Below are 63,362 nucleotides of genomic sequence, written 5' to 3'. Positions count from 1 at the left end.
TTCTAGAGTCTCAACATCTTTTTTACATCGTGGTGACCAAAACTGGATGCAGTATTCCAAGTGTGGCCTTACCAAGGCATTGAAGAGTGGTATTAATACTTCGCGTGATCTTGATTCTATCCCTCTGTTAATGCAGCCTAGTACTGTGTTGGCCTTTTTGGCAGCTGCCGCACACTGCTGGCTCATATTTAAGTGATTGTCTACTAGGACTCCGAGGTCCCTCTCACAGTTACTACTATTGAGCATGGTGCCACCTATGCTGTACTTGTGCATTTGGTTTTTCTTGCCTAAATGTAGAACCTTGCTTTTTTCACCATTGAATTTCATTTTGTTAGTTAGTGCCCAGTGTTCAAGTCTGTCCAGATCCTTCTGTACCTGAAGCCTGTCTTCTGGAGTGTTGGCTATTCCTGCCAGCTTGGTGTCATCTGCAAATTTGATGAGTTCCCCATCTATCCCTTCATCCAAATCGTTGATGAAGATGTTGAAGAGTACTGGGCCCAGAACAGAGCCCTGGGGCACCCCACTACACACTTCCCTCCATATAGATGCAGTTCCATTGAGGACCACTCGCTGAGTACGGCCGGTCAGCCAGCTACGGATCCATCTGGTGGTGGTTCTGTCTACCCCACATTTTTCTATCTTGTCAAGTAGTAGGTTGTGATCTACTTTATCAAATGCCTTACTGAAGTCCAAGTAAATTATGTCCACAGCATTCCTCTGATCCACTAATTTTGTCACTTGGTCAAAGAATGCAATAAGATTTGTCTGGCATGATCTATTTTTGACAAACCCATGTTGGCTTTTAGTAATGACTTTGTTTGCCTCTAGGTGTTCGTTGATTCGTTGTTTGATTATCTTTTCCAGGATCTTCCCAGGTATTGAGGTCAGGCTGATAGGTCTGTAATTTCCTGGATCCATTTTTTTTCCTTTTTTGAGGATGGGAACTACATCAGCTCTTTTCCAGTCCTCTGGTAGTTCCCCTGTGTTCCAGGATCTTTGAAAAATATAGTTCAGTGGCTCCGATATCACATCTGCCAGTTCCTTGAGAACTCTGGGGTGTAATCCATCTGGTCCTGGCGATTTGAACTCATCTAGGCTGGACAGGTGCTCCCTAACCATTTTCTTGCCTATCTTAACTTGTGTTTCTGTTTTGTTTTTTATGGCACTATTTTTGATAGGTTGGTCTGTTTTTTCCCTTTGTGTAAAGACAGATGCAAAAAATGAGTTAAATAGTTCTGCTTTCTCCCTGTTGCTTGTCACCTTCTTGCCACTTCCACCCACTAATGGACCAATCATTTCCTTCACTTTTTTCTTGTTTTTTACATGTTGAAAGAAGCTTTTTTTGTTATTTTTGACTTTGGTCGCAAGCCTTAGTTCATTTTGAGCCTTGGCTTTCTTCACTTCATCTTTGCAGGCTCGGGCTATTTGCTGATATTCTGACTTAGTTATGTTCCCCTCTTTCCACTTTCTGTACTTGTCCTTTTTATCTTTCAATTTGTCAGAGAGTTCTTTATGCAGCCATGCTGGTTTCTTTTGAGAGCTGTTATTTTTCCTCTTTGTTGGTATTGTGCTAGACTGTGCTTTTATTATCTCATTTTTCAAAATTTCCCAAGCTTCTTGAGTTGTTTTCCCCTTGAGGATTCTCATCCATGGAATCCTTCCCAAGCCCTCTCTAAGTTTATTGAAATTAGCTCTCTTGAAGTCCAAGACTCTAGTTTGACTGTGTTCTATTGGTTGTGCTTCTATAATGTTGAATTCTAATATTGCATGATCACTTCCTCCCAGGGTTCCTATGGCTTCAACACCGTCTATCATTTCATCTCTGTTAGTGAGAATTAGATCCAAAATGGCTAATCCCCTAGTTCCCTTCTCTACTTTTTGGGAGACAAAGTTGTCTGCTAGGTTTGCCAGGAACCTGTTTGATCTTCCACTTGGTGCGGAGTTTGTCTCCCAGTTGATGTCAGGGTAGTTAAAGTCCCCCATTACTATTGTGGTGTGCTTCCTACATACCTTAGTTAGCTGACTAGCAAAAAGTTCATCTATTTCCTCTGTTTGGTTGGGTGGTCTGTAGTATACACCTATGGCAATGTCATTTCCCCCCCTTTTATATTGACCCAAATGCATTCAAGACAGTTTTTATCATTGTTGTACTCTATTTCTGTGGAGATGTAGTTATTTCTTATATAGAGAGCAACTCCACCTCCTCTTTTATTTGGTCTGTTTCTTTTAAATAATTTAAATCCCTCTAGCTGTGTGTTCCATGTGTGAGTTTCATCCCACCATGTTACATATTCCCTGCCTTGTATAATCCTTATCCAGAATTTTGTATTGAAAATAAAAGTAGGAAATAGCAATCAAAGTGAAAAGAGAATGTTGTCGGTGAGTGAAAGTATCTGCAGGAAAGAAATAGTTAGACCAGTGATTCTCAACCTTTCTAATGCCGTGACCCCATAATACAGTTCCCCATGTTGTGGTGACCCCCAAGTGGGTGTGGCCACCAATAAGAGGGAGTAGGACAGCTAGGGAAAAGGGAAAAAAATGGCGGACAGCATGGTTTGGTGACCCCCGTGAAATGGTCATTTGACCCCAAATGGGGTCCCGACACACAGGTTGAGAACCACTGAATTAGACAGATACAATGGCAAAATTAAAAGCTTAATTGTGAGCAGTTCAACTTCTAATCTTTCACCTTAATAGATTTTACATTACAGATAGAATGTGAATACTTACTGCAGGAGCCAAAGGCCATAAATCCATGCCCATCCTAATATGAACCTCCAGCAGTGAAGAATCTGAAAGGACTTATAAGATGCTTTGGAGACACAGCCTTTGCTTCTGAACCCAAAAGAAGTTTAGCCCAAGGATACTATAGACCAGTGATGGCGAACCTTTTAGAGACCGAGTGCCCCAAAACTGCTCTGCCCCACCCACCCACCCCCACCCTGCTCCGCCCTCATCCTGCCCACCCTCAGGGCCATCCACGGCCTGCCGATCACTCAGACAGCCCTGCAGCACCATGGTGGCTATACCCTCCACCTGTGCCCCGCAGCATCATGTGCTGCCCAGCTGCCATGTGCTTGGCTGTGCTGCTCCGTGTGGGCCGCATCCGGAGGTGACGGTCCTCCAGGGGGGCTGCTGGTGAGGACTGGGCTGTGGGGGGAGGTGGGACTGGGGCGATGGTGTGCATGCCCACAGAGAGTGCCGCCTCTGGTACTCATGCCATAGGTTCACCACCACTGCTGTAGACTGGATGTTTTCAATGGCCTTCTTTCCTAATACAATCTGGTTTAATTCTGAAAAATGATGACTGCATAAATATCCTTCTGCTTCATCTTATGAATATGATTCTGTCTGCCCTAACTCGTAGGGCTGGAATGTTGATAAGGAATGGATCATAGATTCTGTTTCTCTCTGAGGCTTCAGAAGCCAAAGAAAACAGTTGGGTGTAGGACCTGTTATTTATAAAAGTATTAGGAAAGAACAAAAGCTCCTAGATTTTAGCATATAATGCTAGTGGGTCTGAACATGTTAGGTCAGTCTGAAAAAATCCTCCAGCTACAAAATTATGGGTCTTTTCTTTGACTCCAGATTGATATATGACAACATTTTGGAGGAATGCAGCAACATATGCCACATCAAAGTTGTTTTGGTAAGACAAAGATGGGACAATGAAGATGGTTCCCCAGTTGGGAACTGGCAGGAGCTGCTCAACAACATGATCACAGCTTGTGAACTTCTTAGCACAACTAGGTCCACTCAAGACAACCACAGTTTTGGTCAATTTAGTCTTGGTGCCTGACAAATCTGTGTTTTGCAATTGGATTATCTGGAAGGCCCTGAGATCTATGACAAATTTGCTTCTGGGGTTGAACTCTCCCTTAAAATTCACAGGTCCTTTTATGTGGGTGTCCACTTGAGTAGAAGCTTGATAGCTACAATAGTGGGAGATCATCTACTGGGGGTTACCCCTTAATACAACTGGCCCAATCTGTGGGTTGATGACTGTCGCACCATTTGTGGGTGTGATAGCAAACTGAGATTTCTTTGTTAGCTTGGATTAGCACTGTACTATCATAAACACCAGTCCCCTGCATCTCAACAGAGCTTGGGAGCTGAACTGATACTGTGTGTTCTTCAGGAGGGGAAATGATTTTTTGGGAAATTAAGCCCATTTACAGTCACTGTGACTGTAGTTGCAGGATGATGTGCACTGATAAGCAGCTTCAATTTTGCATTAGGTTGGCTTTCTCTGAGGTTGAGTAGAAGTGCTGGGAGGAATTTCTTCCCACAAATTTTCCCTGAAAAAATAATAAATGAAGATTTTAAAGGAGCTAAAGAATTAGGAAATGCAAACATCCATTTCAGAGATTCAATTTCAAGCTGAACTGAGTCTCAGATTGAATTTCAAAAAGGGAGGTTGAATGACTAATAAGACATGGTGAGGAATGCAGACACCTTCAGATGCTGCGGAATTACAACTATCACTATTTCTTTTTGTGGGCTGTGGTTTCTAAGCTGTTGAAGTTGTAGTCCAACAAGGGCTGAAGGGTCATGCAGTCCAAACTTTGCTGGGAATGCCTTCAGGTTATATACTTTTTCTTCTAGGTCTCCATTTAGTTATCTGATTTTTATCCCACCTTTTATTAGTTTATAAGCAACTCAGGGTGGTATACATACACCTATTTTCCCTATAACATTAACCCTAGAATGGGTTGGGCAGAGAGAGAATGACTGGTCCAAGATTACTCAACCAACTTTCATTTCTAAGGCAGGACTAAAACTCATAGTCTCCTGGTTTCCAGGTCAGCACCTTAACCATTAGACCAAACAGGTTCAGCTTCTCCTTCTTCCTGATCTATATTTACTTTCCTCAACCTTCCTTCCTTCCTTCCTTCCTTCCTTCCTTCCTTCCTTCCTTCCTTCCTTCCTTCCTTCCTTCCTTCCATCCATCCTTCCTTCCTCAGTTTGATCTAGTGATTAAGTTACTAGGCTAGAAACCAGGAGATCGTAAGTTTTAGTCCCACCTTACCCATGAAAGCCAGCTGGGTGACCTTGGAACAGTCACTGTCTTTTAACCCACTTCACAGGGTTGTTGTTGTTGGGGGGAAAAACTAGGAAGAAGAAGGAGTGTTAGATATGTTTGCTGCCTTGAGTTGTTTATTAAAAAAATAATAAAGGCTGGATTAAGTATATATAAAATATAAATAAATGCAGCCACAGATGCCTTTAATCAATTATTGAAATTATCATCTGATAAGTAGCACAAACAATTTTCTAAAAATCCTTTTACCTTCAGCTCTATACATGAGTCCTTTTTAGCTTGTCAAGAAATAAGTATAAATAACTTGACCAACCTCTTTTATTTCCTTCTGCTGTTATAGAGAAAAGGAAAGCTTATTCACAAGTAACTTCCAAGGAAACTTGTCCAGCCCCTGAAAGATGAAAGTCCATTTAACCTCTTGGACTTGGATTATTGGTTGGACAAAGGCAATAGGCAAATTACACATGATACAGTAAAAAGTCAGCTTGTCAAGACCCATGGCTTATAAATGATTTACACAGGTCATAGAAGTTGGGTAACATAATTCTGCAGAATTATAAAACACAAGTATACTTTCGTTTGTTGCAACAGCATGCCAAGTTGATTACTTTAGCCCTCCAAAAGAACCAGATAAAAGGAACTTTACATTAATGTAGTCAGGTACATTACTTATCTCCTGTATGATTCCTGCACATATCAATTTCATGACATTTTAAAACTGCCTCTCTGGTTATGATGAGAGATTCTGTTTCAGTCTGAATGAGGGCTATCACACCAACGCACTGCAGATGGCTTGGAATACTGGGGTGTAAAGTCCAACACAGTGGAAAAACATTAGGTTGGGGAAGGCTGTTTAAGATTGCACTATCAAGAATGATAATGGCAGAGACCACCTTGGGAGGAAAGATGATTTGGGAGGTATTGGTTATGTTCAATTTTTGCAGCATACTGATTCCACCTTCTCAGGCTGGTCCCCTGAAGCACTGTGAGAGAATTGCCACAGGTGGCTCAGATGCAAATGAACGCTGAATGTTATGCATGCTTTGCTTGAATGATACATCCTGGTTCCCATTTAGTTGAATTACAGCACAGGTAGGCAGACAGTGATTATCAGACAGAGCAGTACCCAAAGACTGGGATGTCTGCAGCTGAACAGTAGGAGACAGGCACAAGTGTCTGCAGAAGCTCTTTCATCAAAATGGCAAAAGCAACATTGGGCCATTGTTCCACAAGCACTACTCCTTTGGTGTGTGTGTGTGTGTGTGTGTGTGTGTGAGATATTATGATGCACATGCAAAAGGGGGCAGGGCTTGCAGCAGGAAGGCATGATAATGTTCTTATCAATTTGCCCCTGTGTTAACTCTGCTTACAGATGCTGCTGGAGGCAAATCTGTCTGTGCTTACATATTACATATGCCATTGTCCAATGAAAAATGACTTTGTCCATAATAATAAGGGGAGAAAGGTCAACTGTTTTCATCCAATTGCATATATGGAATGGAGATACTATGCATGTCAGCCACTCAAAGCTCTTGGGTCTATTTTATTTATTATGGGAGCCCAACCTTTTGCCATTGAGGGAATCTGATGGAGCCTGCAAGTGGGCAGAGCCATACAGAGATGGTTATGGTCCCAGCAGAAAGTGAGCCTTGTCTAGAATAAAACCATGCTTTTCTTAAAAATCTATCCATTCTCTTTCTGCTCCACCTCAAGTAGGTTTTCCTTCTTCCTACCCTCTCCAACTTCAACCACCCCTAAATTACTAGTTTAATTTAATCTTACATATCAAAACCTAGTAGTAAGTGAGGAACAGTCGGAGAGCTAATTAGCTATCTCCATGCTAATTAGCAGTCACATATTTACATGCTGTCATGAGCCAGGACTCAGAAGGAGAGCCTCCAGCAGAACCTGTGACATGGCAGCCTGAGGGGACACAAAGCCAAGAATCACCTGAGGTTGATCATGCACAGGTACCACCTGAACAGCTGGAGCAGTCTGCCCCCTACTCCCATTGGACAAGTAGAGTGGAGAACAGAACAGAGATGTTCTGTAAGGCTCCTTGCCAAGCAAGGGAGTAAATCCCCTGGATTAAAGGTAGCTGGCTGCAGTCTGATTTAAGAGGAAGCCCTGAGCCATGATTCCTCATTGGAATCAATGATGTGATTTCTGAACATTGTGTGAGGTTTGTGTGAATTCTACTTGTAAAAATTTGACCTCTGAACCAGCTGATAACTCTAACCTAGGTCTTGAAATGCTGGCCTGAATTTTGATTATTCTTTTGTGTGCTCCTGTTCTTTGGAGGATTCTGTTTTGATTGGCATTCCTTGTTTGCTGTTACCTTCTTGACCTTGAATAAATTGCCAATTTCCATTGCAACTCTGCATATGTATAATTGAAATGAAGTTCAGAGTCACTTGGTTGAGATGGACAGCTATAGAAATTAAATAAGTAATATAAAAGGAGGACATATGGTTTATATTCTTAATACAGAATGGGATAAATTGTAGAGCTATAATTCCACTTTGTTGATGAACTTAAGCAGGGTGTCATGAAAAGTTTAATTTAAATTAGGATGATGCCCGAATGCATCAGAGGGGAAAATGGATACCCTCCAGAGATTTTGAACTATAACTCCCATAATAGAAAAGCTGGAAGATTATGTGAGGTGTAGTCTAAGCCATCTGGAAGGTGCCAGGTTAAAAGCAACAGGCCACAAGCCTCCAATCTCTATCCAATCCAGGGTTACCTTTATCCATGTCTTGTACCAAGTGACCCTTGAGGGAACTATCAGATACAGAATGGAAAACTGGTATTTTTCTGTTTAAAGATGCCTAAAATCATAGACACAAGTTATTGGATGCTTTCACAATATCACAGCTATTGTCTCTTAGGGAGATCTCAAAGTTTGAAAAACTAGGCATCAGTTATACTTTCTTTTTCAAACGAAAAAGCCCCAAAGATTTTCCGATTCTTGGAACTCATTAATAAAATCTGCCTGGGCAGCACTCCAAGGATTTTAAATTTCTATCCAAACAACTAGCAAACTGAAAAGTTATTTTCTTTTCTTTGACAGTTTAGAAATATCCACAACTACCTTTGCTATCTTTACTTGGAGACAATCAGAATCAAATATTCCATTAAGAAAATCTGAGGCTGCAGCAGAAAAGCATAGATTTAGCTAAGTATTGGAAAAATGTGCTTAGGATTTCTTACTGGTTGCTGATTTGAAAAAGCATAGATAAAAAATTAGCTTCGTGTATTTTGGCAGCCACTAAATATAGGTAATCCTTGGCTTACGAACACAAATGAGCCCAAAATTTCTGTTGCTAAGCGAGGCAGTTGTTAAGTGAGTTTTGCCCCATTTTATGACCTTTCTTGCCAAAGCTGTTAGGTGAATCAGTGTATTTATCAACTTAGTAACACAGTTATAAAGTGAACCTGGCTTCCCCACTGACTTTGTTTGTCAGAAGGATGCAAAAGGTGATCACATGATCCTGGGACACTGCAAATGTCATAAATATGAGCCAGTTGCCAAGCATCCGAATTTTGATCATGTGACCATGGGGATGTTGCAACATTTGTGTAAAAAATTGTCACAAGTCAGTTTTTCGGTGCCATTAACTTCGATCAGTCACTAAATGAAAGATTGTAAATCGAAGACTATCTTGTATGTTAATTTCATAGAAGTAAACTTTTTTTTACAAGTCTTTTTATTATGCTTTTGTAAATCTTAATACAATGCAGTGATGTTTAATTGAAGCGTATTCATATTCTGTTATTTACTCAACTTAGACCATTGTAAATAAATAAAGAAAAAAAATGAGTATTTTATGAATATCAATTATGATTTGGAATGTTAGTATTATAAGCATAAAATTATTTGTTTTTAAATCCACAACTGAATATAATATTAAAAGAAAAATCTGCTGCAGATTAAATCAAAATATTTATTGTATAACAAAAATTTCAATCTTGAGCTGTTTACTTAGTATTATAGTCCCTATTGTATTATTACTTAAGATTTTATTTACATGCTAATAAAAGGAAAACATAGATAAGCAAAGAAAATTAAATACCTCTCCAAAAAAAGAAAAGCAAAAAAGAAAAATTATTGGGTTTTCAACTTCTCCCTATTTATATATCTGCTGATTTACAGTATTTGCAGATATTTAGATCCCCTTAAATTCTATGCTTTAATTATATTTGCCATGCTGCATGACGTATTGTGTGCATGGGAAATGTTCTTATTTTCAGTGTTGGGCAAATGTTAAGTCTCCCTTTCTGTAAAAATGGGCAAAAACCACTGCTACACATATTAAATCAAAGGTTAGTAGTTCATCTGAATTCTCAAAAACCAAAAAGGTCAGGATCCCCTGCTTATTTTATATATTGTACTATTGCCCAAAAGATGGACTGTTAAACTCACCAGATGTTTTGGCTGATCATAGCGGTTTCATTTCCTTTTCCTTGTTAACAATAAAAAACTTTCACCAAGAGACTCCTTATTCTTGGGAAATAATAGCAAGCAAGGCCAACCTTAACTTCTTTAAAATTTTGTAATACAGTTATGACCCTTCTCACAGTTATTTACAGATACATGGAACTGTGAATGTCAACTGATTTAGAATATGGAATATAGGATACCCCCCCCCAAAGTGAACACTAATTGGAATCCTAGAATTTGTCCCATCTCATTCTGTGTCCTTATTCTCAAATGTCCTACACTGAAGAGAGATGGGTGAGTGTAGATGAATTCAGTGATGTTCAAAAGACACAGAGCACAAGTGCAGGGAGTGTCATGTGCAAAAACACCTGGAAGCACAATGTAGTTTAAGAGCAATAGCAATAGAATTTAGAAATATACTGTATACTGCCCTATAGTGCTTTACAACACTCTCTGGGCAGTTTACAATGTCAAGATTATTTGCATATTGCTCCCAACAATCTGGTCCTCATTTTACCAACCTCGGAAGGATGAAAGTGAGTCAACCTTGAGCCCTTCCAAACTCCAGGCTGTGGGCAGAGTTTTCCTGCAATACTGCATTTTAACTGCTATACTACCAGGACTTCTTTAAGGGCACAAAATGGTGGCAACCAACAGAGTAATAACTGAAAGAATTTCCAATTAAATAAAAATTGTGCAGAATTGAGTTTAGGACAAAGTCTTAACAATATCTCAATGCCTTTCTTCAGACATTACTACAAACAAGCTTTTAAGGTGAATGTGAGGGAAGCAACTGGGAGTAAACACAACGAAAATGCTTTAAAAAGTTGTAGTCTTTTTTTTAATCTAGCAATGGAGCCCAAAGCAATATGTAAGGGCCCAAATCTCGTTTGCCTATCTTGCTATAATACAAGGATGGACAATCCCTAACTTGAGGCTTCTGTTCATGTGATTCTGGAATATATCCTGGAACCGGCCACTGGAAGTTTTGTGTTACTGTTCACATTTTAAAGCCAAACAAAACTGAAAACAGATGCATTTAGCCCCAGTGCAGCCATACAGGTGGTCCTCAACATAAGACCACAATTGGGACCAGGTAAATAAGTTATGCCTGTAAATGCTTACTGGAGAAGCAAACAGCTATGAGCCATAGCTATAGATGATACGCAATGTTTCTCAACCTTGGCAGCTTGAAAATGTGTGGACTTCAACTCCCAGAATTCCCCAGCCAGAATGTCTGGCTAGAAAATTCTGGGAATTGAAGTCCACACAGCTTCAAGTTGACAAGATTGAGAAACACTGCCTTAATACATATAACAGTGATTAGTGAAGTATTAATACCACTTTACAATGCCTTGGTAAGGCCATACTTGGAATACTGCATCCAGTTTTGGTCACCACGATGTAAAAAAAGATGTTGAGACTCTAGAAAGAGTGCAGAGAAGAGCAACAAAGAGGATCAGGGGACTGGAGGATAAAACATACAAAGAATGGTTGCTGAAATTGGGTATGTCTAGTTTAATGAAGAGAAGGATGAGGGGGAACATGATAGCAGTCTTCCAATATCTCAGGGGTTGCTACAAAGAAGAAGGAGTCAAGCTATTCTCCAAAGCACCTGAAGGCAGGACAAGAAGCAATGGATGGAAACTAATCAAGGAGAGAAGCAACCTAGAACTAAGGAGAAACTTCCTGACAGTTAGAACAATTAACCAGTGGAACAACCTGCCTCCAGAAGCGGTGAATGCTCCAACACTGGAAGTTATTAAGAAGAGACTGGACAGCCTGGACAGCCATTTGTCCAAAATGGTATAGGGCACAGGTCAGCAACCTGCAGCTCCGGAGCCTCCTCTGCCATTTGAGAGAGAGAGAGAGAGAGAAAGAGAGAGAGAGGGAGGGAGGGAGGCACTTGCGCTTCCCTTCCTTTCTCTCTCTCTCTCTCTCTCTCTCTGTTTGTGTCTGTGTGTAAAAAAAGAGTGGGCTCACCGTGTTCTCTGATGAGCTGACAAGCTTATTGGGTGGGGCTCCTGCCTTGGCTGCATCTGTGCAGGAAGCAGGAAGGGTAGGAGAGAGCCAACCTGTTGGACAGCAACCTGAAGCCAGCTTGCCAGGTGAGCAGATCGGAGAGAGGAAGAGAGAGGGGAGGGAGAAAAAGAGAGAGAGGGAGAGGAAAGAGAGAGAGAGAGAAAGAGAGAGAGAGAAAGAGGGAGAGGGAGAGGAGAGAGAGGGAGAGAAAGAAAAAGAGAGGAAGAGAGAAAGAGGGAGAGAGAAAGAGAGATGGAGAGAGAGAAAGAGAGGGAGAGGGAGAGAAAGAGAGGGAGAGGGAGAGAGAGAAAGAGGGAGAAAGAAAAAAGTGGGAGAGAGGGAGAGCAGAGAGAGAGGGGGAGAGAGAAAGAGAGAGAAAGAGAGAGGGGGGAGAGGAAAGAGAGAGAGAAAGAGGGAGAGAGAGGAAACAGAGAGAGAAAGAGAGAGAGGAGAGAGAGAGGCAGAGGGAGAGGAAAGAGAGAGAGAAGAGAAAGGGGGGGAGAAAAAGAGCAAGGGACAGAAAGAAAGAGAGGAAGAGAGAGAAAAAAGAGGAAGAGAAAGAAAAAGAGAGAGGGAGAGAGGAGAGAGAGAGGGAGAGAGAGAGAAAGAAAGAGGGAGAGAGAAAAAAGGGAGAGAGGGAGAGGAGAGAGAGAGAGGGAGAGAGAGAAATAGAAAGAGAATGAGGGAGAGGGGGAGAAGAGAGAGAGAGAAAGAGGGAGAGAGAGGAAATAGAGAGAGGGAGAGGAAAGAGAGGAGAGAGAGAGAGAGAGAGAGAGAGAGAGAGAGAACTCATGCACAGCAGTCTCTATTTCTTTTTAATTAAACTTTTCAATCAAGCTCCCGGCCATGCCCACATGCGCACATGTGCACACAAGTTTTGCAGTTCCCAGTGTTTTCTTTTCTCTGGGAAACTGGTCCAAGTGGCTCTTTGAGTTTTAAGGTTGCAGACCTCTGGTATAGGGTTTCCTGCCTGAGCAGGGGGTTGGACTAGATAACCTCCAAGGTCCCTTCCAACTTTATTATTATTATTATTATTGATCATCACACAGTCAGCCAGATTTTCCGATGATCAATAATAATAATAATAATTATTATTATTATTATCATTATTATTATTATTAGTTTTTATCGTCTATTGTCTTGCAAGAATGTTGGAGGGATAGATGCTGGCTGGGAACAGAAACAAGAGAGGCAGGACAAGACTCATCAACAGGATGGCAAAGTTCGTGGTGTAGTTTCTGGTCACCTCATGGATGACGGGGTAACAACAAATCAGTAGATGATAGCTCTCAGTCAGAATTCTCCAGTGGTGGAGAATTTCATTCCTCACATTTCTCACATCTCCATAATAGGAGGCACTTCAGCCCTAATGGCTTCTCCCCACTTTTGTAACTCTACCAATCAGATCATTCTGTGAAAGGAATATTTTCAACCTTGTACAAATTTATCTTTTTTCTGCAAGACTGCTGTTGATTTCAAGAGAGATTCACCAGTATGGGTGAGTCAAACAATAATTGATGTCAATTTTATTAGCTTCCATTGTAAATCAGATTCATTCAACTGCAAGCTACTTTGCATGTTTCCCTCCAATTTAATATTGATTTGAGCAAATATATCAGATGCCATCATTAAGCAATCCTGTGGGCCAATTGTATAGTGGGTAGTATCTAAATCTCGTTAGTTTATGGTTATCGATCATGGTTAAGATGGTAGAATGATCTTGGAGAGTTGTTTCTTAAATTGCTAGCATTTTTATTTCTGATCACATAGTGGAAAAAAATGCTAAGTGATTTCTTTCAAACTCATAATTTCATTGCCAAAAAAATCAGCCAGGCTGTCATGGTTAAGTTCCCCTTTTATTTTTCCAAGTAATAACCCCAGTCCTTTGGGTATGAATGATAATTCCACAGAAATTAAATGGAGAACTTACTTTGATCTCTGTATCTATAAAAAGGGGAAGGAACACTGTTAAAAACAGAGGGAGAAGAATTCTCCCTTCTCTTTCTTCTCTGTCAGACCAAGGCTGATTTTCCTGGGCTGAAGGTAAGCAAGGATTCTCCACATTGAGCCTTAGGTGACTCATAGGCTGGCTCAGCAAAGAAATCATACATGAGTTATCTCAGTTAAGCTTCAGGTTTTTCCCCTTATCAACTTGCAATCCTGAACAGTTCCTCTTTCAATCTATAATTTTAGGGGAAAAAATTGTTGGCAATGAAGAACAGAACATTCCACCTTACCAAATGAGGTTTTGCTTATTTGTGTTCTGCTCATTTGTGCTCATCAGTTTTTCATTTATGTTTCTATTACAGTATCTATGTAGGAAAGGATGGAGCACTGAATCTGATCAGTTGAGATTTTAGAACATTGAAATTTTATTCCAAGGGATTTGAAGACAAGTGATGACTTAAGTAAACTTTGCTGCCTGATTTTCTTTACTTCACAATTTAGAGAAATCAGAATACACTGGTACCTGGGTACTCAACTGCATAGAAACTCATCAAATTTGGTACTCAATGCATTTTGATGTGAAAATTTTGTCCAGGTTCTCAATGCACAAGCTAGAACTTGTTGCTGTTGGTTTTCTTGTGACTCACTGCATTATTCCTTATGGGGAAAAATTGTTTGATACTCATCATTTTTGGTACTCATTATGCCTCCTAGAACCAATGAATGATGAGTACCAAGGTACCACTGTAGATCTAGCCTGGTTCCCTTTGATTTTATTTATGTCATTATTTTTTTCTCCAAAACACAAAGCAGAACTCATTTCCTTCCACTTTTAACAATGCTGCCAGTCTAAGAACTATAGATTAGTTTGGAGTCACCTTTTGAATTTTAAAGCTGTGGGCTGGTGGGAATCCAAAAAATGAAGAAGGGTATATGGTAGGTATTTTTCCTCTAGTATGTAAACAATGATAATAATGATGATAATGATAATGATAATAATAATAATAGAGTTGGAAGGGACCTTGGAGGTCTTCTAGTCCAATCCCCTGCTGAGGCAGGAAAACCTACACCATTTCAGACAAGTGGTTGTCCAATCCCTTCTTTAAAACCTCCAGTGTTGGAGCATTCACAACTTCTGGAGGCAGGTCATTCCATTGATTAATTGTTCTGTCAGGAAATTTCTTAGTTCTAGGTTCTTCTCACTTTGATTAGTTTCCATCCATTGTTACTTGTCCTGCCTTCAGGTGCTTTGGAGAATAGCTTGGCTCTCTCTTCTTTGTGGCATCCCCTGAAATATTGGAACACTGCTATCATGTCCCCCCTTGTCCTTCTCTTCATTAAACTAGACATACCCAATTCCAGCAACCGTTCCTTATATGTTTTAGCCTCCAGTCCCCTAATCATCTCTGTTGCTCTTCTCTGTACTCTTCTACATGTGTTTCTTTGTGCTGCTTCCATTAGCATCAATGTACTTTATAATGTGCTGGGTTTTTCTAGTTTTTTTTTATTTTGTGAGTGTGTCCTTGCATTTTGCATGAGTTCTTGTTCAACTGTAGGGGCTGAGTCCAGTGTTTGTTTTTCTCTGAGCACGTCTGATTTTCTTTCATGAAATCAATACTACAGCTTTGTGAAGCTCGGTTTGAAGGTAATGCAACCAAACTGGCCCTTTGATTTAAATAGATGAACCAAATTGCTGTATCAATCCAATGCGTCAGATCAAATCAAATGCACTCAACTAAATTCAAAAATTCCATGGACTTTTGTGCATGCCTGACATAAATATTGAATTGATTTATCTCTTGATACTGAAGCACAAATTTGAATCAGGTACTAGCTATTTTATAACCTCATAATGAATACTGTGTGGATCTGAAAATTCAATACTGTATGCAGTTTGGGGATTCATTTCCAACTTTGCTATTTATTTAAGCTATTTGATTTGCTTTTGATAAAAAAACAAATAACACCTATCTATAAGCATCCATGAGGGCTATGATGTCACAACACATTTCAACATTTTGCCAAAAAGTTCAATTGCCAAGAATGCCCATGCACCCATAAGGGCAGCCATTTTGTAAGAGCACCTGCTACATGTTCCTACATATCAAATATACGCCTGGGTTTTACTTATTTGGCCTTAAAGCACAGTCCTAGACACATCTCTTCAAAGATTCAATAGGACATTTTGTCAGCTTAAAGCAGCCAGGACTAGAGTCTAGAGAGCAACTTTTCCCTACTTCACCAGCCTTACTCAAAGTCTCAGATTCAGATTTTTGCAAAAGCTTCATGAGGACTTGTCCCTTAACTAAAGGCTGCAACACTGAGGCATTTTTATATATTTATTGGCTCTAACCAAAGTTGGGTAGTTCACTTCATCTGGTGTGAATTATACCAAATAATCAGACAAAGATGGGTGGGAACATTTCAAAATTTTTATTTCTGCACAGAGTTAAAGAATTTATGTTCAGAACTAATGTCTTAAAGCAAGCACACCACATCTCCTCACAACAGGTATTTATACAATTCATACATTACATCAACAATTCTGATTGGCTGGCTAAATTCTCCTCACTGCCTACCTTATCTTTTGGCGGGCTTTTTAATTACTGGGTAGATTTGTCTAACACCCTCAAGGGGGCAACCTAATAACATACTGTTTGCAACCTTTTTCCTTCCAGAAACTTCTAGCACTTCTTGTGTTATCATCATATTGATACCAATGTCATCATATTGAACCACTGGGTCAAAAAAATGAAGAATATTCTTGGTCTTCCTTTAAATATCACTGATTGATTGGTGCCATCAAATTGGTGCTCTCTCTTAATGACCATTTTTATTTTCTCCAAGAGAATCTTTCTCCAATCTGGTATTCCACAGGTATCCCATCATCATTATAACTGAGCCCATCCACCTTGCTGCTGGTCATTCTTTTTACTTCCATCTTTCCCACCTCCAGAGACCAGTGTATAATGTGACCCAAACCATCATCATTAATAATAGTTATACTTGGGAGCCAAATCTTCAATTCACTCATCTGATGGGTGGTTTGTTCTGCCTTCTTATGGGAGCTGAAAAGGGAACTGGCTGAAAGTTGCCAACTGCTTCAGGACTGATATAGAACTAGAACTCCCAAACTCCTGTTTCCTGGCCTGGTGCCTTTTACTGTTACATCAAACTGGCTGTCAATCATTGTCCTACTAATTATCACAGGTCCATCTTCTTGTAATTTCATGCCAATTGCAATGTCTGCATGGTGACAGCTGGGCTTTGCGTCCCCAGTGGATCTGGGAGTGCAGTGTATGTGTGTGTGTGTGTGTGTGTGTGTGCAGGAAAAAATATACTTAATCTCTCCTTCTCATGCAGGTATGGCACTGAGAGGACTGCTGTTCTTTTTGGCTGGTTTGGTACAAATATGTGGTGAGTAAACTGGACTGTTTGATATATACTTCTGTTGTTTCAAATGTGTGTAAGGAATTTTGTGGTCTCTGTATTTGCCTGCATACAGAGGGAAAGCTGAGCTTTGAACTATTTCTCCTCCAGATCATTTTAAGGTTACTCTCCCTCTAGCACAGTGATGGCACATGTGTCAAAGGTGACACATCATGACATTTGGGGTGTCACTTTTGTCACTTCTTATGCAACTTTTTCCCCGAGAGAAACATGAGCAAGATCTTTGTTTTCTCTTCTAGGCTCCCAAAGAGCAAGTCCTCGTGGAAATAAATTTGTCATGGCTTTCATGCAAGATCACCAGAAATATCAAAGCAGTCCATCTGACAATAAATACCAGTTGCTTATCTCTGGTCATTATTCTTCAACTGCTGTCAAAGTGTCAGTAAGCAGGCATAAGTTCTGGAGAACATTTGTGGTCAACAAAGGAACAGTAGCAACAGTTAGACTCCCAGACACATTTGAGATGAGGGGATCAAATTATTTCGATATGACTGTGTTCATTGAAGCTAACAGAGAAATTTCAGTCTTTGCCCAGGGCAATGGAAGATCTTTGGTTGGCACTTCTCTTGTACTCCCAGTCCACCAGCTAGATAGAGTGTATCATGTGGTAACTCCGAATATCACCACAAATGGTTTCAAGGAATTTGCCATTGTAGCTCAGGAAACTGCCACTGATGTTGATATTTACCTAAAAGGAGATGTGCTATTCAATAGACAGGCTTATCCCGCAGGGAGTAAACTTTCTGTTAATCTTGAGGCATTCCAAGCACTTCAGCTGCAAAGCTCAGATGATTTATCAGGCACCAGAATTGAATCGAAAGAACCCGTGGCTGTCTTCAGTGGACACAGCTGTATTATGAAAGACAATGCCTGCAACCAAGTTTTTGAACAGCTGCTGCCCAGTTCAAGCTGGGGCACCTTCTTCATTGTTCCTGTCCTCCCTTTCCAAAACAGGGATGGCACACTATATGTAACAGCTTCCCAAAACACTTATCTCAAATATCAACATGGAGATGAGCTAAGCACCCAGACCCTGGAATCTGGAGAAGTCATGCAGTTAAACAAATATTCTTCTGAGCCATTTTCTATTTCCGCAAGTGCTAGAATCCAGGTGCTTTACTTCTCTACTGATGGTAAAAGCCAAGGCAGTGGACCATTGCTTGTCAGTATCCCAGCTGTTACAAGCTTTTGCAAATCATATGATCTTGCTTACATGAAGCAGTTGGATAATTATGCTATCATTGTAGCCAAAACCTCAGATCCCAGTGGAATTAGAATACAGAGGAGACCTTTTGAAAAAAGCCAGTGGAGATCAGTCCCAGACACAGAATACTCTTGGAGTGAATACAATTTAGGTAGAGGAGCAGGTATTCTTTCTTCAGATCATCATGTTCCACTTGGGGTCTTCATCCTTGGATTTTCACAGCATGATGGCTATGGCTCACAGGCTCATTGTATCTTCTGTAAGTATTGTCAAACTTAATACCTTTAATGTTGTGAGTCTTTCCGATTGTGTTGGTTTGCATTTTTGCTGAAAGCAGCTCTTCCTGAAGTAAACTCTATATCGCAATTGTATTTGCTTGGACAAGAGCTCTTTATACCAGGGGTCTTCAAACTTGGCCCTTTTGTGACTTGTGGACTTTAACTCCCAGAATTCCTCAGCTAGTATGCCTGGCTGAGGAAATCTGGCAGTTGAAGTCCACAAATCATAAAAGGGCCAAGTTTGAAGACCTCTGCTTTATACGATATGATTTATAGTTCATTGCAGAATTAAGCCAGTTGAATGGGATGCACATGGGAATAAGCCCTGGAAACTATCCTTAGAGAATCACAGTCTGATACTCGAGTACAGTCTTTCTCAACCTTGGCAGTTTTAAGATGTGTGGACTTCAACTGCCAGAATTCTTCAGGCAGCCATTTTGGCTAGCCGGCTCTAGTATCATGCATGGTTATAACTCACAGCTGTTTGCTTCTCTGGTAAGTATTTAAAAACCTAATATTACTTTCAGGAAATAAGAGGAGATGTGGAGTGTAAATATAAGTTTCTGTACATGGAAAATAGGTATACAGGTAGTCCTTGATTTATAACTACTCATTCAGTGACCATTTAAAATTGCAATGGCACCGAATGAATGGTGGTTATGAGGGGTCTTTGAAGTTCTGGCCTTCCCAGCACCTCTGTGATCATGTGATTTGGTTACTTGATCACAGGCTTGCATTTATGACATTTACAGCATCTTCTGGACACAACGTGGACAGAGCTATATCTCTACTGCAAGTCTAGAAGAGTTTTCATGACAACTTTTGGCAGCCATAGAACCATTAAGGGCAATATTTTAAAAACTTTTCTTAGTTCTGACTCTGTGTCTTCCAATGTTATGGATCCCTTTGACTTTTGTTTTCACACTCGCAAGTAGACTAACAAATTCATATCTTCCATATTGGTCTTCCGGAAACTATCCACTGTTTGTCCCTTCTTTGACACATATTTTTATACACGTTGAAGAAAGGATTTCAATATTTAATTCTCATTATATAATTTGATCTTATGGCAATCAACTGACTAGCTTCAATCACTTCTAACCTTTCTTAAAGTTCTTGAATCTGACAGCATTTTGCATAAATAAATGTGGGGGTCTTTATGTGGCTTTATGCATGTTTCAAATAAGAAAATAATTGGATCTAAAAAAAATTGGGAGTTTCTTTTCCAGCTTTATGTACACTCAGCTTTGGGCGATGCTCAGTATAGTTTTAGACCAATCAACTCCAAGCTGGTAATCACCAGATGTGATTGGGAATTAGAGAGTGAAACTATAACATTGTAGAACAGGCATGTTAAACTGCCGGCCTGCAGGCTAGATGCGTCACGCTGAAACCACGCCCACCCCAGTGCCGGCAATGGGGAAAAAGTCCTGATATGTCCCGCAACATCACGTGACATCATGAGTTTGACATGCCTGTTCTAGAAGGCATATGGCTGGAAAAAAATTGTTGACATGGCTAAGAAAAAAAAATCCTATCAGTGACCTGTTCCTTTCCTTCCATGGATCTTGTTTTCTTCTCTGCTTACCAAGTGGTACCCAGGATTGTCTGCCTTCTTTCTTCCCATCTTGAGTAGACAACTATGATTCCCTATATCTCTTCTTTCCATTTAGCTATGACTTGTCCAGCTAACAGTCACTATGAAGTCTGCACCAGCACTTGCTCCAACCACTGTGCCAACATCACAGAGTCATGTCCAGAGACTTGCACGGAGGGCTGCCAATGTGATGATGAGTTTTTATTTGATGGTGTTGATTGCATTCCCAAAGAAAAATGTGGGTGCTTCAGCAATGGACACTATTATCAGGTAATAAATGTTTTGGATTTACTCCTGTACTTTCTGTTTTTGTTGTTCCCTTTACTTATTAAATTTATTAAATAATTTTAGATAGCCATCCATCTATCCACAGGAACCCTGGGTGGCTCACCAAATAGAAACTCAAGGCAATAAAACAAATGTTTAAAGCACTAGTCCTTCTCAATGAATGTCAGATAAATCTGGATGGTGATTGGTCTTCAGCATATGTGGAATCATGATCCCCGATTCTCAGTATCCCTTTCACTGGGATCTTTGAAATTTTATCATCTTTGAAATCTAAAAGAGATGAAACTGTAAGGACTGGACTGCAACAGAGAAATGTTTTTTTATACATCTGAAGCTCAGTGTTTTCCTTCCAAATTATACCATTTGACTCTTCCAGACTTGGTACTTTGTGATCTCCCAACTGATAATTTTTCAGGGCTTTCACATTGCAAAAGGAATATGATGGATGTATTTACTTATATTATTTAGAGTCATGCATCAAAGTGATGCAAAATGTTGTGCTTTTAGGAACAATAATTATTTCTTATAAAAGACTTGAAATCCTTTATGGGAATGGATAAAGGTGAATTGGCAAACTTGAGGTATACTGATTAAAAGGGGTTGTTTATGGGAAAAAGGAAACCATGATAAGTAATTTGGGACAAGGGAAATGATAATTGTAACCATGTTTGTAACTGCTGTAAGGAAAATTGGAAATCGCTTCTTTAGATATTGTTCTCTTTTTCTTTCATTCCCCCATACATGGATACCTTAGATTATATGAAAGTCTCACAGATAAATCTATTCAGAACTGTTTGGGTGAATAGTATTTACAGTTCAGATCGCTCTCTCATTACTGTAGATCTGAAATCATCTTTGATTCTGTTCTATTATTTTGTCTTTCCATTTTGACAACAGCCCAACGAGATGGTTCTTTTGAATGCTTGCAAGAAGCAATGTACTTGCATCCCAGGTGAGGGGCTGACCTGTATTGACCACAGCTGTGCAGTTCAGGAGACCTGTGAATCCCAAGAAGGAGTCATGAGTTGCGTTCAGAAAGGTAACCAGATTTCCAGAATGGTGGCTGAAAGGGGTTCTAATGATTCAGAGTTACCTTAAATATGACAATCCAAACAAATGGAAAAAGATGAAATGTGCATATTGGCTTAAATCAATTATACCAATCGGAAAAAGATAGTCAGGGCCCTACTGTACATTTTGTCCTGTCTGAAGGTCACATGGGCATGGATGGAGGAGTTGCAGTGTCACCAAAGTAGATGTGATTGATATTTTTTAAAACACTTTTGGGGGGAGAAGGGAGTGATGGAGTGATAAAGGGGTAAAATTGCTGCCTGGCAGTTGAAACTCAGAAGTTGCCACTGGCTCTTATTATCCTGGCTTTATTGTCCTGGCCTTTTGACAACCAGAAACAAGAGCAGACACAAATCCAAGCAGGGAATTATCCTAATTTAATGCACGAGCAGGTCTATCATCTCCTAAGAGTCCTTCTCTGTTTCAGGATCTTGTCATGTAAGTTCCCGGGGGAAGAGTTTTGTTACTGCCTTCATGCAGAATCGCACTCCTGGGCAACCTGGTCAAAAGCTGGAGCTGTACATCGCTGGATATCATCTTGCAACAAATATTACAGTGTCAACAAGAAATACGATACTACACAAAACCATCAGTGAAGGAGAAATCATTTCCATTGAATTACCACTGTCCTTACAAATGGAGGGGAGCGACAAATTTAATAAGACGGTGCTGATCGAAGCTGACCAAGACATTTCTGTCATCTCCTACAACTACTTGCCTAAAACAAGTGATGGAACAATCACTTATCCTATCCACCAGCTGGGGCAGTTATATTACGTGGTCACTCCCACAGAAAATAGCAACAAAGAATTCGCTATCATAGCCCATGAGGATCTCACAACAGTGACCATCCACCTGAAAGGCACTGTGATATACAAAAGCAAAGTTTACCCTGCTGGGTCCATCTTTGTGACTGGCCTCAAGGCCTTTGAAGCAATTCAGCTCCAAAGCACAGAAGATTTATCAGGCACCAGGATTGAATCGACCAAACCTGTGGCTGTCTTGAGTGGACATACCTGTGTTACCAAGTTCACAGCCTGTGATCATGTTGTTGAGCAGCTCCTGCCAGTTCAGAGCTGGGGAACCACCTTCATTGTCCCTGCTCTTCCTTTCCAGACACAATATGATATTGCGTATGTTGTTTCTGCAGAGAACACATTGATGAGATACCAGTCTAGCTCCAAGAAAGAATCCCGTACTCTGGTGGCTGGAGAAGTTGTTCAGCTTGAGGTCCTGAACTCTCAACCACTTTTTATATCTGCTGATGCTGGAATCCAAGTCCTTTTTTTCTTTACTGGTGCCAAAAGAGAAAACGATTACTATGACCCTTTCCTCATGAACATCCCTGCAACAACGTGTTATTGCAATTCATACCACATTTATGGAATGAAGAACTTCACAAATCATGCCATGATTATAGCCAAATCATCAGAATCTGGTAGGATCAAATGGGAAGAACACAGGATCAGGTGGACAAAGATCCTAAGCACTGAATATTCATGGGCTGAAGAAGATGTGGAGATAAGAGATCATGCCCAATCAGTGGAACACGAGAACAGTCCGTTTGGACTTTTCATCTATGGAGGTGGTCAGTCTAATGGCTATGGTACTCCTGTTCTTTGTTCTTCAGGTAAGTATCCTCATAAATTGATGAAGATATTTAAGTTCTTATTAGATTTCAATGAATTCACAGGTTGCTCATATATATCAGAGGTCACTTTGGGGTCTATAACCCCTTCTGCCAGTTTATCTTCTCAGAGATCACTCTCACCCATTCCATACCTTCCCTCTAGCTATTAGGAGAATGTAAAGACAATTGCTTTACACGAATACTCTGACTCTGATCAACCCGGATCCTGAAGTGATGAAAATTCTTTAACTTTCAGTCTACTAAAAAAGAGCACGAGATAAATCACAGCAGGCTCTCCTTTTTCCATTCACATGGTGTGCACTACGCTATGTGGTTGCTTACTGAGAAAATTGGAATGATTGATTAGAAAGTGTAAGAGTGTCTCCCACCATAAATCAACTCAGCTTTCAAAGCCAGCTCAGCTCATAGGTCCAGAGCTGATTCTAAGACAGACAAAGTGTAAGGACCCACCCCACTTTGCATCTTAAGAAGACAGAACTCTTGGAATAATTCTTCCAACAGGAATCCTTTATTAAGAAGAAGTGGTTGCAGGCGTGCTAGACAGGACTTGGGGTCCAAGCTCTCCCATTCAAGGTTTTAAGGGGTTCCCCAGCAGTCCCACCCAATCACCCCCCCTTCCAGTGATAGTTTCAGGCATCACAATTCCACCCCTTTGTTCCTTTCTTCCGTCTGGATGGAGACTTCAGATAAACTACATGAAAGGTAAATAGCCCCTTTGTTATGGTAAGGTTCTTTGGTGCTAGTTACATTCAAAGTCTTTGAGGTTGCAATAAACACATTCAATTCCTTAGAAGTATACTGAAGGAAGTGAGGGCCATAAAGCCCCCTTGTTCTCCCCCTTCTCTCCCTCTTATGGCAGAATCCAGAGAAGGCAGAATTGGGGTTTTCTATATTTGATGATTAAAGATGAAATATAATTGGATTCTGACACAAAGCTCATGACTGGAGACTCCCTTAGAAACTGATATTGAAAGCCAAGTTTGAAAAAGCTTCTAAATAAAGACGTAAAATGTGTCTCAGATCCTGAAAGGGAATCCTGTGGAGCATCAGAGCAATACTATCAATCGTTAGCTACGACTACTTCATTCCATTTTCCTCTGCCTTGAGTGGCACCCGGGAAATTTCAACTAATATATATAAATGTATGTATATTTTTCCAATGTAGTTCCAAGCTGCCCAGTCAACAGCCATTACAGGGTCTGTGCCAACCTGTGCCCCACTAGTTGTGCAAAGATCAATGACCCTGATCCATGCCCAGAGACCTGTGAGAAAGGATGCCAGTGTGATGCCGGCTTCTTCTTTGATGGCCTTTCCTGTGTTTCTGTGGAAAGCTGTGGCTGTTCCCAAGATGGACACGACTATGAGGTTAGTGAATACACAGATAGTCCTTGACTTACAACCATCATTGACTCCAACATTTCTATGGCTAAGCAAGGCAGTGGTTAAATGATTTGTTCCCCATTGGTTGCTTTTGCCAACTTTATTAAGCAAATCAGTGTAGCAGTTAACTGAATCATAGCTTCCCCTATGACTATAGCCTTTGTTTGTTGGAAGCCAGCTGGGAGTTACAAATGGCAATTACGAGACAGTGCTTCTGTCATAAATACATGCCAGTTGCAAAGTGCAACATTTTGGTCATGTGACCATGGGAATGCTGCAACGCTCATAAGTGTGAAAACAGGTCATAAGTCATTTTTGTCAAGGCTGTTATATCTTAGAACAGTCATTAACCAAATGATTGTAAGACAAGGACTACCTGCATTCTATATTCATCCAGCCCTAGGGATATATGTGCATGTACGTAGAAACCTATGATTTTCCTGATCGAGTTTCTTATTTTTCTCCCGAAAGAACCTCCGTTCATTCTATTCTCTCACAAAAAGGAAATATCTTCAGTATTATATTATGCAGTTGAGGAGCAGTGTGATAGCCTAGGGGTGAAGACGCTGTCCTTCCACTTGGGAAATTGAGAATTCAGTCCCAGGTAGCAGCAGGTGTTTCTGTCGTAAGTCACAAAGAAAAAAAATATCTGCTGTGAACTCTGTGTGGCATCAGGAAGGGCATCCAGCCAGTAAAGGCTCAGCTGCTATTAGTTGGCCCAACTCTATCCCAAATTAAGGGATTGCAGGGTCGTAAAAAAGGAAGGTTTTTTATGTTATGCAATTGAGGTTTTAAATGGTTCAGAGTGGTTTAAAACTAAAACTGGTTCCATCAAATACTGAATACTAATCCGAAGTATTCTTTTCTTGATATAACTACTGGTGATTATTTGCATAGATATTTCTTCTACATTGACAGTATCTGAATGAATTTATTGGGAAATAGGAAAATGATACACATTTTTGTTTTGTTTTGGTGATTCATGGAATGAAGAACGTGATGTGAACCAAGGTTATAATTCATTTGAATAAGTAATATAATTAATAACATTTATATTCCAAAGTGAATATATGGATATGTTGCAATACAAGACTTCTCTGTTTCTTCCCACCAGCCCCATGAGACAGTTCTGCTGAATACGTGCCAGGAGAAATGTACTTGCATTCCAGGTCAAGGGCTCATATGTGAGGCCCACACTTGTGCTGCTGACGAAACCTGCAGCCTTCAAGAGCAAGTCCTGACCTGTGTTAAGAGTAAGCATTCATTCCTTTATGCTCTCTGCCTATGTATCCTCATGGAAAGGCAATTGTAGCTTGAGGAGTAAAGCCCAAGATAGTGTGGACTTCAACTCCCAGAATACCTCAGCCAACAGTCCTGGATAATTCTGGGTGTGGAAGTCCATACATCTTGAAGCGGCCAAGGTTGAGAAACACTGGAGCATATGAATGGCAGGCTAAGCCAGTAGTGAGGCCATTTGGGAAAAGGAGCATATATTATCCAGGTTCTTATTGGCTGCTCTAAAATGACTGCTATGGTAGGCAAAGCCAGTTAATATATCAAACACCAATTTCCCAGTAGAAAACACTTGAAGTTGCTTCTTGCTGTCTCTTCAAGCTATCTGCCATTTTTGTTTTTTAAGACAATCAGTGTGGATCCCATCAATTTCCTTTCAAGTAAAGTTGGGGCAGGAAGTGGGATTTTATTTTGCAATTTGTCAAACCCATTTTCATTTAAAAAATAAAAAAAACTCAAAAGATTTATGTGTCTGGGCTAGGAAAAATGAGTATCAAAGGAAGGTATTCATGGGTAAATTAATGCCAATAGCATACAATATCTAGCCGAGATTATTCTTCAGGTTAGTGTTTCTCAACTTTAGTAACATTAAGACATGTGGATTTCAACTTCCAAACTTCTGGGAGTTGAAGTCCACGTGTCTTAAAGTTGTCAAGTTGAGAAGTATTGCTCCAAGTCAAATACGTGCAGTCATCATCAGATTGAGCCCCTGTGTTGAATGTTTCAAAGGACATTATGGGCCATATTCCATAATGGGTCAAACCAGTATATTATTTTCCCTGCACAGGGGCTCTAAAAATGAACATGGAAGGAAAGGATATGGCTTGAGTTCCCTCAAGGGCTGACAAATGAAACTTGATTATCAATTATACCAATCGGAAAAAGATAGTCAGGCCCTACTATACATTTTGTCCTGTCTGAAGGTCACATGGGCATGGATGGAGGAGTTGCAGTGTCACCAAAGTAGATGTGATTGATATTTTTTAAAACACTTTTGGGGGGAGAAGGGAGTGATGGAGTGATAAAGGGGTAAAATTGCTGCCTGGCAGTTGAAACTCAGAAGTTGCCACTGGCTCTTATTATCCTGGCTTTATTGTCCTGGCCTTTTGACAACCAGAAACAAGAGCAGACACAAATCCAAGCAGGGAATTATCCTAATTTAATGCACGAGCAGGTCTATCATCTCCTAAGAGTCCTTCTCTGTTTCAGGATCTTGTCATGTAAGTTCCCGGGGGAAGAGTTTTGTTACTGCCTTCATGCAGAATTACAATACTGGGGAACCTGGTCAAAAGCTGGAGCTGTACATCTCTGGATATCATCTTGCAACAAATATTACAGTGTCAACAAGAAATACGATACTACACAAAACCATCAGTGAAGGAGAAATCATCTCCATTGAATTACCACTATCCTTACAAATGGAGGGGAGCAACAAATTTAATAAGACGGTGCTGATCGAAGCTGACCAAGACATTTCTGTCATCTCCTACAACTACTTGCCTAAAACAAGTGATGGAACAATCACTTATCCTATCCACCAGCTGGGGCAGTTATATTACGTGGTCACTCCCACAGAAAATAGCAACAAAGAATTCGCTATCATAGCCCATGAGGATCTCACAACAGTGACCATCCACCTGAAAGGCACTGTGATATACAAAAGCAAAGTTTACCCTGCTGGGTCCATCTTTGTGACTGGCCTCAAGGCCTTTGAAGCAATTCAGCTCCAAAGCACAGAAGATTTATCAGGCACCAGGATTGAATCGACCAAACCTGTGGCTGTCTTGAGTGGACATACCTGTGTTACCAAGTTCACAGCCTGTGATCATGTTGTTGAGCAGCTCCTGCCAGTTCAGAGCTGGGGAACCACCTTCATTGTCCCTGCTCTTCCTTTCCAGACACAATATGATATTGCGTATGTTGTTTCTGCAGAGAACACATTGATGAGATACCAGTCTAGCTCCAAGAAAGAATCCCGTACTCTGGTGGCTGGAGAAGTTGTTCAGCTTGAGGTCCTGAACTCTCAACCACTTTTTATATCTGCTGATGCTGGAATCCAAGTCCTTTTTTTCTTTACTGGTGCCAAAAGAGAAAACGATTACTATGACCCTTTCCTCATGAACATCCCTGCAACAACGTGTTATTGCAATTCATACCACATTTATGGAATGAAGAACTTCACAAATCATGCCATGATTATAGCCAAATCATCAGAATCTGGTAGGATCAAATGGGAAGAACACAGGATCAGGTGGACAAAGATCCTAAGCACTGAATATTCATGGGCTGAAGAAGATGTGGAGATAAGAGATCATGCCCAATCAGTGGAACACGAGAACAGTCCGTTTGGACTTTTCATCTATGGAGGTGGTCAGTCTAATGGCTATGGTACTCCTGTTCTTTGTTCTTCAGGTAAGTATCCTCATAAATTGATGAAGATATTTAAGTTCTTATTAGATTTCAATGAATTCACAGGTTGCTCATATATATCAGAGGTCACTTTGGGGTCTATAACCCCTTCTGCCAGTTTATCTTCTCAGAGATCACTCTCACCCATTCCATACCTTCCCTCTAGCTATTAGGAGAATGTAAAGACAATTGCTTTACACGAATACTCTGACTCTGATCAACCCGGATCCTGAAGTGATGAAAATTCTTTAACTTTCAGTCTACTAAAAAAGAGCATGAGATAAATCACGGCAGGCTCTCCTTTTTCCATTCACATGGTGTGCACTACGCTATGTGGTTGCTTACTGAGAAAATTGGAATGATTGATTAGAAAGTGTAAGAGTGTCTCCCACCATAAATCAACTCAGCTTTCAAAGCCAGCTCAGCTCATAGGTCCAGAGCTGATTCTAAGACAGACAAAGTGTAAGGACCCACCCCACTTTGCATCTTAAGAAGACAGAACTCTTGGAATAATTCTTCCAACAGGAATCCTTTATTAAGAAGAAGTGGTTGCAGGCGTGCTAGACAGGACTTGGGGTCCAAGCTCTCCCATTCAAGGTTTTAAGGGGTTCCCCAGCAGTCCCACCCAATCACCCCCCCTTCCAGTGATAGTTTCAGGCATCACAATTCCACCCCTTTGTTCCTTTCTTCCGTCTGGATGGAGACTTCAGATAAACTACATGAAAGGTAAATAGCCCCTTTGTTATGGTAAGGTTCTTTGGTGCTAGTTACATTCAAACTCTTTGAGGTTGCAATAAACACATTCAATTCCTTAGAAGTATACTGAAGGAAGTGAGGGCCATAAAGCCCCTTTGTTCTCCCCCTTCTCTCCCTCTTATGGCAGAATCCAGAGAAGGCAGAATTGGGGTTTTTTATATTTGATGATTAAAGATGAAATGTAATTGGATTCTGACATCTGGCCCCTCTTAAAAATAAGAGAGATCCACCTGAAAGAAAACAAAACAGGTATAAAACTTAGTCAGGCTTGTTAGGATACTCTGTGTGAAACTTCTTCAATAGCTTCGGGGCTCTGACATGACGTTTATGGACCCACTCTTTTTGTGAGGGAGGGAGGTGTTTCCAGGCAACTAGGTACTGAGTTGCTCCATGATATCTCCTAGAATCAAGGATTTCCTTTATTTCGAAGTGTTGTTCACCCTCCACCATGACTGGAGGTGGTGGGGGGGATTTTTGGCCATAGAGGTGACTGATGCTCTCTTTTCAGCAAGCTGCAATGAAAAATTGGGTGTATTTGCCTGAGATTTTTGGGTAATTCTAATTCTACTGTTACTGGATTTATGATTTTTTTAATTGGAAAAGGTCCTATATATTTTGGTCCAACTTTTTTACAGGGCTGTAGGGACTTTAGGTATTTTGTAGATAAGTACACCATTTCTCCTATAATGAATGGTGTAGACTCAACCCTTTTTTTATCGGCTTGTGCTTTGTATGCCTGCCTAGCTTCATCTAGTGCTTTTCTAACTATTGGCCAGGTGTTTTGTAGTTTTTCCATTCATTCTTTCAGCGAAGGGATCGTTGGTTCGTTTGGGGTTAATTCTGGCATGGGGTTGAAACTTTGACCGGTGGCTATTTGAAAAGGAGTGTAACCTGTGCTGGAGTGGACTGCATTATTGTAGGCAACTTCTGCAAAGGGGAGTAAGTCCGCCCACTCGGTCTGCTGGAAACTAAGAAAACATCTTAAATATTGCTTAAGTACGGAGTTCATTTTTTCAGCCCCCCCATTTCCTTGTGGGTGGTGGCTAGATGTCAGTCCCTGAGTGGTTCCTAAGAGGGATAAAAATTCCTTCCAAAATGCAGACGTAAATTGCACCCCCCTGTCAGAGATGATGCGTTGGGGTGCCCCATGCAATCTGTAAATGTGTTGGATGAAAAGTTTTGCTAAGGCTTTTGCAGTGGGAATCTTTTGGCAAGGGATAAAGTGCACCTGTTTGGAAAACAAGTCCGTGACCGTCCAGACCACAGTATTCCCATTGCTTTCTGGCAATTCCACTATAAAATCCATGGCTATTTCTCTCCAGGGGGCTGAGGGACTTGCCACTGTTTGCAATAGTCCTGGCACTTTCCCTTGCAACCTCTTTGCCGTGGCACATTTTGGACAACTGGCTATATAACTTTCAATGTCCTTTTTCATGGATGGCCACCAAAATTGCCGTTTAATTAAATGTAAAGTTTTTACAAATCCAAAATGCCCTGCTGATTTTGTGTCATGGCAAAGGTGCATGAAAGTTACTCTTTGAGTTGTTGGTATATATAACTTTTCCCCTACCCAAGGCAACCCGTCTCTCATTGTGCACACATTTTTGTTTTTCTGGAACCATTCATCTGTTTCCAAACTTTTTCTGAATTCAATTCCAGTTTGGCTGTCCAGTTGTGGTTTTATTTTGGCTTGGGTTCTTGTGGTTACTGGTGCTGCCAGTTGTGACTCTGCCATTATTGGTCTAGAGTCTGTGGTTCGTGCGCTGTTATATTGGGGCATGCGAGATAGTGCATCTGCCAGGAAGTTCTTTCTTCCTGGTAAATGTTTGAGCTTAAATTGGAACTGGTGAAAATGCTGGGACCAGCGGGCTTGTTTGGGATTGAGTTTCCTGGAAGTTTTCAGGGCTTCTAAATTTTTGTGATCATCCACACCTGGAAGGGGATTTTGTTGCCTTCCAGGAACTGTCGCCACGTGAGTAATGCCCAACGTATCCCATAAGCCTCCTTCTCCCATACGGGCCAGCGCTGTTCTGTTTCCGTGAGTTTCTTGGATGTATATGCACAGGGTTGCAATACTGCATCATCATTTTCTTGTAATAGCACAGCCCCACTGCCACATCACTTGCATCTGCCTGTATTACGAAGGGCTTGTCCATGTCTGGGTGCCTTAGTACTGGTTCGGCAGAAAAAAGTCTCTTTAGTCTCTCAAACGCTGCTTGGCACTCCATTGTCCATGTTAGTGGCTGGCTAGGTTTTACTGAGGATGCTCCCTTCGTTTTTAGTAAGTTAGTGAGGGGCAAGGCTATCTGGGCAAATGAGGGGATGAATTGGCGGTAAAAGTTTGCAAAGCCCAGGAAACTTTGTAGTTGCTTTCTTGTGCGGGGTGGCGCCCAATCTAATACTGCTTTGACCTTCTCTGGGTCCATTTCAATGCCCTGGGGGGATATGCGATAATCTAGGTAGTCTATCCTTTCCTGGTGGAATTCGCATTTTGAGAGTTTGGCATATAGGTGGACGGCTCGCAGCTTCTTTAAAACCGCTCTGACAAGGTTGACGTGTTCCTCTTTTGTTTCAGTAAAGATAAGAATGTCGTCCAAGTAAACAAGGACCCCCTTAAACAGGTGCTCCCTTAGAACGTCATTGATTAATTGCATAAAGACTGCAGGGCCCCCTTGTAATCCAAATGGCAAGACTTTGAATTGATAGCACCCCATGGGGCAGTTAAATGCAGTCTTCCATTCGTCCCCTTCCTTAATTCTCACGCGATAGTAAGCTTCCCTTAGGTCTAGTTTAGAAAAAATTTTCCCTTTCGATAGGTGTGACAGCATGTCTTTCATGAGGGGCAGCGGGTATAGGTTGCTTTCACTGATTGTATTCAGGGCCCTATAATCCACGCATAAACGTAAAGAGCCATCCTTCTTCTCTCTAAAAAGGACCGGGGCAGCCACTTTAGGCTTGGCTGGCTCAATGAAACCTCTCTCCAGGTTTTTTTTTATAAATCTTTCCATTTCCTCCTTCTCCTTTGGGCTCATGGAGTATAATCTGGGCTTCGGGAGTTTTGCCCCAGGCTTGAATTCAATGGTACAGTCTGTGGGTCGGTGGGGGGGGAGCTCATTCGCCCTCTCCTCACTGAAGACTTCAGCAAGGTCTCTATATTCCTCTGGTATTTCTGTTAATCTTTTTTCCTCTCCTATGGATGCTTTTTCTATTCTTGATTCTGGTAGCCTCCCTTGGGGTTTTAAGTCCATAGGGTCCCCCTTTGGGAATTTGATTTCTGTCGTCCTCCAATTTACCCAGGGGTTCCATTTTTTCAACCATTCCATCCCTAGAATCATTGGGCATTCCATACCTGGGGTCACCACAAACGTTATGTCCTCTTCGTGTTTGCCCAGGGAGAGGTGTATTGGTAGAGTGGCTAGGGTAGCTGGCACCCCCCCTGCTATGGATCCATCTAACTGGCCAAATGAGATTGGTTGTTCCAGTCTCCTGGATGGGATGCCCAGATTCCCCACTAGTGTTGGGCTAATGAGGCAGCGGGTGCAGCCAGAGTCTATTAAGGCTTTCACCTTCACAGCTTCGGGCATGGGGGGGATTAATATAGTCACTGTTTTGAAGATGGGTGTGATGCATCCACTTACCAGGGGTTCGCCCTCCGAGCTGTCATCTGAGGCATCCACCGGCCCTGTGGTGTAGGCTGGAGTTCTTTCCCCTTGGTGAGCAGAGGTGGGGGTTTCTGCAATTTCCATCATTCTCATGGCCGTTTCTTTTGGCTTAGCTGAAGACTTTCCGGATTTGTTGATTGGGGATCTGTCTGGGTTATCCTGGGGGGCCTTTGAGCGGCATTCTACAGCTCGATGCCCTTCTCTTCTGCACTTGAAACACCCCATTTGCTTCTTGGCTGTAGCCGATGATTTCACCGGTTCGTGTGTCAGCTCAGGCGGGGGGCGGCTCCACTGTTTTCCTCGGCAGTGCCTCTTCAATATGTCGATCTCTGCTTCCTCTGCCAAGACGTACCATTCCTCAAGTCGATGTGGGTCCCCTCGGGGCAGGCAAGCATCATATAGATCATAGTTTAGTCCGTCTTTGAAATGGCCAAGGAGGATGTCTTCTGGCCCATTCAGTTTGCTGGCAATGGCCCGGAATTCTTGTGTATACTCAGCCACTGGGCGTTTGCCTTGCCTCATCGTTTTTATCCTTTCATGGGCTTTGCGATCAGCCAGGGGGTCTTCAAATTGTCTTCTCAAAGAGGACATGAAACGGTTGAAGTTACTGAGTTCTGGGGCATTGGAGTCATGCAAGTTCACCACCCAATCTGCAGCCGGTCCATCCAGGGCAGATTGCATGATCCGGATGCGGGCTTTGTCGCTGGGAATGTCCTGCCCGTATCCCTCCATGTAGCTGAGGACTTGGGTTAGGAAAAACCCCAAGCGTGTTGGCTCCCCTTTGAATTTCACCTCCAACGGCGGACGTCTTGGAATGGATTGGTGCCTCCGTTGGTGGTGGTAGTGTCTTCCATCCAGATTGCCATCTGTGGTCCGGTAGGGGGTGGGGACTACTGGATCAGTAGATGTCCCCGGGGTTGCAGGTTCCACGTCCCCCTCGGTGTCTCTCCCTTTGCGGCTCCAGGAGCTGGGGCAGCCGTAGGTCTCAGGATTCTCCTCTCCTAGGGAGCTGAGAGTTCTCTTCATCAGGTCAATAGCTTTCTCTAGGATCCAGTCTGAGTACTGTGCCCAGCTTCCTCCCTCTTCACTTGCGTGCAGGGATTTCTCCATCTCCTGCTTCCATTCTGGTTGCTTGGTCCCCCGTCTCAGGGTCACCTTTCTTGATTCCTTTCCCCACTCACTTTTCTTTCCAACGCCCATTGACCAGTGAGGCTTGTGGTCCCGTGTCTCCACCACTTCTTCTCCTGAGGAATCTGACCTCTCGGATCCCAACATCTGGCAAGGTTCCAACTGGGTCAGCGGCTCTCTTTCCAGGGAATTTTCCCCCTCTCTTGCTCCATTGTCTGACATGGTAAATTTTTTGCAAAATCCCCCGGCAAGGGTCTCCCTTCCAGGTGGATTAATTTTGCAAGTCCTGTCTAATGTAAGGACCCACCCCACTTTGCATCTTAAGAAGACAGAACTCTTGGAATAATTCTTCCAACAGGAATCCTTTATTAAGAAGAAGTGGTTGCAGGCGTGCTAGACAGGACTTGGGGTCCAAGCTCTCCCATTCAAGGTTTTAAGGGGTTCCCCAGCAGTCCCACCCAATCACCCCCCCTTCCAGTGATAGTTTCAGGCATCACAATTCCACCCCTTTGTTCCTTTCTTCCGTCTGGATGGAGACTTCAGATAAACTACATGAAAGGTAAATAGCCCCCTTTGTTATGGTAAGGTTCTTTGGTGCTAGTTACATTCAAAGTCTTTGAGGTTGCAATAAACACATTCAATTCCTTAGAAGTATACTGAAGGAAGTGAGGGCCATAAAGCCCCTTTGTTCTCCCCCTTCTCTCCCTCTTATGGCAGAATCCAGAGAAGGCAGAATTGGGGTTTTCAATATTTGATGATTAAAGATGAAATATAATTGGATTCTGACACAAAGCTCATGACTGGAGACTCCCTTAGAAACTGATATTGAAAGCCCAGTTTGAAAAAGCTTCTAAATAAAGACGTAAAATGTGTCTCAGATCCTGAAAGGGAATCCTGTGGAGCATCAGAGCAATACTATCAATCGTTAGCTACGACTACTTCATTCCATTTTCCTCTGCCTTGAGTGGCACCCGGGAAATTTCAACCAATATATATAAATGTATGTATATTTTTCCAATGTAGTTCCAAGCTGCCCAGCCAACAGCCATTACAGGGTCTGTGCCAACCTGTGCCCCACTAGTTGTGCAAAGATCAATGACCCTGATCCATGCCCAGAGACCTGTGAGAAAGGATGCCAGTGTGATGCCAGCTTCTTCTTTGATGGCCTTTCTTGTGTTTCTGTGGAAAGCTGTGGCTGTTCCCAAGATGGACACGACTATGAGGTTAGTGAATACACAGATAGTCCTCGACTTACAACTATCATTGACTCCAACATTTCTATGGCTAAGCAAGGCAGTGGTTAAATGATTTGTTCCCCATTGGTTGCTTTTGCCAACTTTATTAAGCAAATCAGTGTAGCAGTTAACTGAATCATAGCTTCCCCTATGACTATAGCCTTTGTTTGTTGGAAGCCAGCTGGGAGTTACAAATGGCAATTACGAGACAGTGCTTCTGTCATAAATACATGCCAGTTGCAAAGTGCAACATTTTGGTCATGTGACCATGGGAATGTTGCAACACTCATAAGTATGAAAACAGGTCATAAGTCATTTTTGTCAAGGCTATAGTCCATGTTCATCCAGCCCAAGGGATATATGTGCATGTACGTGGAAGCCTATGATTTTCCTGATCGGTTCTCTTATTTTTCTTTCTAAAGAACCTCCATTCATTCTATTCTCTCACAAAAAGGAAATATCTTCAATATTATATTATGCAGTTGAGGAGCAGTGTGGTAGCCTAGGGGTGAAGATGCTGTCCTCCCACTTGGGAAATTGAGAATTCAGTCCCAGGTAGCAGCAGATGTTTCTCTCGTAAGGTACAAAGAAAAAAATATCTGCTGTGAACTCTGTGTGGCAACCAGAAGGGCACCCAGCCAATAAATGCTCAGCTGCTATTAGTTGGCCCAACTCTATCCCAAATTAAGAGATTACAGGGTCGTAAAAAGGAATGTTTTTTTATGTTATGCAATTGAGGTTTTAAATGGTTCAGAGTGGTTTAAAACTAAAACTGGTTATATCAAATACTGAATACTAATCCGAAGTATTCTTCTCTTGATATAACTACTGGTGATTATTTGCATAGATATTCCTTCTACATTGACAGTATCTGAATGAATTTATTGGGAAATAGAAAAATGATACACATTTTTGTTTTGTTTTGGTGATTCATGGAATGAAGAACATGATGTGAACCAAGGTTATAATTCATTTGAATAAGTAATATAATTAAATAAAATTTATATCCCAAAGTCTATATATACATATGTTGTAATACGGAAAATCTCTGTTTCTTCCCACCAGCCCCATGAGACAGTTCTGCTGAATACGTGCCAGGAGAAATGTACTTGCGTCCCAGGTCAAGGGCTCATATGTGAGGCCCACACTTGTGCCTCTGACGAAACCTGCAGCCTTCAAAAGGGTGTCATGACCTGTGTTAAGAGTAAGCATTCATTCCTTTATGTTCTCTGCCTATGTATCCTCGTGGAAAGGCAATTGTAGCTTGAGGACTATAGCCCAAGGCAGTATTTCTCAATCTATAATATGTGGACATCAACTTCCAGAATTCCTCAGCCAGCAGTCCTGGATAATTCTGGGTATGGAAGTCCATACATCTTCAAGTGGCCAAGGTTGGGAAACACTGGAGCATATGATTGGCCGGCTAAGCCAGTTGTGGGGACAACTGGCTGCTCTAAAATGACTGTTCTGATAGGCAAAGCCGGCTAGTATACCAAACACCAATTACCAAATAGAAAACACTTGAAGTTGCTTCCTTTGTCTCTTCAAGCTATCTGCCATTTCGTTTTTTAAGATGATCAATGTGGATCTCTCCAATTTCTTTTAAAGTAAAGTTGCAGTTTACTTTGCAGTTTGTGAAGCCCATATTCATTCAATTTTGTCTTTTTAAAAAAATCAGAATATTTCTCTGTTTGGGCTAGGAAAAAAGATGGTGAACATTAAGGAAGGTATTCACCAGTACATTAATGTCAGTGGCCTACAATGTCTAGCCGAGATTATTCTTCAGGTCAATGTTTTTTTAGTTTTGGTAACTTTAACACATGTAGACTTGAACTTCCAAACTTCTGGGAGTTGACATCCATGTGTTTTAAAATTGCCAAGATTGAGAAACACCACTCCAAGTCAAGCATGTTCAATCTTCATCAGATTGAGCCCCTTTAGTGGATATCCCATAGTACATTATGGGCCATATTCCGTAATATGCCAGACTAGAACATTTTCTCTGCATGGGGCCTCTAAAAGTGAACATGGACGGAAAGGATATGGCTTGAATTCCCTCAAGGGCTGACAAATGGAACTTGACTGAAGTTCTCAGAGGTTGAAACAATATGGATAGAGTCATTAAGAGAAAGATGTACTCCATAATTTTAAACTCTTCTTGAGTTTAAATCCTGCACCTTCTTTCCCCATGTTCCTCTGCTGTTTGTCTCCAATCCTCGCTTGGGAACGGAGTGGCAAATGGAGATATTCCATGTTGCTTTCCTGGGAATCTCTCCCAACTAATGTATCTTTGCAAAAATGGATTCATTGAAGAAAGAGGATTTCAATGTTTAATTCCAATTGTATAATTTGCCCTTATGGTAATCTATTGAATAACCACCATCACTTTTAATTTTTCATCCTATCCATGTGCATAAGCAGATTTATCCTCTATTAAGACTCCTTTTTTCTTTCAGGTATCTGTAATGTAAGTTCCCGGGGGAAGAAATTTCTTACTGCCTTCATATACAATTATGCCAATCACCATAGTAAAAAACTTGAACTGCATTTCTCTGGATATCATCCTGCAACCAATATTATAGTGTCAACAAACAGTGGGGAAATACACAGAACCGTTAATGAAGGAGAAATCACTTCCACTGAATTACCATTGTCCTTAGAAATGGTGGGGAGTGACATCTTTAATAATGCAGTGCTGATTGAAGCTGACAAAGACATTTCTGTCTCCTCCTATAGTGATGTATCTGGTTCAACTGCTGGTACACTCATCTATCCCATTGATCAGCTGGGACAGTTATATTATGTGGTCACCCCAACAGAGGATTCATCTCTTAATTTAAAAGAGTTTGCTGTTGTAGCTCATGAGAATCTCACCTCAGTGACCATCCACCTAAAAGGCACTGTAACTTTCAAAAATCAAGTTTACCCTGCTGGGTCCATCTTTGTGACTGACCTCAAGGCCTTTGAAGCAATTCAGCTCCAAAGCACAGAAGATTTATCAGGCACCAGGATTGAATCGACCAAACCTGTGGCTGTTCTGAGTGGGCATATCTGTGCTGTCAAGTTCACAGCCTGTGATCATGTTGTTGAACAGCTCCTGCCAGTTCAGAATTGGGGAACCACCTTCATTGTCCCTGCTCTTCCTTTCCAGACACAATATGATATTGCGTATGTTGTTTCTGCAGAGAACACATTGATGGAATATCAATCTAGCTCCAAAAAAGAATCCCGCACTATGGTGGCTGGAGAAGTTGTTAAACTTGAGGTCCTGGCCTCTCAACCGCTTTTTATCTCTGCTGATGCTGGAATTCAAGTCCATCTGTTTTTCACTGGTTCCAGAAGTAGAGGCTATTCCTATGACTCCTTTCTCATGACCATCCCTGCCATAACATGCTATTGCAATTCATACCATATTTATGGAAAGAAGGGCTTCATAAATACTGCCATGATTATAGCCAAATCATCAGAATCCAGTGGAATTACAATGGAAGGAAAGGCGATCAGGTGGACACAGATCCCAGGCACCGAATATTCATGGGCTGAACAAGATGTGCAGGTAACAGATCGTGCCCAATCAGTGGAACACAAGGAGACTCCATTTGGACTTTTTGTTTTTGGAGGTTCTAGTTATCGTGGCTATGGTACTGCTGCTCTTTGTTCTTCGGGTAAGTAATAGTAATAGTAGTAAAGTTGGAAGGGACCTTGGAGGTCATCTAGTCCAACCCCCTGCTCGGGCAGGAAACCCTACACCATTTCGGACAAATGGCTGTCCAGTCTCTTCTTAAAAACTTCCAGTGTTGGAGCATTTACTGCTTCTGGAGGCAGGCTGTTCCACTGATTAATTGTTCTCACTGTCAGGAAGTTTCTCCTTAGTTCTAGGTTGCTTCTCTCCTTGATTAGTTTCCACCCGTTGCTTCTTGTCCTGCCTTCAGGTGCTTTGGAAAATAGCTTAATTCCCTCTTCTTTATGGCAGCCCCTGAGATATTGGAATACTGCTATCATGTCCCCCCTTGTCCTTCTCTTCGTTAAACTAGACATACCCAATTCTCGCAACCGTTCCTTATATGTTTTAGCCTCCAGTCCCCTAATCATCTTTGTTGCTCTTCTCTGTACTCTTTCTAGAGTCTCAACATCTTTTTTACATCGTGGTGACCAAAACTGGATGCAGTATTCCAAGTGTGGCCTTACCAAGGCATTGAAGAGTGGTATTAATACTTCACGTGATCTTGATTCTATCCCTCTGTTAATGCAGCCTAGCACTGTGTTGGCCTTTTTGGCAGCTGCAGCACACTGCTGGCTCATATTTAAGTGATTGTCTACTAGGACTCCGAGGTCCCTCTCACAGTTACTACTATTGAGCATGGTGCCACCTATGCTGTACTTGTGCATTTGGTTTTTCTTGCCTAAATGTAGAACCTTGCTTTTTTCACCATTGAATTTCATTTTGTTAGTTAGTGCCCAGTGTTCAAGTCTGTCCAGATCCTTCTGTATCTGAAGCCTGTCTTCTGGAGTGTTGGCTATTCCTGCCAGCTTGGTGTCATCTGCAAATTTGATGAGTTCCCCATCTATCCCTTCATCCAAATCGTTGATGAAGATGTTGAAGAGTACTGGGCCCAGAACAGAGCCCTGGGGCACCCCACTACACACTTCCCTCCATATAGATGCAGTTCCATTGAGGACCACTCGCTGAGTACGGCCGGTCAGCCAGCTACGGATCCATCTGGTGGTGGTTCTGTCTACCCCACATTTTTCTATCTTGTCAAGTAGTAGGTTGTGATCTACTTTATCAAATGCCTTACTGAAGTCCAAGTAAATTATGTCCACAGCATTCCTCTGATCCACTAATTTTGTCACTTGGTCAAAGAATGCAATAAGATTTGTCTGGCATGATCTATTTTTGACAAACCCATGTTGGCTTTTAGTAATGACTTTGTTTGCCTCTAGGTGTTCGTTGATTCGTTGTTTGATTATCTTTTCCAGGATCTTCCCAGGTATTGAGGTCAGGCTGATAGGTCTGTAATTTCCTGGATCCATTTTTTTTCCTTTTTTGAGGATGGGAACTACATCAGCTCTTTTCCAGTCCTCTGGTAGTTCCCCTGTGTTCCAGGATCTTTGAAAAATATAGTTCAGTGGCTCCGATATCACATCTGCCAGTTCCTTGAGAACTCTGGGGTGTAATCCGTCTGGTCCTGGCGATTTGAACTCATCTAGGCTGGACAGGTGCTCACTAACGATTTTCTTGCCTATCTTAACTTGTGTTTCTGTTTTGTTTTTTGTGGCACTATTTTTGATAGGTTGGTCTGTTTTTTCCCTTTGTGTAAAGACAGATGCAAAAAATGAGTTAAATAGTTCTGCTTTCTCCCTGTTGCTTGTCACCTTCTTGCCACTTCCACCCACTAATGGACCAATCATTTCCTTCACTTTTTTCTTGTTTTTTACATGTTGAAAGAAGCTTTTTTTGTTATTTTTGACTTTGGTCGCAAGCCTCAGTTCATTTTGAGCCTTGGCTTTCTTCACTTCATCTTTGCAGGCTCGGGCTATTTGCTGATATTCTGACTTAGTTATGTTCCCCTCTTTCCACTTTCTATACTTGTCCTTTTTATCTTTCAATTTGTCAGAGAGTTCTTTATGCAGCCATGCTGGTTTCTTTTGAGAGCTGTTATTTTTCCTCTTTGTTGGTATTGTGCTAGACTGTGCTTTTATTATCTCATTTTTCAAAATTTCCCAAGCTTCTTGAGTTGTTTTCCCCTTGAGGATTCTCATCCATGGAATCCTTCCCAAGCCCTCTCTAAGTTTATTGAAATTAGCTCTCTTGAAGTCCAAGACTCTAGTTTGACTGTGTTCTATTGGTTGTGCTTCTATAATGTTGAATTCTAATATTGCATGATCACTTCCTCCCAGGGTTCCTATGGCTCCAACACCGTCTATCATTTCATCTCTGTTAGTGAGAATTAGATCCAAAATGGCTAATCCCCTAGTTCCATTCTCTACTTTTTGGGAGACAAAGTTGTCTGCTAGGTTTGCCAGGAACCTGTTTGATCTTCCACTTGGTGCGGAGTTTGTCTCCCAGTTGATGTCAGGGTAGTTAAAGTCCCCCATTACTATTGTGATGTGCTTCCTACATACCTTAGTTAGCTGACTAGCAAAAAGTTCATCTATTTCCTCTGTTTGGTTGGGTGGTCTGTAGTATACACCTATGGCAATGTCATTTCCCCCCCCTTTTATATTGACCCAAATGCATTCAAGACAGTTTTTATCATTGTTGTACTCTATTTCTGTGAAGATGTAGTTATTTCTTATATAGAGAGCAACTCCACCTCCTCTTTTATTTGGTCTGTTTCTTTTAAATAATTTAAATCCCTCTAGCTGTGTGTTCCATGTGTGAGTTTCATCCCACCATGTTTCCGTAATGGCAACAATATCGTATCTGCCCTCATTAACCTGAATTTCTAGTTCACCCTGTTTGCTGTTCATACTTTGTGCATTGGTGTATAAACATTTGAGTCCTTTGTGGGTGGCCCTGTGTTTCCTTTCTACATAACCTGTGTGGTGCCTGAGTTCCCCTATTGTCTTACCACCTATTTGGTTAGTGCACTTTATATGGCACTCGCTATTAGAGGCTTCATTTTGATTGGTAGCAAGGTTGGTATTCTTGTCCACACACACATCTGTGCTACATGCACTGATAGCCCTATAGTTTTTAAATTGCCGGGGACAGGGTTGTTCCGTATCAATTAACTCCCTGTCCCCGCTGTTTAGTTTAAATTTCCCTCCAGAAAATCTGTGAATTTATGGCCGAGTAACTCAGTCCCTTTTTTTGATGGATGCAAACCATATCTTCATAAATTGATGCCGATATTTGAATAAAACTGCTTCTTCTTTGAGAGAATAAATATGTGTTATAGGCTGGCTGAGGAATTCTGGGAGTTGAAGTCCACAAGTCATAAAAGGGCCAAATTTGAAGACCCCTGTTCTAGACTCTGTTTGCAGCTAACCACGAGGAGAATGCAAAGACAATAAGCATGCTCGCTCCAATCATTACACATTCTTAAGCATTAAATATTCCTTCATTTCCAGTCTACAGAAAAATGGCAGAAAAGAATTGCGCACAATATAGCTCTCTCTCTCTCCCCCTCCCCCCTCTCCGTCTCTCCCTCTCCTTCATTAGTTCATGTTGTATGCATTTGTATGTATGCAGTTGTTTGCTGAGGAAATTGGAATGACTGATTACAAGATTGTAAAGGTGTGTCCCGTCATTAAATATAACATACACTGTCTACTGTAAACAGCAGGACAGCATCCTTTGCTGAGGGTAGTCCTGGCTCAGTGATCCAGAGTAGATTTGTTCTGAAGCTGAGAGGGGGAGAGGAAAGAGTGAGGTGAATCTCAGATCCAGAAGGGAGGATGTAACACAGTGGGAAACACAGAGCAAGTGAGATCCTTGTAAAACAGCACAGCCCAAAACCAAATGGCATCAACACTAATGTAGTTGCAGATAAGATGGTTATCACTTACAGGATTTTTGCTTAGAAATGCATTCACTCTGGGCAAGATTTCTTTGAATTGTATGGCCTGGATCCTCTTCCCAGGATTAAATCTCATGGAATGTACATGGATGTAAATGTTGGGTTGCTAGGACTGCAGAATTTGTTTAATTTTGTTTGTTAATTTTGCTTAATTTATTTTTCATTGAAAAAATAAACTAACAATAAATCAAATGTTTATATAGCAAGGTTAAGTATTAAATTGATTTGCATTTCTCTTGCATTTGGATATTTATATTTTTGGCTTAAATGCTGCTCTAGTCATGTCTGACACTGGGTCACTTCCAAAACAGTAATCCAATAAAAAACTAAATCCAACAATATAACTGAATCTAACTCTATAAACAAAGGTTATAAGTCCAAATGTTCTGTGTTTTCATTATTTCCCTACCAACCCACCCAAAATTAAAGTGCAAAGTAACCCATCAAAACTTTACCAATAGAAAAAAAGCAAAATAAAAAGATGGGATTGGTTCTTTTCTTCCATGGTTCCCTATACCATGTAATGTACTGCTAACTAGCACACTAGACAATAGGGGAGGTAATGGAAAGTATTAACTTTTTCTTCTCTTGCTGAGTGGGTAAGACAGTGTTTCTCAACCTTGGCAATTTGAAGATTTGTGAACTTCAGCTCCCAGAATTCCCAGCTTTCATAGCTGGCTGGAGAATTCTAGGAGCTGAAGTCCACACAACTTCAAACTGCCAAGATTAAGAAACACTGGGGTAAAAAGTGTTTTCTTTCCTTCTTTCTCCCACCCCACTCCTGTATTAATTTTCCACTGCTTACTCAGCATTTTTAGTAATTAAAGCAGAACAATTGCAGTCTGGTAGCATCTTAGCCAACTAACCAATTTTATTAAAAGGCATTGTGGCTCTTTGCATCTAATGAGCAGCTCACAAAAGCTTCTGCCTTTTAATAAAATATGTTAGGTTCCTTCTGATTTTTTTCCCTGTCATAAACTAACACAACTCTCCTCCTACAATGCAGACCAGGTGAGTTTCCTTTGTAAAGATGCTTTCCTCTCTTCCCAAAGCTTTAAAAGGACTTACCTTTGCCTTATCTTTCAAAATCTCACAAGGAAAGCTTGCTGCTCCTTTGATTATCCAGAACCGATATGAATGTTTTTGTCAATTTGCATTAGATACACAGGGTGTTTTCTCAGGAATGAAGTGCATTTCAATATTCATCTAATCTTGTTTTAACCGTGGTTTCATTAAACAGTCTCAATATCCTGCCCTGAGAACAGCCACTATGAAGCTTGTGGAATTGCTTGTCCAGCAACCTGCTCTGACCGTTCTGCTCCCAGTACCTGTAAAAATACCTGTGCACAAATCTGCCAGTGTGATGAAGGCTATGTCCGTAGTGGTGAGAAGTGTGTTCCGGTGGAAACCTGCAATTGCATTTACAAAGACGTGACCTATAAGGCAGGGGAAGAGTTCTGGGAAGATGAAGACTGCCAGAGTCATTGCACGTGTGATGCTAAATTAGGCAAGGCTGTATGCCGAAAGTCTTCTTGCCGGGGCAAGACAAAATGCCGCATGGTCAATGGTGTCCGGGGATGCCATGCTGCCAGTTACAGTACCTGCATAGGAACTGGAGACCCTCACTATACAACCTTTGATGGGAAGAAATATGACTTCATGGGAACCTGCGTTTACCAAATGGCAGGGCTCTGCTCCAAGGATCCCTTTCTTACACCGTTTTTGGTCACCGTGGAGAATAATCACCGAGGCAATAAGGCAGTGTCCTACACCAAAGTGGTGACGGTGGAGATCTACAACTTTACCATCAGCATTAGCCAAGAGTTTCCCCAAAAGATCCAGGTACATAAGCTAATCCAAGGAGAATGGCTTGTTATTAATAAAAATAGGAGTCATTGCAAAGTTCACAGTCTCAGGCATAAGAGCTTCATGGGGATTAAGTTCTCAATGTTTCTTTGTTCTTGTGCCTCTGTGGAGGTTTGGCTATGATTTCTCCAGATCAGGATGGGATGACAGTTGCAGATTGTAGTCATTTAAGGGATCAGGTATATGGGGCTTGCAGAGGCCAGAATGTTATCATCCCTAAGTTAATGCCCCGAATATAAATGCTGAAATGGTAAAATAATTTTCTGCAGGGTAGAATCCCAAGAAATCATCCAGGTTTTCAAGACTCATTAGTCTCATGCAAGAAAAGCAAAACTGCATATGCTTTCAAGGAACTCCCCTCAAAATCTCAGTCTAAAAAGATTGCTGGCTTCTGATTTAGGGAAGACCTCCCTACTGTTTCCAACTGAATATTGGTTTAATGGGGAGGAAGTTAGTCCACTTATTTGATGCCACAAAAATATCTACTTATGTTCTATAGTAATTTAGAAACGTCTACAGGATGTTTGTTCTTAGGCTCAGAGAATTCCACGAGAACTAGTGAGGAAATTATTTCAGTTATCAACAAACTGGTGTTTCAAATGTTTTGTGTAATATTTATCAATTATTTTATTTGTTAAACTGTTTCATCTAATGCCAAAATTAAATTACATTTACCATTTCCTATTTGGGTCTTTTGACTATAAATAAATTTATTGTTATTATACGGTGATAGATTTTTTACATTGCTTATTTGTCAACCAGACCCTGGAGTGGAATAGGGAAGACCATTAGTCTGAAAGATAACAAGAACAAATTATTCTTAAAATTGAAAGAGTAGTTAGTGCCTTGACTATTTTTTCTGTATCCTAATTCAGGTCAATGGCATCTTTGTGGAACTACCTTTCTCCTATGAAAATAAATTGAGTGTCTACCAGCATGGAGTTCATGGCTTCATTGAGACAGATTTTGATCTGCGTGTCAGCTTTGATTGGTACAGCTATGCCAGGGTCATTATTCCCAACTCCTATGCCAACGCACTCTGTGGCCTCTGTGGTAATGCCAATCAAGATCCAAATGATGACTTTCTCATGAAAGATGGAACACAAACAGAAGATGAAATTCAATTTGCAAACAGCTGGAAAGTGAAAGATATTCCTGACTGCTCTTCGGGGTGCACCAACAATTGCCCAGTATGCAGTGATGCTGATAAACAAACCTACCAGGGTCCATCCTACTGTGGGATTCTTACAAGAAAGAGTGGGCCTTTTAAGCAATGCCATGATGCCATTGATCCTCAATCTTATTTTGATGATTGTGTCTATGACACCTGTGTATACCAGGGTCACCATGAGGCCCTCTGTAGTGCCATCAGTTCCTATGTGACAGCATGTCAAACTCAAGGCATCCAAATTGGGCAATGGAGATCATCATCCTTCTGCAGTAAGTCTTCTCTCCTGCATTAAAAGTTTACTTGGCATAAGAGATGAAAGAGAGCCTAAATCCAGTAATAGAAATGTGAGAATCATTTGATAAGAAGCACAATTTATATCACAGTAGCCTTCCCCATCTTGGTACCCCCCCCCCCAGATATGACGAAGCCTGACACATCTGGAAAGGAAGTAGGTTCATCAAGTTAATGTTCCAAGATCCAGGATCCAAGATCTGTGATAAACTGAAATCACCTTGAATTGGAAAAAGGAAAGAGACCCAACATTAAAATATTAGAAACATTAAAGCAAGAGCCATCTTTCCCCCAAACATATTAAGCACCAATATGATTGTGATTTAACAATGCAACCTGTATCAACTTTACAGAACGAAAAACATTTATATTTAATAGAGGTTAAACCCAGTATTAGTTCCCCCCATCCCATTTTTTTTCTGTATTTACAGTAGTAGTATTCTGTAATTTATCTTGAATTCCAACTCGTTGTTAATAGATATATTGCTTCAGTTCAATATCTTGAAGATTTCTTAAAATAGACACAACTTTAGTTACTGTGACTATAATAAACATTGATTTCCTATAGCAAATTAATGAGACATATATATTTTATTAATTTTTATAATAACAATCTTTAGTATTTAGTAAGCAACATGTTGTCTGGGTTTATACATTTGACATTAATAATTACAGTTTCCATTCCTACCCTTTATTCCGTTTTTCTAACCATTTATAAAAATCTCCCCATGTTTGAAAGTATTCTGAATCTTGCTTCCCCTTCGTTCTCAATGTGAGCCTATCCATTTTTGCACAGTCCAAAATTTTCTTAATTATGTCTTCTTCACGTGGTATTTCTTCATTTTTCCAGTATTAATGAGACATAAGTGGAACAAGTTTAGTTCAGATTTAGACCCATTATTTAGAAGTATTAAATGGTTATTATCAGAACCATTATATCAACATAAAATAAATTGTCTTGTGAAAGGAAAGTTTCATTTTCCACTTGGCTCTAGCCCAGTGTTTCTTAACCTTGACAATTTTAAGGCATGTGGACTTCAACTCCCAGAATTCCACAGCCAGCATTGCTGGCTGTGGAATTCTGGGAGTTGAAGTCCACATGCCTTAAAATTGTCAAGGTTGAGAAACAGCCTTTCCACCAATTCATTCAAAGGAATACATTTGTTTTAATATTCAAAGGCTTTTTCATGCATACTCCTCTCCATAGGTACTTCCTTTTGGCTTACTTTTTCTAGTGTGTACATTTTCTGAATGCAGTGTTCAGAACAGCAGGTCAGACCTCCTTGGTGTAAAAGCTGGAATTTCAAGCCAGCGTTACCAATGAATGTGTGGTCCAACCACATTTGAGAATGCAAGGATGAAGAATAACAGAATAACAAAGTTGGAAGGGACTTTGGAGGTCTTCTAGTCCAACCCCTTGAACAAGCAGGACCCCCTATACCATTCCAGACAAGTGACTGTCCAGTCTCCTCTTAAAAACCTCCAGTGATGAAGCATCCCCAGGAAGGTGGGCCATTCCACTGGTTAATTGTTCTCACTGTTAGGAAATTTCGTCCTTAGTTCTAGGTTGCTTCTCTCCTTGATTAGTTTCCATCCATTGTTTCTTATCTTCCCTTCTGGTGCTTTGGAGAATAGGTTGACCCCCCTCTTCTTTGTGATAATTTGACAAGCAGCGTTCTCTTTATTCTGTTCTTCAGGTATTTCTTGCCCACCTAATTCCCACTATGAGCTCTGTGGCAGCGGTTGTCCAGCCACATGCAAGAGCCTCATCTCAGCACAGAAGTGTGATGTTCCATGCACGGAAGCATGTTTTTGTGATTCTGGATTTATCCGCAGTGGGGATCAGTGTGTCTCAAAGGCAAAATGTGGCTGTTTCGATCAAGGCAAATACTACAAGCTGGGAGAAGAGTTTTATCCCACCAGTTCCTGCCAGAAAAAGTGCATTTGCATGGATAACGCAACCATAGCATGTCAAAGGTTCTCTTGTGGAGCTCAGGAGGAATGCAAGGTTGTAAAGGGTGTCCAAGGCTGCCACCCCTTAGCCTATGGAAAGGCCATTGTAATGGGTGACTCTCATTTCATTTCCTTTGACGGGAGGCACTTTGAACTCTACGGCTCCTGTACCTATACCGTAGCTCAAGTCTGCCAGCACAACCCTCGGCTCCAGAACTTCACTGTGTGGGTAGAGAATGAGAAGCTTGGCGATGGTCCTTTAGTTCTAATACGGAGTGTGAAGGTCTTCGTTCATGGTTACACAGTCACCCTTCAGAGGGGAATAAAGTGGCAAGCAATGGTAGGTAAACCCCCTATCAGACAGCAGTGTGCTTTACAATATGTAGTTATGAAAGAAACGTGAGGGAGAAGGGCCACATCTACCCAATCCAATCTTAGAATCATTGGATTGTAGAACTGAACGGATGGCAAGGATTATTCTAATCCAATCTTTATTTATTTATTTATTTATGAGACTTATATGCCGCTTTAAGTGCAAGCACTCTCTAAGCGATGTACACCAGTAAGCAATGTATATATATATATATATATATTTACATTGCCCCCAACAATCTGGGTCCTCATTTTACCTACCCCGGAAGGATGGAAGGCTGAGTCAACCTTTAGCCGGTGAGATTTGAACCGCTGACCTGCTGAGCACAGTCAGCTAAAGTGGCCTGCAGTACTGCATTCTAACTGCTGCGCCACCTCTGCACTAGGCAAATGAGCCAATCAAATCATCGTCAAGGTGTGGCTGTCCAATCTCCTCTTAAAAACCGTTGGTAATGGAGAACCCAGATTCTCCATAGGTGGACAGTTGTAAAGAGCTTACCACTAGAACATTTATTTTATGGGTTTCCATTATCATCTTTTGGGGGGGGGGAAGTTTTGATACCTAGGCCAGGAATCTGTTTGGAGAGTGGGGGTTATATTCTCCTCTCCTTCTCCCCATACACATTTTATTTGGGCTTTGTATAACTGCAGGGAGTATAGAAATATAGCAAGGATATCTCACAAGTGAATGGAAGCAGAAATCTCCGCCTGCTTGTTTTCTTTTAATAAAATAGGTACATTAAATTTAATGCACTTTTTGCAGGCAGTTTTCACACAACCAAGCAGAAAAACTCAGTGACGTTATTGCCTTGATCTCAGAAGGCTTAGAAAAAATGGGGTGGGGGAGATTTAGGAGTTACATGCGTGCTTTCTACTTCTGATAATTTTGCTAATGCAGATTGACTGCAAGATCATAAGAGGAGCTGCCCTTGATTCTTTTCCCAGGGTTTTGAAGAGAGAAAAAAAGATGTTAATTACTTCTATGAAGCCATGTGAAACGAGCATTAAATTCTATGCATGTAAAACCAGCACTTACTCCCATTTTTTATTCTTTGTTGGTACAGGTGGATGGACAGTTGTATACCCTGCCAATGAATGCAGCTGACAGGAAATTATGGATCACCCAAGAAGGGAACAACATCATTGTCTACACACCCTTTGGCCTCACAGTCCTATATGATACTTCCTCATATATTCATGTTTCTGTCCCCAGCACTTACAGGAGGCATATGTGTGGCCTAGCTGGCAATTTCAATGGTGATCTGAAGGATGACTTCATGCTAGCTAATGGAAAACTCACTGAAAATGTGGAAGAATTTGTGGCTTCTTGGAAGGTCCCCGTGAAAGGTGTAATTTGTTCTGATGGCTGTGGGGACAAATGTCCCATCTGCAACAAAGCCCAGAAAGCAAAATATGAGGCTGGGAACTTCTGTGGAATGATCCCATCCAAGACAGGTCCATTCAAAGACTGCCATTCATTGGTGAACCCTGCAGAATATTTTGAACACTGTTTGAACAAGGCCTGTACAACCAATGAGGTTCAAGAATCCCTTTGCCGAAGTCTTCAAGCCTATGTAGCAGCTTGCCAGGCATCCGGCGGCAAAATTAGAGCCTGGAGAAGTTCTTCCTTCTGCCGTAAGTTTGTAGGAAGTTACTTTCCAAAAGTAGCCAACACTCTGCCTCAAATGTCTTATTCTATCCTCCTATGCCTTGCCTTACTATTCCTATTAATGGCTGTGTCTATCCAGTTCACAACCATTTAAATCCTAAAATCCCCTGGTGCTTAACTGAGCTTGGATGCCTCTAGGATTATAAAAGAGATTCCAGAGTAGTTTCAGCAATTACTTGTTCCAAGAATCCTCCCCTGGAAGATGTGATTGCTAGACATTAGCAGTTCATTGCAGCAGTGTTTCTCAACTTTAGGAGATGTGGATGGCAATTTCTGGAATTCCCTAGCCATTTTAATCTATTTGCTTCTTCTGTTTTCCACAGCTCTCACCTGTCCGGCCCACAGCCACTATGAGCCATGTACCAGAACTTGTGATTCCACCTGTGCTGCCTTGTCTATTCCAAGCCAGTGCTCAGGGAATTGCTTTGAAGGCTGTCAGTGTGATGAGGACTATGTGTTTGATGGATCTCAGTGTGTAGCCATGAAACAATGTGGCTGCACTTACCACGGAGCCTACCTTAAGGTAAGGTTTTCTCCCCCTTGATGTGGTTGAGAGGAGAAAGGGGCTTTCTTTGATGATATGGAAACTAGGAAGGATTCCCGACAGACTACAGCTAGTCCTCAACTTACAACAATTCATTTAGTGACCGTTCAAAGGTACAAAGGCACTGGAAAAAGTGACCTATGACTGTTTTTCACAGTTATGACCTTTGCAGCATCCCCATGGTCGTTGGGAAAGCCAGATTCATTAACAAATGGGTTACTAACTTAACTACTGCAGTGATTCACTTAACAATTGTGACAAGAAATGTCATAAAATGGGGCAAAACTCAATTAACAAATGTCTCACTTAACAACAGAAATTTTGGGCTCAATTGTGGTCATAAGTTGAGGACTACCTGTATTCAGGAGGGAAAAAATAGGGGGAGGCAGGACTTTGGGAAAGAAAAGGGTCACTGTTTATAATAATAATAATAATAATAGTAAAGTTGGAAGGGACCTTGGAGGTCATCTAGTCCAACCCCCTGCTCAGGCAGGAAACCCTACACCATTTCGGACAAATGGCTGTCCAGTCTCTTCTTAAAAACTTCCAGTGTTGGAGCATTCACCACTTCTGGAGGCAGGTTGTTCCACTGATTAATTGTTCTCACTGTCAGGAAGTTTCTCCGTAGTTCTAGGTTGCTTCTCTCCTTGGTTAGTTTCCACCCATTGCTTCTTGTCCTGCCTTCAGGTGCTTTGGAAAATCCAGTCAGATGGCCAAACTGGCAAGGTTGTGTAAGCCCATACATGCCGTCGTTATTTATTTATTAAATTTATATACCAGCCATCTCACTGACAGGCAACTCTGAGCAGTTAAGATGGCGGCTGTGCTTTCTTTTGAGCTTGCTACAGACTGGAGTCTGCTCCCCAGAACATTGGGAAAGTGGAAATGGGTGGGTGACATGATCATGGGCAACTTTAGAAGGGGCAAACAATACCATGTGCATCATGACATATTATTCAGAGACAGATGATCAATGGATGGCACATGGATGGCATACTTGTATCATTGCACAAATTATCAGTTGCACAAATGTGGCTTCTATTTATTTATGTATCGATCAAAGTTTTGAAACTGCCCATCTCCCTCATCTATCCAGGAACATCAAACAGTAGCTAATATCTTAACTTTCCTGTTGATGCCCCTGGTTGTGGGACTGCAACATTAACTATGTTTACAATTAAACTAATTTAAAAATTGGAAGAAGGGAGGGAGGGAGGGAGAGAGAGAGAGAAGGAAATACTTTTCTATTCTGATTATAACAGACTCTGGGACTTTGCTCAACAGATTGGCGAGCACATTTACTCGGAGGGCTGCACAGAAAAATGTACCTGTCAGTCAGCAGGTCAGCTCCAATGTAATGAAGGCAGCTGCCAGCCTGAGACTTGTGCCCTTCGGGAAGGCGTGCGTGACTGTGTGGCGCTGGAAGCTCAATGCAAACTCACTGCCCAAGCGTACATCACTTCTTTCGATGGTGCCTCAGGGAGATATTCCTGCAGTGGAGTCTACGAAATAGCTTCTCTTTGTGATCAGAACTCTGCCTCCTGGTTCAGGCTTTTAGCGAGCATCCAAAAGGACTATACGAAAGAGATGGTGGTTGGAAAGTCTGTCTACTTTTACTTTCAAGGTGGATTCATCCGGATTATAAACCGAGAAAGGTTTTGGGTAAGTGAAAATCAAGAGCAAATCAAGAGCTAGTCGCAGTGTTTCTCAACCTTGACAATTTTAAGGCATGTGGACTTCAACTCCAAGAATTCCACAGCTAGCAATGCGACTAGTGGAACACTTAGTAGCCTTCAACATGCATTCTTCAAAGTTTTCCCCCCCTCCTAGAATAGCTCTTCATATATTCTGGTTAGAGAATGTAAAAGGCACTGGTGAGTTGATAGGGCAATTCATACTTTATCCTTAATAGTAGGGTTTTGATACTTTAATAATAAAGTTGAATTTTAAATTTGGTAATAACTGAATTAAAGGTACAGTCTTCCTTGAGTCAAGCTAGATTCTGGTTGAATTGATGGACATTCCTCTGTTGTGCTGCCATCTTCAGGGAAGTTTTTTGATTTCTCAGTAAAGTTGCAGTCATAAGATTCTCAGGAAAATCTCATTCAATTATTAACCATTGCTTAGCTTCCAAAACTAGACAATGCAAGCCAGCAGCAGCTATAAACTAATGGGTACCTTTAGATGAGTTGATTCCTGATGAAAAAAAGCATGCAGATGTTTTTGGCAACTGTGTGCAAAAAGGTGAGATACCTATTATGTCTAGCACAAACATTTTTTGTTTCTACACAGCTGTTGTCTGCAGATATCTGATCTCTTGCAGAAGATTTTGAAATTAAGCTGAGGACTATTTGAGTAGATCAGAGGGAAAAAGCAAACGTTTAAAAATGGATGCAGGGAAGTTTTCAGGTTCCTAAGTCTTGTCCTTTGTTTTCCAGGTAAATGGTCAGAAAATAACGCTGCCATATGAGAACAGCCCTGTATCCATGAGAAGAATTCAAGATAAAATTGTTATTGACCATGATTCTCAAGTGCAAGTTTATCTTCATCCTGATGGAATGGTCACAATGGCAGCCAAGGAAACCCTCAGAGGAAAACTATGTGCTGCATGTGGAAATTTCAACAAAGACCATTTGGATGACTTGAAGCTGGCCAGTGGAGAGAAAACAAATAATTTTGATGAAGTACTCAAGTCCTGGGAGGCAGAAGATTTCCTTTAAATTGCCTCTAGACTGTTCCATCTGTGCTTGCAATCTGATCTAACAGACTAGAGCAAAGCACAAGGGAAGCCCAAAATTTTGTGCAGCATATGCTCAAATAGTTGTTTAGGAGAAACAGCATGCTTGATGTCCCAGAATCTCAGCTTCTCTTTGAAGGTGACCCCTGAACATCCTTTAAAAGGGGCATTTAAGAATCTCTTAACTCATGAATAAGACTTTTAATAGAACAGACAACTTGTGTAAGGACCCACCCCACTTTGCATCTTAAGAAGACAGAACTCTTGGAATATTTCTTCCAACAGGCATCTTTATTAAGAGAAAATGGTTGCAGGCATTCTAGACAAGACCTGGGGCCCAAGCCTTACGGTTCAAGGTTTTAAAGGGTCCCCAGCAGCCCCACCCCACCCCACCCCACCATCTTTCCAGTGACAATCCCAGGCGTTACATTTCCACCCCCTTTTTCCTCACTGCCGGTGGAAGGGAGACTTCAGAGAGGAGTAGATGAAAGCTGATGGCTCCTTTGTTATGAATTAGTCCTTTTGGTGGTATCCACATTCAATCCCTTTGAAGTTGTACGGAAGGAAGTGAGGGCCATAAAACCCCTTTGTTCACCCCCCTTCCCCTTCATCATATGACAGAATCCAGAGAGGGCAGAAATGGGGTTTTCCATAGTCGATAACTAGAGATGAAATATAATTGGATTCTGACAACTTGATTAATTCCTACATTTTGGAGGAAGTAAGTCTCAATAGTTAGATCAGTCCAGGAAATCACAGGAAAGCTGAAACCACTATTATTGAGATCAGCTATAGTAGCAGAATCTTGCAAAACTTACTCTGCTGTACATCCTCCTCCTTCTTATACTTCAGTGAATTAGAGAGATGTCTGCCTGAGATACTTCAGAATATAATCTTGCTGTTCTGCACTTCATATCCTTTTGCCTAGCTTAACAATTCCTGCATATCTCTGTCAAAGTTGTTGTCCTTACACTCTACACTATGCACCTTAGCTGCAGAATGCATTTGTTTATGGTTGAATATATTGTGCAAATATGGAAAATGAAGTAATTCAATAAACAAGTTAAATATGTTGTGTGAACTCAGACTCAGGTTATCATTATGGCTGGACTATGCTGGAGAACAAACTACTGCATTTTTAAGCTTAGCCTGGACATAGTGAAGTTGACACAAGTTATTCTTAATTCTACCTCCAGAAAAGATTGGTGGGAAAACATTATTCACCTCATTAGGTAATCATAGGCAATTGCAAAGCTGATTGTAAATTACTCATAAACTTTGTCCTCCCCTATGCTCCTCCCCACACTCTCTCCTACCCAAAGTTTCCACCTAAATTGTAACTTTACTATTAAACTTGTGTTTAATATTTAAAACCACTTGCTTATGCAGCACACATTATTCACTAAATATTACAATAATTCTATGCACTAATTCATTCAGAGATTTAACTGATGTAAATATATAGGAGAAACAACTAAGATATTGTTCCCATTTCAAAATGTAATAAAGTTGGATTAGATAAATCAATGTTGTTTCCCATCTTTTTAAAGCAATAAATATTGCTTATACACAGGGAAATGCTTCGATATTTGGTTGCTCCCACTGACCACAAAATGATTACGTATTATTGTACATCAGCTGAGTTAGAGATCATTAATAATCTAAATACTGGTAAAACTCTCTAAAGGTTTGCTTGTAAGCTTTAAGTGGGTGAAATGGTGCATTGTAGGGCAACAATTTTTGAACCAAAGTATCTCAAATGGGTAACCTACAGAATGTGTTCAAAATCCTGGACCATGACTCCCATGAAATTGAAATTTCACAAAATTCATAAAATAATTTATGATGTAAAAATTATCATAAAATATGGCATAATACAAAACTCATAAAACATTTCCTGTGCTGATATTTGATTGCTGTACATTTCAATATGGGCTATTTTCAAGGCAGACTCATATATGAATTGATCTTAACTTTTCTAATCAAGAAAGTACATTAGAAGTTCTGTCACTGTAGAAGATACTGAGGAATCTGATAAGAAAATCTCTCTGAAATTATGACACAATAGGTCATGGGTTGTCTACTATTTCTTACCGTTTGACCAAAGTCACACTATGTGAGGCAATAATTTGTGCCACACTTAACTTACACTTTGTAAGTGACCATGATCTATTAAAAAATCTCCTCTCTATCCATTCTGACACCAAACAGCAACAGTTAGATTGGAGCAACACAAAAATGATCAGCCATGCTACCACCCGCTACGCTTGTGAGTTCATCAAAGTCTGGCATTCCACAAGCAATTCCATCAACAGACACATTGACCTGACAACTAGCCTACGAACCCCTCAGAATCCAAATCAATCACACAGCCAACCAGAGAAAGCACTGACCTCAACCAACCCATGCAAGTCCCACTACCAGCAGTTCACCTTCCAATAATCCTTACCTGATGTAACCTCCCCATCACAAGACTCTCACTGGTGACTCACAGCTGAACCATCACAAGACCCTGGCCTGATGTGATCTCACCATCACAAGACCCATTGACCACACAAAGCCCTTATAAACAGAAGAACATCCCCCAAATTCCACTGAAGACGTTACCTAGCTTATTAATGAAACATTTGGAAACTAACCCTCAAGCTCGGAGAATGAACCTTCACCCTCATCTTACATCCAAGCTACAGATATTAGCCACCATTGCAGTCTCCTTTGTCTCAATTTCACTCTAACTGCTTCTTTTGCAGAGAAGAGCAACAAAGAGGATCAGGGGACTGGAGGCTAAAACATACAAAGAATGGTTGCTGAAATTGGGTATGTCTAGTTTAATGAAGAGAAGGATGAGGGGGAACATGATAGCAGTCTTCCAATATCTCAGGGGTTGCTACAAAGAAGAAGGAGTCAAGCTATTCTCCAAAGCACCTGAAGGCAGGACAAGAAGCAATGGATGGAAACTAATCAAGGAGAGAAGCAACCTAGAACTAAGGAGAAACTTCCTGACTGTTAGAACAATTAATCAGTGGAACGACTTGCCTTCAGAAATTTTGGGTGCTCCATCACTGGAGGTTTTTAAGAAGAGATTTGTCATAAATGGTATAGGGTTTCCTGCTTGAGTAGGGGGTTGGGCTAGATCTCCACAGTCCCTTCCAATTCTGTTATTCTGTTATTTTACCCTTTTATTTCCCCAAACCTTCGGTGCATAAATAATACTTGTCTCTGAATAATATTCCATTTTGCAACAGTAAATTCTATGATGCTAAAAAAATGATCAAGAATGCTATTTTTATAAAAGAAGTGAACAATTCAAAATGAAAAATTATCACAGAAGCACCCATAGGAGGAACAGGGCGCTGCTAGGAGTCCTGTTTGGTAAAAAACATTGAGCATAAAATAGAGCAGGGGTAGTCAACTTGGCTCTTTTATGACTCGTGGACTTCAATTCTGGGAATTGAAGTCCATGAGTCATAAAAGAGCCAAGGTTGACTATCCCTGAAGTAGAGTTTTATATGCTGTTGTATCTGTACATATATTCAATTGATATGGGCTGAATTTGTACAATTATGGGCTACCATAACACATTTTACTAAAGCTGCCCGGCCACTCCAGAGTTTAAGCCCATCCATATTTTAACATTTCTACAGTTATACCATCTATACCTGCAGCTTTATCAGGGTTCACCACTATCACAGCATTTACAATTTGTCTATCATGTTTTTCTTAACCTATTGTTGTTGTTGTTGTTGTTGTTGTTAATTGCGAAGTCGTGTCCAACCCATCGCGACCCCATGGACAATGTTCCTCCAGGTCTTCCTGTCCTCTACCATCTTCTGGAGTCCATTTAAGTTCACACCTACTGCTTCAGTGACTCCATCCAGCCATCTCATTCTCTGTCGTCCCCTTCTTCTATTGCCCTCAATCTTTCCCAGCATTAGGCTCTTCTCCAGTGAGTCCTTCCTTCTCATTAGGTGGCCAAAGTATTTGAGTTTAAACTTCAGGATCTGGCCTTCTAAAGAGCAGTTGGGGTTGATCTCTTCTAGGACTGACCGGTTTGAACGCCTTGCAGTCCAAGGGACTCGCAGGAGTCTTCTCCAGCACCATAGTTCAAAGGCCTCAATTCTTTGGCGCTCAGCCTTTCTTATGGTCCAACTTTCACAGCCATACATTGCAACTGGAAAAACCATGGCCTGACTATATGCACTTTTGTTGGCAGGGTGATGTCTCTGCTTTTTAGTATGCTGTCTAGATTTGCCATAGCTTTCCTCCCCAGGAGCAAGCGTCTTTTAATTTCTTGGCTGCAGTCCCCATCTGAGGTGATCTTTGAGCCCAGAAAAATAAAATCTGTCACTACCTCCATTTCTTCCCCATCTATTTGCCAGGAATTGAGAGAGCCGGATGCCATGATTTTGGTTTTCTTAATGTTGAGTTTCAAGCCAACTTTTGCACTCTCCTTCTTCACCCGCATCAAGAGGCTCTTTAGTTCCTCTTCACTTTCTGCCATTAGAGTGGTATCATCTGCATATCTTAGGTTGTTGATATTTCTCCCGGCAATCTTAATTCCAACTTTTGATTCATCTAGCCTGCCTTTCTCATGATGTGCTCTGCATATAAGTTAAATAGGCAGGGCGACAGTATACAGCCTTGCCGGACTCCTTTTCCAATTTTGAACCAATCAGTGGTTCCGTGTTCGGTTCTCACTGTTGCTTCTTGACCTGCATATAGGTTTCTCAAGAGACAAATGAGATGGTCTGGTACTCCCATCTCTTTAAGAACTTGCCACAATTTGTTGTGATCCACACAATCAAAGGCTTTGGCATAGTCAATGAAGCAGAAGTAGATGTTTTTCTGGAACTCCCTAGCTTTCTCCATGATCCAGCGTATGTTGGCAATTTGATCTCTAGTTCCTCTGCCTCTTCGAAATCCTGCCTGTACTTCTGGTAGTTCTCGATCCACATACTGCTGGAGTCTAGCTTGTAGGATTTTAAGCATAACTTTACTAGCATGTGAAATGAGTGCAATGGTGCGATAGTTTGAACATTCTTTGGCATTGCCTTTCTTTGGAATTGGAATGTAAACTGACCTTTTCCAATCCTGTGGCCACTGTTGAGTTTTCCAAATTTGCTGGCAAATTGAGTGTAGCACTTTTACTGCATTGTCTTTTAAGATTTTGAATAGCTCAGCTGGAATACTGTCACCTCCACTAGCTTTGTTGTTGCTCAGATTTTCTAAGGCCCATTTCACTTCACATTCTAGGATGTCTGGTTCGAGGTCATTGTGGTTATCTTAACCTATATAGCACTTAAATCTATTTTGAGGGATTTCATTACTGTTTGTTCCCATACAAATCTCTAAAATAGTCTCCCAGCATGATCTTACTTCAGTTTGTTCTCAAAATTTTTGATCACTTTTAATTCAGTCAGTCTGTTGGAGATTCCTTGTTTTAGCTTTCGTTGTCTATTTCCAGAGAACAATGGCTTAATTCCATCAAAATCACCTTGCATTTCCTCTCTTCACTGGCCCTTGTTCTCCTTGACTACAATACTGACCACTAACAGACACAAATGAGCATATTATCTAAATTAGGCAGTAACCAGTTCCAACCATTGGTTCCAGTTTCTCTTCTCCTTTCTCCCACTTGCAAGGGAAAGGAAGACGTTACCTACGTAACTTTCATTTCCTCTCCTCTCCTCTCTCCTCAAGCACTAAAAGGCCAAACCTTCTTTTCTTCCTTCCCACAATCAGTTGTAAGAGGGCTGAAATCTACCGGGCAGTTTAATAAAAAGACAATTACTGTATTCCAAGCTTCTAGAACAGGGGTAGGCAACCTTGGCTCTTTTATGACTCTGGACTTCAACTCCCATGGCTGGCTGAGGAATTCTGGGAGTTGAAGTCCACGAGTCATAAAAGAACCAAGGTTGCCTACCCCTGGGCTAGCGCATTAATAAGATCACTCTCTTCAAGGTCCACATACAGAGATAACTATGACAAACTGCGACAAACAGTTTAGGGCAGGCATACTGATTAGGGCAGTGGTTCTCAACATTTTAATGCCGCAACCACCAACCAGTCGTAAGTCGAGGACTACTCAACCAGTCGTAAGTCGAGAACTACTCAACTGGTGCAGCACCGTTTGCAGAATGGGACTTTTGGCGGGCTCAGCAGGGCAGAGACAGCCTGGACAATTCCTATTGGCTTTTGAAAGCCAATAGAATTAGACTCTATTCAAGAGAATCTATTCTATTGGCTTTCAAAAGCCAATAGAAGAAAAGGGAGTAGCACAGCTAAGGAAAAGGGGGGGGGAAATGGCGGACTGCGTTGTTTGGCGACCCCCGTGAAATGGTCATTCAACCCCAAATGGGGTCCCGACCCACAGGTTGAGAACCACTGGATTAGGGGATCCTCCCAATGTGTGTTTTAGAGCAGTGTTTCCCAAACTTGACAATTTTAAGGCATGAGGACTTCAACTCCCAGAATTCCACAGCCACCAACACTGGCTGTGGAATTCTGGGAGTTGAAGTCCACATGCCTTAAAATTGTCAAGTTTGGGAAACACTGTTTTAGAGTTTCACCCTTGGAACTCCTGGATTGGACAATTCCCTAAGGGTTTATACTTGAATTATTATCCAAGGAAGACTCCCTACTGGGCTATGCATCTAAGTGAAGTTTTGTCCATTAATCACATTGTTATCAGACAGCTACATGGGAATTGTGAGTAATACACAATTTCCCTGGAAAAGTAGCTTGCAAGATTGGCTGATGCAACAGAAAAATGACTGATGAGTTGTCTGTTGGAATATGGTCTTCTGGCAGCTGGAGCAGCAAATTTAATTGCAATAGAGTTTTCTGATGATTAGTGAAACAGATTTAACATTTCTGTTTTGCTTAACCCTACAAATAAAAAGAGAAGAGAAAAAAAGAAGAAAAGAAAAGAAAAAAGAAAAGAAAAGAAAAGGGATGCCGTCTGAGATTATACCTTAATCTCATGTTGATATGAAAACACAAACAGGCCAAAAATGGCTGTATCCTTAAAAGTTCTTTAGAAATTCTGGGAGAGATAAATATGCAGTATCTGTATTCTACTTGTAGAGACTCTCTGCACAGTTGTATCAATTCCATGGTATAATCAATTCAATCTCCTGCATTTATTGAAGAGCCAAGAGTGCACGTGTCTTCTGCTGGCTTCCTAAAGAAGACCATTTAGTTCTTCCCTTTTTCTGCCAGGAAACCCAACCCTTGAGGCCAGTGGAACTTTTCTGTAAATTAGAAATAGGCGTTGTCAGAATTCCTATAAAAGGGAAAGATAGCTAAATAAAAAAATAGAGCAGACAACTTTCTTTCTTTCTTTCTTTCTCTTTCTTTCTTTCTTTTTTCTTTTTTTTGGAGCAATATTGTGAAAACTAGAGGTAAGAGATCATCTTGAATTATATACTGGGGGGCATTTTAGTTGCCTGCCTGCCTTTCTTTCTTTCTTTCTTTCTTTCTTTCTTTCTTTCTTTCTTTCTTTCTTTCTTTCTTTCTTTCTTTCTTTCTTTTTTTCTTTCTTTCTTTCTTTCTCCAGGAGCAATATTGTGAAAACTAGAGGTAAGAGATCATCTTGGATTATATCCTGGGGTGCATTTTAGTTGCCTTCCTTCCTTCTTTCCTTCCTTCCTTCCTTCCTTCCTTCCTTCCTTCCTTCTTTCTTTCTTTCTTTCTTTTTTTCTTTCTTTCTTTCTCCAGGAGCAATATTGTGAAAACTAGAGGTAAGAGATCATCTTGGATTATATCCTGGGATGCATTTTAGTTGCCTTCCAAACCTGCTACCTAGTTCAGGGAAAAAAATAAAAATTCATCCTTCATCTAAAATGGAGGTGGAAATTCAGATGCTGTAGAACTAAATTTTTGTCTTTGTTGGCCATTTTGGCTGGAGATGTGAACAGTTAGCAATAGTTGGAGGACCACACATTTCTCACTAGTGAGTGCATATCTGGGGAGGAAAGTCTACAATTTCCTTTTTGCTAATTCTCTTTTTTAGTTTCATTTCTGCTTAAGCACAGAATGTTATGCATTAACTCCGCCTTTCTTTGGACCAAATTCTTTTTTACCTTCCCCAACAGGATGCCAAATAGGTTAGGACTACAGAATCCTCCAGTATTCAGTAAGTCCAATGTCCATGGATTCTAGAAGCTGTAGTCCCAATGAATCTAGAGGATTCCATGGTGGGAAATGTCTGAGAACTAGATTTTTCAAAGCACATCACATACTAACTAAACCATTCTGCCTTTTTATCAAATTTTAAATATTGTCCCCTTCCATAATGTAATGGGCAGGCAGGAACAGAATAATTATGTTCATACATTACGATTTGCATAATTTTGGTTTAGTGTGCCCTATGAATGCAGCCATTGTAATTTATGAAAAACACAGAGTTAATAAATGATAGCTTTGATATTAACCCTAATATTAAGAAATGCTAGTACAGTATTCTTTTGTTGAGCACAAGTATATGTATGCACATTCGAGATCCTAAAACCTCATCCTCTCTACATCATGTTAGAAAACCTGGTTCTGTCTATCGGTTTTAGGTTATCATTTCTGTAGTATGTTTTTATTGACTAGGTTAGCTAGGTCTGATGAAAATTCAAATTCAAAACATCAAGTGGGCAGGAATTGGCTTTCACAGCAGACCTCAAAAGTTTTGGTGTCTTCATGTTAATTAAACAATATACATTCATATTTTTGTTTTGTTTTGTAGGCATGGTGACCCTGATCTTCTTGGCCAATGTGGAGCTCTTAAAATGTGATTAAGCTGAGCTGGAAGAAAACTCAGCATTTGTTTCTATTGAGAGTGATCAGTGGAACAAGCAGAAGGGGCTGCCCTAGTGCCCATTGGCTGGACATGTCTACAGAGATTCTCAATCATTCAGGTATGGTTGTCCCAAAGGCACACGAGGTTGTCACAAGGCAACTGGACTTTCTTTTTTCTCTTTGAAGATGTTTCGCTTCTTATCCAAAAAGCTTCTTCAGTTCTGAATGGATGATGGCAAGACAGCAAAGTCCACGTTTTGGACAGAGAGGACCGCTGGTTTGAAAGAGCGATCGAAGAGGCCATCTATGTCAAAACTGAACAGCCCTCTCTCAACAGAGAGGGAGGGATACGACATCATCTATCTTCAGTCTACAACACAGTCCTTTCAACAGTTCCAAGAAGGCTTCACACCCATTTGCACTACTCAGGTGACCCTGACAATACAGATAAGCCTCCAGGTGCCTCAACGACTTGCTAAAAAGAATGCAAATGACCAGCTGTCTGCAAGGAATATAAATCCTTCCATTCCCCACCAGTTGTCCAGTTGTCTTGTGAAAAAGCACTTTTGGAACATTGGCTGGACACTATAAAGGATGACACTGGGATGACCATGGTGGATCTGAAGGAGACAGAGCGAGACAGAGGGGCATGAAGAGCGCTGATCCTTTGAATGGCCCAGGGTCGGACATGAATGAATGGCTGGTGATGACGCTTCTACTGGGGGGATGGAGGAAAATGTTTCTCTAGCTCCTTTTCTGTTTATTTGTTCATGACTCCCTAGGTAGGTTCATATCATGTTTTAAGCCATCATGTACTTTCCTTGTTTGTAGTTGAGTATGTTTTTGGTGCCAAATTGACAGCAGTTTCTTTAATAAACTGCAATTAAATAAAGTGTGGGTTTTGTGTGAACACAGACAATATGTTATCTTCTGGAATACAACTGGTCTGGAGACAAACTTTATATTTAGATGTAATGTAATAGAATATAAGAAATTAACTGCTACCAATATAATGTTTGTCCATTATATCAGGGGTCTCCAGCTTGGCAACTTTAAGATTTGTGGATTTCAACTCCCAGAATTCCTAGGGCTGGCTGGGGAATTCTGGAAGTTGAAGTCCACAAGTCTTAAAGTTGTCAAGTTTGGAGACCTCTGCATTTTATGACCATTTTCTCTCATCTTGCATTGGAAATGGCAATTCACCATCTCCAGGCTTTTGGAGAAATCTTTTGTTGCTGTGAGGTTTCAGTTTTATGCCTACACAATTCATGAAGTAGAGAGACAAGTTAATATTTGTGTCTGCTGCTTCAGGCAGTTTCCCAAATAAGTCTATTTCCTTCTCAGAGCAGATAAAGCTTTGGGAAAGGCCATCAACATAAAGATTGTCAGATCAGATCAGAAGGTCAGAGTGGGAAATGGCCAGCTTTATCGATTTTGTCCCACTTTAAATTCTTAGGTGACCAAAGCTGACCTGGAAAGAAGAATTGCATCACTTTTTTTAAAAAAAAAAGATAATTAGGTTTGGCCATGATTTCTTGCAAAATTCCCAACAGCTGAGTTCAAACAATGTGGGTGGACTCAACTAGTGTG

General features: G+C 41.0%; 1 protein-coding gene across 2 annotated transcripts; it reads left to right on the top strand.

Moving 5' to 3' along the window:
- Positions 1-13,498: 13,498 nt before the first annotated feature.
- LOC120300152 (IgGFc-binding protein-like) lies at positions 13,499-53,312 on the top strand. 2 transcript variants are annotated; one of them, XM_039325772.1, is made up of 19 exons: positions 13,499-13,550; positions 16,818-16,871; positions 17,144-18,367; positions 20,060-20,253; positions 21,169-21,310; positions 21,770-22,972; positions 24,159-24,358; positions 25,488-25,626; positions 26,876-28,078; positions 34,645-34,844; positions 35,922-36,060; positions 37,313-38,521; positions 43,623-44,224; positions 45,124-45,688; positions 47,408-48,003; positions 49,100-49,670; positions 50,028-50,227; positions 51,533-51,910; positions 52,687-53,312. In XM_039325772.1, the coding sequence occupies exons 2-19, from the start codon at positions 16,820-16,822 to the stop codon at positions 52,966-52,968; spliced, it is 9,099 nt and encodes a 3,032-aa protein (XP_039181706.1). In that variant the 5' UTR covers positions 13,499-13,550; positions 16,818-16,819; the 3' UTR covers positions 52,969-53,312. The 2 variants fall into 2 exon arrangements, with proteins under 2 accessions (XP_039181706.1, XP_039181707.1); XM_039325773.1 differs by lacking the exon at positions 13,499-13,550 and having other exon boundaries at positions 16,757-16,871.
- The last annotated feature ends 10,050 nt before the right edge of the window (positions 53,313-63,362 follow it).

This window comes from Crotalus tigris, unplaced genomic scaffold, assembly GCF_016545835.1.
Source record: "Crotalus tigris isolate CLP2741 ecotype Arizona unplaced genomic scaffold, ASM1654583v1 scf7180000024338.4412243, whole genome shotgun sequence".
In the NCBI taxonomy this organism is placed as follows: domain Eukaryota; kingdom Metazoa; phylum Chordata; class Lepidosauria; order Squamata; family Viperidae; genus Crotalus; species Crotalus tigris.
The sequence above is the reverse complement of the archived record's forward strand: the minus strand, read 5'-3'. Positions and strand labels throughout refer to the sequence as shown.

What these genes read in the sequence shown, in the direction of transcription:
- LOC120300152 (XM_039325772.1), top strand. Translation starts at nt 16,820, where the DNA reads ATGGCACTGAGAGGACTGCTGTTCTTTTTGGCTGGTTTGGTACAAATA. An exon ending in GCAATGGACACTATTATCAG is followed by an intron (nt 20,254 to 21,168) that starts GTAATAAATGTT and finishes TTTTGACAACAG; the next exon opens with CCCAACGAGATGGTTCTTTT. An exon ending in GAATAAAGTGGCAAGCAATG is followed by an intron (nt 48,004 to 49,099) that starts GTAGGTAAACCC and finishes TTGTTGGTACAG; the next exon opens with GTGGATGGACAGTTGTATAC.